The sequence below is a fragment of the Sturnira hondurensis genome, unplaced genomic scaffold (assembly GCF_014824575.4).
Source record: "Sturnira hondurensis isolate 20B ecotype Veracruz unplaced genomic scaffold, ASM1482457v3 Scaffold0022215, whole genome shotgun sequence".
Classification (NCBI taxonomy): domain Eukaryota; kingdom Metazoa; phylum Chordata; class Mammalia; order Chiroptera; family Phyllostomidae; genus Sturnira; species Sturnira hondurensis.
In genome coordinates, this window is record NW_028094846.1 from 5,422,227 (window position 1) to 5,494,315 (window position 72,089).

General features: G+C 45.2%; 1 protein-coding gene across 1 annotated transcript; it reads right to left on the reverse strand.

The window, feature by feature from the left end:
• Positions 1-17,595: 17,595 nt before the first annotated feature.
• TNFSF4 (TNF superfamily member 4) lies at positions 17,596-34,534 on the reverse strand. The gene is made up of 3 exons (XM_037035174.1): positions 33,969-34,534; positions 19,802-19,850; positions 17,596-18,340 (listed from the first exon to the last, which is right to left on the reverse strand). Exons 1-3 carry the CDS (start codon positions 34,119-34,121, stop codon positions 17,994-17,996), a joined length of 549 nt encoding a protein of 182 aa, XP_036891069.1. The 5' UTR covers positions 34,122-34,534; the 3' UTR covers positions 17,596-17,993.
• Between the last annotated feature and the right edge of the window lie 37,555 nt (positions 34,535-72,089).

Here is a 72,089-nt window from a genome sequence, read left to right on the forward strand (position 1 = left end):
CAGTGTTGTTTCTCCTTTTCATTTTCATTTTTTATGATTATAACATAGGGATTTGTGAGTCCTGCTTTAACATCTTTTTGCTTAACAATTTTTTTGGCTTTTTTATTTCATTTATGCCAGTTTCCTTAGAACTTCTAATGTATTGTTTCTTCCTACATAATTCAGCTCAATGCTTTCTTTGTTTATTTACTCATTATTTTTAACAGCAAAATTTATTGAAGACAATGAATTGACCTTTGGGTATTTCTTTGACTTCACCCCAAAAGTTTTCTGTATTATGAAGTGTTCTAATTTTTGTTATTTTCTCCAAAGTCTGTTATTAACTGGTTGGTGTATATCTCATTTTGTTTAACAACAGCCTTTGTTATTAACTAAACATCTTTCATATGGTCTTTGTTGTAATTTGTCTGAATCTTTGCCCCAGTATTAACAATAACAATAAAGTATTACTATTTCTCATTTTATTACACTGTGATCAGAGAACATAACCTGGAGAATTTCTTCTGTTGTTAATTTTTTCAGATCGAAGGAAAATAATTCTCATTAAGTACTTCTTAATGCTTGTCTTTTATTTTCCCCAAGAAAATTTGAAAGAAGCAAAAGCCTTGATGATATTCACAGATGTTCACAGTCCAACAACTTATGTAGGTACCAAAAGTGAAACCAAGTACACAGATATCTGAAGCCATGAGCCTCCCAGATGTCACTTGAAGCATCTCCTGAAGACCAGAAGTTATGTCTAAGATTTCTGCAGCAAACTAGAGGGAAATTCCCCCACTCAGTGAGCCAAATTCCTAGCATAATCTTCTGCCTCAGTATGAAAATTTCCCATATTTTCCTGTGCACCTCATACATGCAGATATTTTTCACCAAGTTAATAAGGTTTACTTTCTCTTAAGGATCCATTACTCATTGTTTGCTTATAGAATCCATTACTCATTGTTTGCTTACATTCTCTGCCAAAATCTCCCAGCGAGTGACTGGCACCACCTTTTCCTCACAACACTCCCTATTCTGCAATTACTTGTTTGCATTTATTAATCTGCTACACGGGAAACAAGTACCGTGTTTTATTTCTGGAACCCCAAGGCCTCACTACCACTGCATAGACACTTGTTGAATTCAGTTGGTTGAATTTGAAAAGCATTTCATGTTTAACAAAGCTCATACCTATCCCTGCCTTCTTTAACCAGCTGGTGGAAAGAGATGCCTTCTCCCTCATCTCGCTCCCAGGGGAGGTGTGGGCTTCTACGGGGCTACTGATGGAGCTTAATCTGTGGCCACTAGAGACCGCAGGAACTGAATTCTGGGGTCTACTGTCCTTCCAGAGAATCTCAAAATATGAGCTAAATGCTCTGGGGACAGGGGCAGGGAAAGTGCTGTGACGTTGGGGCTGGCCAGTGCCACTAGAGTTTGTCAGGGTAAGGGCTGTTGATGGGAACCAGGTGCAAGAAGCCACCTGGGGAGCTTGTCCTATGCAGATGACTAACAAGGCAGCAGAACCCAGCAGCAAAAAGAACCATCTAGGCTAGAGGGGTAGCCACTCACCACAAGGGAACTGAAGCCCAAGAGACTTGATCCTGGCCCTCAAAGAGCCACCAGAGAGCTTCTCAAAAGACTCTGCTCCAAATACCTGCCATGTTTGCACTGATGTTACTTCGTCAGGTCAGCTGATGCCTTTTCTATCCCACTGACCCTCCCTGATCAGTGAGTTCCAGTGGAAGGGTGAGAAGGATCAGGGGACAGAGAAGAAGCCAGCCATGTGCCCTTTCCCACTAGAAGCTTCCAGGCTGAAATAGGCTGATCCAGGGGAGGAGGAAATAAGCCGTTAGATAAAGATTTATGCTCTGTGTGATATCTTCTCCTGGATATTCTAATTACTTCAGACTGTTCATTACTGAAAGTGACCATATCTCCTGGTTAAAAAAAGCCCTGGGATCCATCAAAGTTTTCCTCCAGCAGTAGGGACAGCACATGTCCTCTGAATAAACATTCAAGGGGTGAGGGGAGACAATAAACTTGTCCTCTGCTTATATCCTGAGCTACACATGGTCACTCTACTGCTTAGACTTCATGCGATCCACTCACCAACCCGTAAGGGATGAAGGGCATCTCCGAAGCCCAGACCTATAGAGCTCATTAGAGCTAACAAAGATCACCTGGGCCTCTTAGCTGCAAAAAGAGAAGCCACTCTGGCCAGTTGAGGGAGAACTAAAATTTATTATGGGAAGTTAGGTAGCTCAAGGGGCTTGAGAAATAAACCTATGGCCACGTTTCTAAAAACTCCTCCCAGTACCTCACCACAGAAAAATGCTTTCACCGCTGACCCCAGAGCCAAGCCACTGCCGCCTCACGTAAGTCACCCCAAGGGTGAATGTCCCATCGATGGAATCTAGATGACATGCCAGCACCAGTCTACCCAAGACAGGTGGGACAAGCCTTATGAAGCTGAAGGTCTGCCTTAGTAAGGTGTGCTGGGTAGGCCAGGGGCTAGTGATGGCCTCCGAGACACTGAGGTCTGTCCTTTCTGCACTCGCTCTGCCTTCGTCTCTCCTGGCTGTTGCCTCTCTTCCCTGTCATTAGTGGGTGTGAGACTCATGGGTTTTGTTCTATTTTCTCTCAAGACTATCTACCTTTTTGTTCTCAACAACTTTTAAAAGATTTGGCTGACTTGGACTCAATTTACTCCAGTCCCCCAAATAATTCAGATCCACTGTGAATTTTATGTGCATGTCAGTCTATTCTGACATTGGACTGACCAGGGAGGCAGGAGTAGGTGACTGTGGATAGCAACTCTTCAATATGTATATCTTAAGGACTTTTCAAACACACGCAAACCAAAGGTGCTATGTAAGTCTCAGAAATGCAGCTTCACTGGTTCTTAGTCCCAAACCTCCTTTTATGATTTCAGGATTCCATCTGGACACCTTCCCAGGAGACAGTTTGGAAAGGACTCTGTCTCAGTACCAGAACATAAGGTCAGGGATCAGAAGTGTTGTTCCAACCCTTGAAACTCAGCTGCTTTGTTTGTCCAGCCTTTGAAGGGTGGACATTTCACTCCTTCCCGCATCACAAGAATTCTTCCCAATCCCAGGCAGTCCCTCTCTTCTAAGGAACAATTTCATTTTAGTTACCTTTGACTCACAGAGTCGTACTAGTAAGCCACAGGCAGCAGCATTCACTCCTGGCCAACAGATGGGTCCAGCTAGCTTTTAGTCTCTCCATAGACACAGACCCCAAGACGAATGAACTTTTAGCAAGTTATTATTTTTATCATAATGGGAAGAAAAGCCATAAAAGTGTGAGTAACAATAAAAACTGGGAAAACAAAGTCAAACTTTCTGCTAGGAGTTGATGGAATCAGTGCAACATCTGACGCATAGCCACAGTCTCCAAACCCTTTACTCAACCACAAAAATGCTTCATGTACCCTTTGGCTTGTGTGTGGTTTAAATCAGAGATGATTTTTTTCCGAAGAAATACTAATCCTCACTTGAATTTTCTTCTAAGCCGTGGTATGCGGGAAGGGAAGAAGACGAGAAAGAGTGAGGAGCACCTATGGATAAAGACAAATCATAAATGAAGGTGGAAATGGGCCGCCTTCTCTGGCTTTTGTGAAACGAGAGCGTGGTGTCAGGAGAACCAAAAGGACCACCCAACTCTTTCACAGAAGCTGCATTCTGACCCTTCCTACAGGCAAAATGGCCTCGTCTGAAGCAGCTCCTTTGGATAAATTCACAATCTTCACCTTGGTCTGACTTTATTCCCTCATTCACTCATTCATTCATTCATCACCACACATATACAGACGCTAATCCTGGCTCTCAGGTACCAGGATTTCTGTTAGATGTTAGAGATAAAACTGTAGACGTGTCTGAGCTCTTGCTGCCACTGAACATTAACCCAGGGAAGGAAACAGGCAAGCAATCCATCAATTACAATTGATACCACACAAGACAGAAAGCAGATTTCATGAGAATACAGAGGAAGGAGAATTATCCATACTTGGAATAAAATGGAAGCCTTCCTGGGAGAATTGACAATTAAGACTAGAAAGAAGAAGGGACACTTTCTTTTCAAGGAATCAAAGAAAAAGAAAAAATGTTTCAGGCAGAGATAACAGAGCAACAAGTGTAGGGACCCAAAAGCAACATATTCTGCATAGGATGTGGATCTTTCAGGGTTGAGGACCAAAGTGGGTGGGCGTGGCGGGAGATGAGGCTAGACAGACAGGCAGGCAGACACTGGGCACGGAGATCATTTAGACATTGTGTGTGGCTGTGAGACATGGAAGTCACCCCACAATGGTTTAACTAAGACAGAGGGGTTACTTCTCTCTCATGTGAAACAAATCCAGGAGGAGGCAGTCCAAACTATCGCCCTGCTGGAGGATGTCCCACAGATCCCAGTCCATTCTTGCTCCCCAGTCCTCCATCTTTAGTGCAGGACTTCTCTCCAGAAAACCATTTTAAGGTCTCAAGGTGGCCACTTCAGCATGAGCTACCGTTTTTCCCGATCAAGGAGATGGTAGGAGGGAAAAAAGAGCAAGATCTAATCCTCCTCAGCTGGTTCCTTTCTTACGGAACCTTTCTCGAGGCCACCATGGAAACTTTGGCTCGTATTTTATTGGCCAGAACTTAGACATACAACTACTCCTAGCTACAAGGGGTGCTGGGAAATGCAGTTTCTTAGCTGAGCATAACTGCTCTCCCTCACAAAACCAGGGTTCAGTTAGGAAGAAAAAAGGAGAAAAAGAGGTTAAAGACAACTAGCAGTTTTTTCTATGCCACACCACGTTCACTCTGTCCTCAGGGCAATGAGGAGTCATCCCAGAGTTTCAGGCCAAGAAGTGACGCGATCAAATTTGTGTTTTCAAAAGTCCCTCTTGGATGCTGTGTAGAGACAGGATTGAAGGAGACCTGATTGATGGCAAGGGGACCTGTTAGGAGGATGTTGACTGCAACCAGGTAATAGGTGGTGGAGCCGGGGAGAGTGGGGGGAGGTCGGGGATGGGGGGAGGTTGGTAAAAGGTAAGACTGGGAATGTAAAGGAGTAAAGATAAGGATCCTGTTGGACCAAAGACAAATCTGATGTGGCTCATCCTTAGGGAGCCCCATTCTTCCAGGGAAGCCAGCCAATATCACACCATCTCCGCTCTTCAGATGTCACAGTGTAAGTGGGGCAGTCGCAGTGCTGCGTCTAGGACACGTTTAAATGCAAAAATACATTCCTATTTTGTAATTGATACAATTTCATACTGATTTAGAAATAGGACTTCACAAAGCCTACTGTTTTGATCAAATATTTGATGCATGCAAAATAATACACATGTAGATGTACGTTATGGAACCTATTAATCAAACTAACACTCATTACCCACTGTTCAGCTTAAGAATCAGAAGGTAAGTGATACTTCCTCATATTTTAAAGCCATCACCCACTTATAGTCAAAAGACCCAGGCTTTTCAGGTTCCTATGACATTCTCTTTACCCACACTTAGATAGGGAAAGATGGCGGATGGCAGTAATGTGAGGCCATTGAAGCCTCATTGGGTCTCATGCCCATTTTACAGATGAACAGACTAAGGCATGGAGTGGATTAGTCTCTCAAGTGGTGAAACCAAGATTCCAATAGGTCATTGGTCTCCAGTCTGTTCCTAGCCATGATTCTAGTCCATTCCCTATAGAATCCTGGTGATGCTGGTGGTGGTGGTCCTAGTGTACCTTTCCCCCTTAAACACAGAGGATACAGGAGGAGTTTTAGAGATTGTACTGACGGATCTACCCATTCCACACGTTTAGAACTTCTTGACACTAAGAACTGGGATGAAACATTACAGATCTGAGACCTACGGTTGTGAGGGGTGCGGCAGACTTGATCCTGGAACCTAAAGGACATCACTCATTCTAGTACAGCAGACTGGCTAGGTTTCAAAAGACATCCTAGTGATGGACCTGCAAATAGAGCATATGCAGTGAATTATACCAGACAGGTTGGTGGTCAAATTTTCAATTCTTTCTTTGATCACTGCTGCATGGCATCTAGATACCCTGGTGTTTGTAAAACCTCCAATAAGTCATCTGAAAAATCTCTTTGGGATGGTGGTGTGGAATCTCTTATCCCTTTGAGTAGTAGTGAGTAAACCCTCAAATTTCATCAAGCTGTAGTGTAAAGCCGTGTTCTTGAAAGATACTTAAATTGTCCCTTCCTTGGTTTCTTGTCCTGCACATGGCCGGTTTATTTGGGCTTCTCCCCTGCCTGGCAGCCCCCTGCGCTTTTCCTGAGGTTCCTGAGGGCCATCTCAACCCTGCGGAGGAGGAAGGTGTAACTAGGAAATCACCAGGCTCTCTGTGCTGCCTCTTCGTCGCTTGAGAATTTCTGGCAAAAGTCTAATGAAGAGCATGAATTAGTGTAGTTTATGGGAAAACAATTAGTTCAGGCCAGACCTTCTTGTGAAATGTGGATGTAGACCCAACTTTCTGCATGTCTAGACATAGCTTGGTGTGCTACTTTTTGTCTAGTCCTCCCACCTAGATGTTATTCTTTTTAACAGAAAGACTACTGTTGGATGGAATATAAGTTATGTTTTCAACTGACATTTAACAGGGCGGTCTGCCAAGCAAGAACAGCTGTGCTTTTGCTTTTGCTTTTTTCTTTTTTTCCTGGTCTGAGACCAGCTGGCTAAAGCCTCCTCTCACAAATGTCTCCTGCTTGAAAGCACAGAGCTAGGCTACAGACTCAGGATGAACCCTACAGCTTCCTTACATCCTGCACAACGTACCTTATTTTTCAGACTATAAGATGCACTCCCCCTCCCCAAATTTGGGAGGAAAAGGGGGGTGCATCTTATAATCCGAATGTTGCTGACCCGGCCACTGGGGCATGGGGCAGTGGGGGTGGGGTAGAGTGGGGTCACAGGTTAGTAAATATTTTACCACATTTTTTGCATCAATTTTTTTTTCCCTATTTTCCTCCTCTAAAACCTAGGTGCATCTTATGGTCCAGTGTGTCTTATAGTCCTAAAAATACGGTAACTTGTTTTGTGGCAAGGAAGTTGTGGGCAAGTAATTAGTAATGGTGTAATTGCTCTTTTTGTGGGTAGCTAATTACGGTTTATGAGGCTTGTCTCACAAATTATACCCATAGGCGATAACTGCCTTCAGAAGACAGTAAAATTGTGGGTCATTTGGGGATCTATTTCCATGCTACCAATCTGGACCAAAAAAGAAGGAAGGAAGGAAGGAAGGAAGGAAGGAAGGAAGGAAGGAAGGAAGGAAGGAAGGAAGGAAGGGAGGGAGGGAGGGAGGGAGGGAGGGAGGGAGGGAGGGAGGAAGGGAGAGANGTACCTGTTAAATTTCTTCTAAATAAGTAATCTATTTATTCATAATAAAAAAACTGCCCTGGTCAACTTGATATGCTTAGCACTATACCAAGTGCAGAAACTCATTGTTATGGTGCTTAAGAAAAAAAAAAAAACTTTCACTGACCACTATAATAAAAAATATAAAAAAAAAATTGTGCCATGAAAGAATTATATAATGTATAATAGGAAGCCAAAGAAGGAACCGATTTCTCCTTCCTAGTGGAATTAAAGAAGACGCTGCAGAGGAATTTTCCTCAAGCTGAGCCTTGAATGATTATCACACACTTAACTGATTCCACACAACAGAATAGCAAGACTGATGCAACTACCATTGATTCGGGTAGGAAGCACAGTGTACTGGGTTTATCAGGGAATCACTTCATAAATTATATAAATGTCTAACTACACTATGCTATGCATCTGAAACATATAATATTGAATACTAACTGTAAGTGAAACATTTTTAATTTAAAAACATTTTGAACATGCCCTCCCCTTGGTCCCCAACTCATGTAAAATTATAACATTCCTATGTTCTCAGAGATGCAGCCATTGTATATTATAATCTCTTCATTCGAAGCCTTATTTTGTAAAACTAGGTGTTTCATCATGATCACAAGTTTTTAAGTTGTCTATTTATTTTAGTTGTCTCATTTTCTAATAGATTCCCCGGGAAAAACTCACAGAACCAGTATTTCCTCAGGTCTTGAAAGTCAAAAACTATTTGTCTGTGTCTATCATGCTTGAATATCACTTCGGCTAGATATAAAGGCTCAGCTCGTATTTTCTTTTTCTTGAGTATTTTAAATATATTTTCCATTTTTGTCTGGCTTAGTGGAAAGAAGTTACTTGCCATATTATTTATCTTTATATTTTTAGTACCTAGCACAGGAGGTACACCGTAACACACAGTAGGTGTGGATGAATGGATAAAATAACATTGGTTATATAAGAAATACTAGATAGGAAGTCTGCCAACTCTGTCGCCAGTCTCTTTATCTTATGACTGCAATACTCTAAGAATTAAAATTCATAGGCAAAATTATTTTGGACTTTCAAATGAGGGCTTTTTCTAAAAGATGCTGTGTATCAGACCTGTAACAAAAATGAGATTTAACTGTAAATTGAATGATAATTTTTTACTACTCCCCTAAAAGAGCTGTGTTTGTATCACTTTTTAAGAGTTTAAAGTAATGTGGACATGATTAAGGGGATAAAAATTGTATTGATGAAAAATATAGAAATAATGTATAATTTATCGATGCCTGCTACTGACCAGATATGTTTTTGGAGTGCATGTGGGTAATATGTGTGTCTCACAGGTAGCGTGGACAATAAACATAATAGTGGCAAGTATCTGGGGCTTTGAGTTCAAGATCAACAATAACAGCTCATTTCCATTTCTCCTGAGTAAAAAAAGCTATCACTAAGTGCCTAGCACAATGCCTGGAATATAGTAAGAGGAGCCCAAATTTATGTCAACTGCCTGACTATTGCTTGATTTACAATCATGAGTGAGATTTTCATAAATTGAAAGGTTCAAGTTGCCTTAAGAAATGGTCAAAGAATTATAGAATGTTCTCTCTTGAAATAGATAAGGGGAGGACATAGATTGTTCTATCCTAAAAGATCCAGCATCCTAAATAAAAATAGGGATCTGTACTGAAGGAACATTTAGAGATTACTTCCTGCTTATATTTCTACAATATCAAGCCTTCCTGTTAATCACTTTTATTTTGTTATTGGTCTCCTTTTAACCTCAAACCTCAAAAACCAAAGAAGGTCAAAAGTGCATAAATCAGGAGGAAAATGAAAGGCCTTTTCTATCCATCGGCAATAAAGAGAATATATATATGAAAGTAAAAGTACTTGCTCAGCATTGGCAAGACTCCAAGGAAACCCAAACGCTAAATCTGTGTTTCAGCTCTTGGCATCCCTCTGTTCCCTCCCAAGTAGTTCCATTAACCAAAATGCTGGTCAAGGCTGTGTTCAATCACACCGCAGGCACAGTGGCCCTGGATTCCCAAGCGGGGGCGGGGAGGTGTAGAATGGTAGAACACCCTAGGCATTCCACAACCTCTTCTAAGGCTTCTGTATTGAATGCCACCCAAGTTGTCCCCCAGGCATCAGTCAATGCTAAAGACCCGTGCATCCCATGTCCTTGAGATTAGAATGAACCCTCTGACCACCTTTCTGCTGGGAGGTGACAGGGGGGCAGGCAGGGAATGGTGGGGGTAAAGCGTCAGTTCTCCTAAGTAATATTTATGTTTCAAGTGTAACAATGTCCTTCCATGGCTCAATCCCATGGGTCATGGAGTGAATGACTGACTATAATCACCAGTGTGGCTTGTCACCAGGGATATTATTGTGGATGGTTCCAGGCCCCAACACATACTGTGTGATGAATACTACTGCAGGGAAAAGAAAATAATAGTAGGGGAGGTAGCTGAGTGATGGACAGATAGATAGGCAATTCTGAAGCACTGCCGAAAACTTAGTTTTAGAAACAGGATCAACTCAAACCGTAAAGAAATTAATAAATGTGCAGAGTAATTGAAATTTTCAGGGATTAATTTTTAGTCCTCATAACATCTCAAGTTGACATTTTAAAATATTGCTATTTTAGTCCTGGCTGGTGTGGCTCAGTGGACAGAGTACCAGCCTGCGACTGAAAGGTCTCTGGGTCGATTCCCAGTCAGGGCACACGCTTAGGTTGCCAGCCAGGTCCCCAGTTGGGGGTGTGCAAGAGGCAACCAATCAATATATCTCTCACACATTGATGTTTCTCTCCCTCTCTCCCTCCCTTCCCCTCACTCTAAAAATAATTAGATACAATCTTTTTTTTGGTTGTAACTTTTTTTAGGTTGTAACTTTTTTTATTACTGTTGTTCAGTTACAGTCGCCCCATCTTTTTCAGTCTTTAAAAAATATATATTACTATTTTAAAAACCACCCAGTAGGGTCTTTATTAAACATTTACCCTAAATTTAATAATAAGAAGCTCTATGTATCTTTTCCCAAAAGCATCAAAAACTCTTATGATATTCCTTTAGCTTATTTTCTTTTTAATATATTTTATTGATTATGCTATTACAGTTGTCCCATTTTCACCCCTTTATTCCCCTCTGCCCTGAACACCCCCTCCCACACCCATTCCCCCCCCCTTTAGTTCATGTCCATGGGTCATACATATAAGTTCTTTGGCTTCTATATTTCCTATACTATTGTGAACCTCCCCCTGTCTATTTTCTACCATTTATGCTACTTATTCTCTGTACCTTTTCCCCTTCTCCCCCTCTCCTGCTCCCCCACTGATAACCCTCCATGTGATCTCCATTTCTGTGATTCTGTTCCTCTTCTAGTTGTTTGCTTAGTTTGTTTGTGTTTTTATTTTTTTAGGTTCAGTTGTTAATAGCTGTGAATTTGTTGTCATTTTACTGTTCATATTTTTATCTTCTTTCTCTTAGATAAGTCCCTTTAACATTTTATATAATAAGATGATGAACTCCTTTAACTTTACCCTATCTGGGAAGCACTTTATCTGCCCTTCCATTCTAAATGATAGCTTTGCTGGATAGAGTAATCTTGGACGTAGGTCCTTGCCTTTCATGACTGGGAATACTTCTTTCCAGCCCCTTCTTGGTTGCAAGGTTTCTTTTGATAAATCAACTGACAGTCTTATGGGCACTCCTTTGTAAGTAACTGTCTCCTTTTCTCTTGCTGTTTTTATGATTCTCTCCTTATCTTTAATCTTGGCTGATGTAATTATGATGTACCTTGGTGCGTTCCTCCTTGGGTCCAACTTCTTTGGGACTTTCTGAGCTTCCTGGACTTCCTGGAAGTCTATTTCCCTTGCCAGATTGGGAAAGTTCTCCTTCATTATGGAGAACTTATTTTCAAATAAGTTTTCAATGTCTTGCTCTTCCTCTTCTCCTTCTGGCTCCTCTATGATTTGGATGTTGGAACATCTAAAGATGTTCTGAAGGTTCCTAAGCCTCTCCTCATTTTTTTGAATTCTTTTCTCTTCATTCTGTTCTGGTTGACTGTTTATTTCTTCCTTCTGCTCCAAACCATTCATTTGAGTCTCAGTTTCCTTCCTGTCACTGTTTGTTCCCTGTACATTTCATAGCCTTCATTTCTTCCTCTAATTTGCAACCATATTCAACCAATTCTGTGAGCATCCCGATTACCAGTGTTTTGAACTATGCATCTGATAGGTTGGTTATCTCTTCTTCACTTAGTTGCATTTATTTCTGGGACTTTGATCTGTTCTTTCATTTGGGCTATTTTTTTTATCTTGGCACGCCTGTTACATAGTGAGGGGCGAAGCCTTACGTGTTCACCAGGGTGGGGCAACACACGTCGCTGTATCATGGTGCTATAAGTGGGGTCCAGGAGGGATCAGCGCTGCTCACTTTGCTCTCTGCCGGTTTTCAGTCACTTTCTCCACTACCCACAAGCAAACTGGGCCCTTCTGGTGCTGATTCTTGGGTGGGTGGGCTTGTGTACATTCTAGAACCCTGCAGGTCTCTCCAACAAACTCTCCTATGAGGCTGGGAGTTTCTCCTGCTGCTGCCTCAATCCCCACAGGTGTTTCCAGTCAGAGGTTTGAGGCTTTATTTCCCCATGCTTTCCCCTGGGTTGCATGGTCTGTCTCACTCCCCAGGTGTTCCTCCTGGTTTATCTGCATGTGAATGTGGGACCGCCTGCTCTGCCAGCTGCCTCCTCACCTCCCCTGGTTCTCCAGGCACCACCTTGCTGCAAGTCCTCTCTGCCCGGCTGCCCATCTCTGCACCTCCTACCGAATGAATGTTTCTTCTTTAACACCTTGGTTGTTGGACTTCCATACAGTTCGATTTCCAGTCAGTTCTGGTTGTTTTTTGTTTTTAAATTTGTTGTTGCCCTTCTTTTGGTTGTGCAATGAAGCACAGTATGTCTGCCTACACCTCCATCTTGGCCGGAAGTCCTTCTTATTTTCTTCTAATAAAAGTCCTTCTAAGCTTTGATTCAATTGGCAAAAAGTATAAATATGAATTGGGTAAAAATGAAAAGGGATATGGAACTTCAGCTCTTTCCTCAAATCATGATACATTTCCATTCAAAAATCCTTTAGCGTCTTCTTTTGCAGGACATGATCCCAAAATTCTTAACCGTGTCTCTAATGCCTCCAATATTTCACCCTCAAACTGCCCATTGTCCAACCATGACCATACACAAATTCCTGTCTTAAGAAATAAAACATGCTCAGGTCATGGGAAGAGAGTGAGTGCCATTACCAAGTGATAGCTCTTCATCTGCAGAAGAAACCTTGAAGATTCCTACTCATCGGTCTTTATGTACACAGTTCTTCCTCTGCTGTGTTCTCCTTCCCTCTCCTTCTGCAGTGTGAGCCCTGCCAAGCTCATCCACCAGGCTTCATTGTTCTCTGCATCCCCAAATCCCCATAATTCTGTTATTCATTTGGCACTTTCCTTCTGCTTTGTGGAGTGACTTTTGTAAATTAATAAGTATTAAGTATGAAGACCAACTATGTTTCAGGCAATATACTAGGTACTCTTAATGTTCACAATAACCCAGAAGGTATATATTGATGCCCCCACTTTACAGATAAGGAAGGTGAGATTTAGAGTGGCTTTTAAAAAAGGGAAAAGAAAAACTTGCCAGGGTTACCCAGCTCACGAACGACAGAGTCAGGATTTAAAACTAGACTCCACACACCATGGTCTTTCTACAGTGGCACCCTGCTCCATTTTGGTTGTCCCTTTCACTCATTCCTTGACCTAGGGTCTATCATCTTCTAAATCTAACCAGGACTCACTAAGGTATGTAGGCTTGGTGGGAGGTTACTGCAAAGTCTGAAACGCAAAGACTTAGCGAGAAGAAGGCAGAGTCCACAAGCATGTAGGTGGGGACAGAGACAGAGAAAGTAGGGTGACACCAAGACTTCTGGCATCTGGCACGATTGTGATGCCTCTAACCAACATCATGCACCAGGGGGACAGATGGGCTCAGTGAGAAGAGGACCGTCTGTGAAAGCATCCTGTGCTGAGTGCCCCCTGGAGCTTCCACCTGGAGCTCCACCTGGACCACTGGACCAGGAGCTTCCACCTGGAGCTCCACCTGGAGCTTCCACCTGGAGCTCCACCTGGAGCTTCCCAGAGACAGGCTACCCATGGGTAAGAGCGTGGTCTTTGGTGTCAACTACCCTTGGCCTTGAACCTGGGCTCCACCACTTGTTAGTTGCAGGCCTTGGGGCAAATTACTTTCCCTCTAAGACTTTCAGGTGTTCGTTCTCATGCAAAATATAGGAAGAATAATACCCACCTGAAAGAGTTTTTAGGCAGATACTATTAAACAATGCATATAAAGTGACTCCTATGATGCCTGGCATGTCATGAGCACTCAGTAAGTGGCATTTTATTGCTAATAATTCAGATGATTGCAGTAAGTGTGACCCCAGAGTGGAGGACATCTGTCCTAGAGAATGGTTTGAGTTATCATTGATATATGAGCAGTGGTCGAAGGTATAAAAAAGTCCATGAAATGGGCAAGTGTGTGGAGCAAAGGTCACAACTCAAATGTCCAGAACTCAAATGTAGCAAATGAGTGAGATGAGCCAGTCTAAGCGCACCATATGAATGGGGTACCTCTGGGGAACGGGAGAGCGCACAGTCTCTCCAAAGTGGGTGGCTGCTACTCTGCTTGAGTTGATTGCTGCCATTCCAAAATCCAGCCCAGAATTTCTGAATCTCCTATTTTGTTTTGTCAAAAGAAACCAGATATTTCCCAGCATTTAAATGCTGGCAACTCTATTCAACTGAACAAACAAACTGAATGCATGTGCAGGTTGTATTGTGGCTTGCTGGCCGCTAGACTGTAGAGAAGGAAAGGGCCGAGGGTGGAACCTTGAAGAACGCAGTGTTAAAGGTGGGGTGGGGGGCACCCTGGCTGGTGTAGCTCAGTGGATTGAGCATGGGCTGAGGATCCAAGGGGCGCCTATTTGATTCCCAGTTAGGGCACATGCCTGAGTTGCAGGCCGGGTTGCCAGTGGGGTGTGCTCAAGGGGCAACCACACATTGACATTTCTCTCCCTCTCTCCTTTCCCCTCTCTCTAAAAATAAATAAATAAAATCTTTTTAAAAAGGTGAGGTGGGGGCAGAGAAAGGGGAGGGGTTAAAGGGACTGGCAAAGGCGGGGAAAAGAGGACCAGAAAGGGCTGAGGTCAAAGAAGCAGGGATAGGAGCATCTCCTGGAGGGGAGAGGTGTCAACACCATCTTGGGTGGTACGGGAGTCACGGTGGCCGACGGCACACAAATCCATCAGAGAAACTGCGACCTCTTATTGAGACTACAGATGTAATTTCTGCTGAGGAGAGGGGAGACAATACCTACAGAAATCATCCAGGGTAAAAAAATCAGGCAAGAAGTCCTGAGGGAAAGAACGGAATGATGTAGGATTCCATTTGGATCCGTCTCTTGAACCACGAAGAGGGGCCCTGGGGACTTCCGGCACGTGAATGTCTCTTCCAAAGCAAAGATGGAGTTTAACAGCTTAACCACTCACTGGACACAGTTCTGGCAGCTGAAAGAAGAGGCAGAGTGGAAACCAGAACATGTGCCCCAGGCTTCTCCCATCAGGGAGTCAGCCAAGCATGACAAGGAAAAGGAGAGAAAGATAAATAAAAACTCCAATGCTCTCACCAATAGTGAATTCTGAGATCTTTTATTTGTTTCCATGTAAATATGAATATTATTATTAGCTATATTATTAATATCAATATTAATACTCTCTGAGAGTCAAGAAAGTACTAAATACAAAACCAGGGCTTAAAATAGGGGACCTGCCCAGTATGTTCAAGAACAAATTATGACTTAGATCAAGATTGGATCCCTTATGTCATTCCCTAAGGAGGAAGTCGCTAAGTAACAATTGATAAGTGGTCTTGAGGGACTGGCCAAGAAGGCTGAGGGAAGACTGCTAGCTTGTCCAAGGGGGAAAAATACATAGTAAAAGAAGTTACATATGTGGACTCATAGCAACCAGTACACAGACACTCAGCTCTTGCTTTCACAGTTGCCTGTGAGCATTAAGATTCCAAAGTGGCCGCTTAACCAGGGTGGAAAACATGGGTCAGAAATGGGAAATCATTTGCCCAAAGTCATTTGGCTAGTTAGTGACTGAGTCAAGTTAGAATTCCGATCCCCTGACTTCTCGATTCAGTTCTGTTTCCACAGAACTCTGTTGTGTCCAGAGAAGAGTCCATTGTCCCTCTGAAGGGATGACTCAAAGGGGACAAGCCTGTTTTGGAGGAGAGGAGGTGGGGGAGTGAGTTTGCCCCATGGCAGAAATATCCCTGGGCGGCTGAAGGAGGCCAGCAAGGAAAGAGCAGGCCAGGTGTGCCCACGGGAGCAGGCACCTGTGGGTAGAGGCCATGACACCAACGACAAACAACCACCAAAACAATTGTGCGTAGGCCTGGAATGTGCACGTCCAGGGGAGATACAGTCAGAAATTCCAAATGTAACAGAGCAAACATACATTTTCTTAAATATTATCTGCAGTCATAAACATTTACTTATGAGATAACACTCACTGAGTAATATCAGCTTTGCAGACCACAGTCAACACGCTCCCATGTGTGGGTGTCTACACACATAAATCCTCTGAGCAGTCAAGACAGATTTGCAGAGTATCTTGCTCAGCAGAATTCGTGTAAATCGTTTATCCCAATGAGGGGCCCGGTCCGCAGTAGGCCCTCCCTAAATGTCTACCTATGGTTATGGTTATGATTACGTGGGGCCTTGGCCACCATCTAGACCTCGATCATTCGTACCTTTATGCACAATTTCTCTTAGTTACCTTTTTTTTTTTTACTGAGCCCTTATTTATGTCTCCACAACAGATTGAGACAGAAAGGCAGAAAGATAATTGGAGATAGATACCTGCAGATGAGGTGGAAAGCTACGCTGAACAGACATAAAAATAATGAAATCTGAGCGAGACCACCTTGTGCAGGGGCGAACTGCCTGCCATCTTTCTGAACAGCCTGGAGATGTCACCGCCTTGCAGTGCAGGACAGTGAGGGGAGGGCACAGAATCATCCAGAGAAAGCCTGTGGCATTTTGTGTACTGCATTTAAAACGGCAGGGAAATGTTGGTTCCCGTTAAAAAAAAATGTTAGCCAGAACTTGAGAATATACACAATAACTTGAAATTGGACTTGTGAAAAATCCCACTTGCCTGCTATGCCAGAAGCCTGATGCATCGAGAGGAACATTTCAATGAAACGTCAAGGGGTTGGTTGATGATGGGTCCCTCTAGTTTCACTTATCGCTGGGATCTTAGGGTGTTTCTATATAGAGATTATTGTTTTTCATAAGATACAGGGGGTGCTCAGTGTCTTTGACATGACATAACATGTGATCGTGGAATTGCTTCATCTGTGAAACTAGCCATGTGATGTGTGTGCGTGTACAAGGCATGGGGGCGAGTGTTTGTCAGCATAAGCAGGAGGACGCATGTGTGTCCCTCTGGCAAACTGTGGCAAAGAGTGCGCTTTCCGCCCCAGGCTGCTTAGAGTCTTACGACTTTTCCCCTGAGCGTTCCAGGTTCACGGTTCTCCCGTGCGCTCAGGCAAACCCTCTCACTCTCCTGGGTTAGAGAACGCTTTTTCTTGGTTTTCCTTAGACGGCCAATTCAATTTTTCCCTGCATCATGTCCCCGGGGTGGGCTTTGGAGGGAGAATTTCTATTTAGAACATTTGGAGGCTGGGAGAGTGGTNAGAGTCTTACGACTTTTCCCCTGAGCGTTCCAGGTTCACGGTTCTCCCGTGTGCTCAGGCAAACCCTCTCACTCTCCTGAGTTAGAGAACGCTTTTTCTTGGTTTTCCTTAGACGGCCAATTCAATTTTTCCCTGCATCATGTCCCCGGGGTGGGCTTTGGAGGGAGAATTTCTATTTAGAAGATTTGGAGGCTGGGAGAGTGGTAAAGAAAGCGAGCCCAGAGCACGGAGTCAGCCTTAGCTGCCTGTCTCCACCAAGTCCAGACAGCTGTTGACAAGGGGATCTTCCTTCTGAACTTCACCAAACAGGAGGTATTCAGGCAGCAATCAAACCGCAACCAATTCCATGTTGGAGAGGCAGCGTCGGCTATCAGGAGTTGGGCCACACCCCCTTCGGCAGACTCATCACCCCCCTTCCCAGGTCCTCCACATGTTGACAGTGCCAGGTGTCAAGTGTCCAGCAAATGGCAGTCCAGTGTCTTTGCCAATAGAGCAAGTTCATTAGGAGTTTCCTGCCCAGTGAAAACGGTGAGTCTTCAGGAGGAGGCACCTACTTTCTCATCCCACAGAGGCACCGAGGAGGCCCCTGAGAAGCTTGAGGCACAAGGTGAGGGATGAGGGCTGAGTCATTTGGTAGGTATGAGGATAAATAAAGTTAAATGATACATAAAATAAGTCTTAAATATCCCTGAGTAGGGGTGGGGAATCTTCCAGTCACATCCTGTGTGACCGCAGATGGGGCTGAGCTGGGACGACTCCTCGACTCCCCAGGAAGAGCCAGTGTCCCCTGCTCACCCTCAGTGTGGCGTTTGTGCTTGGCGCTGGCCTACATGCAGGCATCAGGTCCTCATTCAACACAGTATCCATCAGGAGTTTGGTGAATGAGGATTAACTCCCCCCCATTCACCTGGATGTCTCCATACGAGGTATTATGAGTGGTCACGTTCAAGTAGACTTTGTCCTTGTAAGCCAGAAAGGCCACGGTGACGGAGTTGACAAATGTGACCTTGCTCAGGGAGAAGAGCGATTCCAGGTTTTTCCGGTAATAAAGGTTGAGGTTGATCTCCTGGGAGAAGTAGCCCTTTATGGAGATGAGATAAAACCCGTCACATTTGATGGGGATTGAGTTGTCTTGCACTGTCATGGTCTCCTCGCTTAGGGATGTGAGGAGGCAACCTTTGTCGCCGTCACAGCCTAAGGGGAGTAAGACAAAAAGAAGAAGGAAAAAAGAATGATTCCTTAGCACAGCTTTGGACCACAACCTTCCAACGTGTCTAGAAACATATGAAGAGACAGCAACAGGGAGAGATTTTGAGAAGGGTAAGAGGAAGCGAGCATCGTGCTTTGTCTGTGGAATGGAAGAGGACACAGCTAGTGCTGGTACCCAAGAGAGTTCCCGATGGGGCTGGGATTCAAGGGCTGCGAGATTAAAGCAATTGTTGGTCGTTGCAACAGTCCTGTGGCAGGAAACGGGGCTTGCAGGTGTCCCTGATTTTCAAAACCAGGAGGGACTGGCAACTTCAGGGTTTTCTTTCCTGCTCAGTGGCTCTGAGAGCAAAGGGGGATGGGAGGGCCACTTGCCAGGTCCTGTGCACCATCTCCACACAAAGCCATTGCTTCAAGCTCTTCCTATTCTCTCTCCATCTGACTGTGCGATGCACGTTTTTCACACACTGTGGGCATTGCGCTGCTAAACAGCACTGAGTGGCCTTTGCCAGCAGCCACTAAAGCTTAAGGATGCCGCTGCGTGCAGAATGTCGGTGAGCTCAGACTCTGCTCGCAGGAAGGAGGGGACAGCACTCAGGAACATAGACCTGCCTCTCCCTTCAGTTTTGTGTTGCTAGTTTCTCCTGGAATGTGCCCTGGGAGGAATTGCTTCACCAGAGAAGGAAAAGGAAGAGGAGGAGGTGGAGGAAGAGGAAGAGGAGGACACAGAGTAATGGCCTTGGTAACCTTGTGTGGAGCCATTCATTCCAAGTGTAAGCCCCAAAGTCTAAATTTCTTTCCTCTTTCATCGGCTGCATTATGGCTGGGCAACCCCATCTCAGAGTTCCCACTCTGGCCTGTGTCCCCACTGCTGGACCCGATTCAGTCACTCTTGCTTTGTACCAGTCCCAGGGGGCATGCTTGGAATTGCAGAGGAAGGCCACTTATGGAGGGCAAGACATACATTCCTCAGGCTCAGGAGAACTTAGAAACCAATGAATAGCCTTGAAGAAACTACTGGTGGGCGTCCTCGTGTTAATCGTGGATCTAAGTCACGATCTCCTGGTAGTTCGTGAGAGTTAACTCATTAAGGTAATAATCTTGTCCTATGCTAAAAATGATGTGTCTCACAGACCATCTTGTAAGAAGTAAAGTCTTAGTTTCCTAACCTAAAAAAAATTAAGAATAATTCTTACTCAGATGGTTCCTGGAAGGATTAGTGAGATATCTACAAGAATTCATACAGTGGCAAGCAGATTTGGTAACTAATGACTCCCCCTTTTTTTCCTTTATAGACCTTCTTTGTCCCCAACAAGAACAACACACAGGGTCCAGCAATTCCAGGATTGAATGCTTCCCTGTGAAAGGGTGAGACCTTGGGTTGTGGAGCAGGTGAAGAGACTGGAGAGGAGAGTCTTTAAAAAAAAGTAAACTTTCAACAATACTTACTGGTAAATTGTGCTCTGATCCTTTGAACTGGAGGATACTGAGGCGGCACCTGAAGGAGGAAAAAGGACATGTTTTTAGGAAAATAAAATAGTGAATGAATGGAATTGACAAATCATATTTTATGACACAGGAGTGTAATAGCCAAGAGAGGAAGTGACTTGCTGAAGACTTGTTTTTTTTCCATGAAGATTAGACCCAGGCTGCCTGCTGGGTCCCCCTACCCCCGGCTTCTCTGTAATTGTTCTTGAGATGAGTTAGGAGTGTTCTGCTCTTCCGTGCGAGCATCTAAGGTCTGTGCTCGTCCATGTCAAACTTTCCTTTGGCTCACTGGGTCCCAGAGCATTTGATAGCCATCTGGTCCAGAAAGCCATTCAGTTGCACAGATCCATCCCCTTGTGGAGAAGGCTGGGACCAATCAGTCCGCCTTGGCCACCGACTCCCAGAATGCACTGGGAGTGAGTTCTGGATGTTTCCTGGCTATAACACAGGAGTCACAGTGTTTTATATTCAGGGCACACAGGCCGTAAAAACTGATCTAACCCTTCTGAGTTCAGTGCGTGCATGTGTAGCTTTTTTTAACGTTGGGTTTTTCCCTTCTCTTTAACAGCTTGGAAAAAAATCGAACTTGGACCCAGAGACTATTCCACAGTAAGAAAGAAGAGAGGAAGCCTGGTGGATAAAGTGCTGCAGTTAACTCATGGTGAAAACGGGTTCAATAAGGAGCAAACTCCAAAATATATAAAGCAAAAAAAGGGCAAAAGGTGGGATTATGTATAAAGTATATTCCTACATATTAAAAAAATAAAAATGATGCTGGCGTGGGCACTGAATCTATCTGAAAGGATACACAAAACACTGCTTGCAAATGTCACCTCTGCAGAAAGGAATCGAAAGCCTAAGGTCAAAACCAGGAAGGACCCTCACTTTCCACGGTCTACTTTGTCATATTTTTTAAAAGTTTGTGCCATGTGCTTCGGTCACCTACCGAAGAAGGAAACAGAAATAAAACACTGCTCCTGCGGCCTGCCAAGAGCAACAGCTTGCTCCACAGGACACCGTTTGGCTAGAAGTCCCAACAGGATAGAGGTTTGGCTAGAAGTCCCAACAGGATGGAGGCGTGGGGAGGAATTTGTTTTCATGCCCTGGGGTGCGGAATCCCCACCTCCCACTCCCTGGCGGATGAGTAACTACAGTCAAGTGGATTCCTCTGGCGACTGCCCACAGGCGTGAGGAATCCCCTACTTCCCAAGGAAATCAAAGCACAAGCCTTACCAAGCTGAAACCGAGAGGCGGTGGAGGCAGAAGAGACGCTTGGAGCCCTGCGAGTTCAGGGAGGAGCACATGCGGAGAGGCGTTTGTTACCTTGGGGTGGCTTGGGATAAGTCTTTGGCCCTCTCCCCTTTCTGAACTGTGTGTTGGGGCTGAATGGGTGTCCTTTGGGCACCGTTCTGGGAGAAGGCCTCTTAGAAGGCATTTTACCCTATCACCCCAATCCCCTGGCATAAATAGAAGCCCCTCTGTTCAAGCAAGTTGGTCGAAGCATGTGTGACCGCCTTGTTAAAGTCGGAGGGTGCAGGGCTTGGCCAGTGGTAACTTGGGTTCTAATGGAGCCAGGCAGGAGTGATGTCATCTTAGGCAAGATTCCTGACTGCTCTAGACATCCGTCTTCTCATCTTTAACAATGACTGGAAGATCAAGACATCCTGTCCAGCACTAACCCTCACGATCCAGGTTTCTGCAGTTGCAGCCCCAAGCCAGTTTTAATAAAAGAGGAGAAATAAAAATGAGACTTTCTCATCCCCAAACTGACGCCAAGCCCTCTGATCTCAAGCCCCTGTGGTTGGATTATTTGACTGAAGCAAAATCTCCGAGTGGTTTCTGCAATCCAAAGAGCTCCCCAGTCATTTTGAAGCACCCTGATAAACATAAGGGTGGTAGTGACCCAGGGGACGTCCTCTGGGACCAAGATGCCGAGAGGCTGCCGGGAGAGCACGCGTGACTTCCTCTCTTGGTGGAGCTACTGGAACTCCAGCCTGAGGCTTTCTGTTCCTTCTCCTTGCGGCCACCTGGTGCTGGAAATAGGCACATGCCCAGAAATCTCCAGCGCTGGTCCCACGGAGCTGAGGCAATATTGTGAAACCACCTCAGAGGCCCTTCCTCTTGCTCCCAGCCCCACCAACCTTTCCCCCTCACCCTTCATTCCCAATGACTTCATGTCGACTCCCCCATTGCCTAGAAACACCCCCACAGTGCCCCATTCAAGGTCCCCCGTGGCCTGGCTCCAACCTCCTGACCAAACCTGATTGCCACACATATCCTTTCTCTGTCTTATGCCCTAGCCAACCATTTTCTCTAATGTCTCTGCCCTCACTCAGAGCCTGGAAAGACGAGACAGAGGATGTAGGCTTGAGGGTCAGATTCGGTTCGAACCAGGACTCCTCCGGTTTTGTGAATTTGGAAATGTTCTATGCCACCCCTGAGCTTTAGCTCTCGTGCCCGTGACCATGAGGCCCACTGCTGTTGGGATATTCCCAGGAGATGACTGTGCCGGGGCGACAAGAGAACACATATGAAAGCACCGAGCAGTTGTCCGGGCACCTGGTGAGCTTTCGAAAATTCTTGCTTCCTTTGTTCCAGGCAACAAGAATGTCCCTCCATCTTCGGGGACTCTGCCGTTTCTGTTCCCTTGGCTTCACTTATGACCTCAATCCCAGGAGGGAAACTTGAACTCTGGGCTGTCCCTCTGCCCTCTCCTGGTGAGGTCATGGTGAGAACACCACCAGCTGACCTGCTATGTGCGCCAACTTCTCCTTTGCTCCCAGCTGGGCGTTGCAGTGGCCCAGGGAATGGAATACCGACAACACCTTCCTTGTGCTTCTTCCTCACTCCGAATTGGAATGGGGTGGAAGGGGTGTTTGTGTGCCACGAAGAAAATCCTACTGGAATGGATGGCTGGAGCTGAACCCCTTCCCTTCCGTGGGCCTCCATTTCTTCATGTGGAAAATGCAAAGTTCACCTAGAAGATGACTCCTGGTGCACCTGTGCTTCCGGAAAAGTGTCTCATTCAACTTTCGGGACCTTGCTTCTGGTGTGCGGATTGGCAGGAGTCTGACTGTCTTTCGACATTTTCCATTTTCCTAGTGTCTGCAGAAGGTCTGAGGATTTTGCTTTTCTTGCTATAAAAGACAACCACGTTTATGCGTGGGTAAAATAAAATATCTTCTCACATTTACCCTTACGAAAGTATTTGTCTGAGGGTCCAGGATTAATTTGAATTACTTTCATCATCAATACCGAACATGATTAAAATATTGCATTTTAGATAGTTGTCAAAATATTCAGGTAGATCTCAAAATACCCCAGAGGTTCTCCGGAAAAGATCTCCTCAGCCAACCGCAAGAAGTGGTCTCTGCGGTGCAGCTTGGAAAAACCTTTCGCCAGGCTCTGATTGGGTGCCACTGGCTGGATCTGGGGCAGCAGGCCCGTGGACAAGCATGAAGCAGGCAGCACGCAGGTGCTGCAAGGAAGACGCAGATGTAGGTCCTTTTCTGGCCTCTCCCAGCCCCTTGACCACTGAGCTGTCTGAGAACAGCTCATGCCCAGCAGTCTGTGCCATGGTCCCCCCAAAAAGGCAATACTTGTTTCAAGAGCTCATCTTTGGAGAGAGTTTCTAATTCTGACTTGGTGGGATGTGGCATGAGGCTGCCAACCCTACATACACTCACTTGACCTTTGTCCTAGAGCGAGGTATCATGGGCAGGGGGGAAGGAGACTCAATAAGCATGAAACCAGGACATGGACTCTACGTTCACTCTGCGGGCCTTGCCTGCCCTTCCTCGCTTGGTACCTGGTCAACCATGTCAGCATCTCAGGTGGGAGTTGGGTAGGGTGGGAGTGAGTGGAGCATGGGGGAGGGAAAACAGGTCTGTGATGGGGACTCCCCAGTTCACCATGCTACCTCCACTGGGATGTGAACATTGCACCAGCCCCTGACCTTGGGCACCATGTCAATCAGAGGAGACTTGAGAGCTCATGAAAACACACCCCACAAGTTCTCAGGGTGCATCTCCAGGAGCCTCTGAGGGACGATGGAATTTTCTATACTTAGCCTATACTAGGCAGGGAAGCAAGACTCTCGTCCTGGGGAAGTAAGTGCGTGTTCAGCAGAAACAATCCTTACCAAGAAAAAGGCTTCACTTCTGCTCGGGGAACTTCAGAACCCCACTCAGAGAGAGTACTAGGAAGAATGGGCAAAAGCCATTTCTTTGCCCAAGGAGACTTCCATATCCAGAAAAACCTTTCCTGAAAGTGAAATATCTTAAAAACAAAGATGTGTGGCTTTGAAAACCTCATTGAATAAAGAGTCTGTTGGGATTTAATGAACACAAAGAAAGGGAACTTCAATTTTCATCTTTCTCCTTCCCCACCCTTCACCATGGCCGCCAATACCTTTTTGCTACGAGCTCTCTCTGAACCTTCATTCTCCACTGCCCAATCCATGTGATATCCTAACACAGCGCCCCCCCCAACTCTTCCATTCTTCCTGTCCAAGTTAGCAATGGCTATCTCACAGAGAGGCTGCTATTCACTGACCCCATCCTCTCTGTCTCAGAGAACAAAGACCGTGGTTTCATTGTCCTCATTGCTTAGCAAGGAACAGATTTCTAAGAGGCATCTCAGGTCTTTAGGTGAACAACCAGATAACCCAAAAGCATCGGTGTGACATGAACACACCTGCAAAATTATGTGATTGGCCAAACGCAACCAACTTTTTGTAGCGTCGAGGGGAAGATTTCTCTTTCATCTGGGTTTCCCTTTCTGCATGAACTGGGGAAGTCCTCAAAGCACAGCGACAGAGGCATCTGCCAAAACATTTCTAAGAACTCACTTCCTCATCTCGGTGGTTGGGTGGGTCTGCACCATAACATCCTTGTAGCAGCTTAGTTTCTAAGCAACTGGAAGGGTCGGCTGGCAATGGACCCATTATATTATCATAAATCTTATCCTGCCTCAAACATGGCAGCATTCAGCAGGTAAACGTCTGCTACACTAAGGTGGAACTTAGCCCCTTAGACTAGTCCTGGGCCTTCCCTAGTGACTTCCTAATTGCGTGGTATCTGACACTGGCGTTAACCAACATCCCCCATTGCTCAGGTTTTTAAAAATTGCCCTTGAGGACAAAGGGAATTGCAGAATTCCTATAATCGATATCTCTCTCCTTGGAGTCCCTTGTTCCCCAACTCATTTGCTATATGAAAAGGAGAGGTTAAGCCTTGGAAAGGCAACCTAGAAACATGGACCAGACATTGGGCTGAGAATCGAGACCTCTGGGTCTGGTCTGGGGCCAGAACAAGTCCTTTCCCTCCCTCAGTTTCTAATCGCCTCACCTTGACATCCAACCTCAGCTGAGATGGTGGAATAAACAGCATCAAAGGACCCTTCTGCATCAGAGATTGAGCAAATCACAACATCCAAAAAAGCAACCTCAGGGGTTGGGTGAACAGAAGACCTTTTCAACACAGTGAACCCTCTGCTGTCCCGGAAGCAGCAGGCTTCCTCTTCTCCCTCCACCCCCAGCTCTGCTGGTGATTAATGAACAACCAAGAGTAGCTCTAGTGGCGTTTGCGCAATGAAGCTCTTAATAACCCTGAACCTGCGCTCTGAGGGGAACTGAGGTTGGTGAGCACTAAAAATCAGCACAGAATCGCAATGGGAAGACGATGGTGGCGGTGACAATAATGACAATGACGTTTATAACCAAAGCCTCACAGAATCGCAATGGGAAGACGATGGTGGCGGTGACAATAATGACAATGACGTTTATAACCAAAGCCTTCCTGATACACACAAAAGAGGAACAAAGCGCCTAACGTAAAAAAAAAAAAAATGTAGGCTCACTTTAGGATCTCAGTCAGGAAACTAGGCATTGAAGCTGGTGGCCGGCTTTCTGTGAAAGTTTCCACCAAAGGCTGTACTCTACTTGGGTATCCACTGCATATCACACACTGTGTTATTGCTGCTTCACTCGTCTTCTTTCAACACGGGGCTGGACACTCTGGGAGAGCAAGGAAGACCATATCTTGCCCACCAATGTCCCCCCGTGTGTCTGAGAGGCAACCAACACTACACAGATGCTGTTGAGTAAGCAAAGGAGTTTTTACTTATTTTGGTGTGTAGTGTGTTTAATGATGTCTCCCCCAAAATCCATGTCCACCTGGACCCTCAGGACAAGACTTTATTTGGAAACGAGGTCTTTGTGTATGTAATTAGTTGAGTTCATATAAACTCCACTAGAATGGGATCCGCCCTAAATCCAAGATGAATTCTATGCCTAAGCGAAGAGGAGAAGACACAGAATGTACAGGAAAGACGCTCATGTGAAGACAGAGGCAGAGATGGGGGTGATGTGGCTGCAAGCCAAGGTCTGCCGCCAGCCAGCAGAAGCCCAAGGAGGCAAGGAAGCATTCTTCCCTAGAGCCTTCAGAGGGTGCATGGCTCTGCCAACACTCTGATTTTGAACTTCTGTGCTCCAGAGCTATGAAAAAACAAATCTCTGTTGCTTTAAGGCACCAAGTTTTGGTAAATGGTTGTGGCAGCTCTTGGAAATTAATACGTGATTTTACAGATATTTGTATAGAGTGTGCAAATCACACTAGCACATGAAAGTAGATCTTTGAATCAGAGCCCGATAGAACTGGAAAGGTCTGGGGGAATTAGTCTAAGCCTCTTACTGTTAAAAAAGGGGGGGGGGGTGGAAATAAAGCTCAGAGGGAGTAAATGATGAGCTAGGTCCCATTTCTCTTCCATGAACATATCACATATGCTTTGCTCTGCTGTTTCAAAATAATCCCTAAGGTTTTCTGTAATTGTTAAAGCCTCGTGGATTATGTTATCTACATTTGTAAGTACATTTAAATCTCTCTTAAAAAGAATCTTTCTTCAGTCTCTCTCGGGTCATAAGTCTCTCCAACTTATTTTCAAATACAACTGCTGGCAGAAAAAGAAAATAGGTTTTAAAAATAAAACAGCCAGCCAAAATTCTTAAAGCATAGAATCATGAAGTCACAGCCAAGGGCAATGAAAAGAGACAGGACTAGCATGCAGACATAGTCTTCATGTCGAACCCTGCTTGACCTTTCAACACCAACCTAGACAAGTCTGTGACGCCTCCAATTTCCTCACTGTAAAACTGCGCACAAGGAAGTCTCTGTCTTCCTCCAAGGTCATGGTGAAGAAGTAAGAACAGAATCAGGGAAAAGATCTGCAAAAACCAGAGACCGTTGTTGTAGGTGACTGACACCAGGTGTGATTGAGGGGTCAATCCGCACCCCCAAAGGGGTTCCTAGTCTTCTTGTACCGTGCACAGGGTCAGATTAAGGCCTTCAGGGGCCTTGGAAGCTAAAAACATTAAGTACTCAACACACAAGTAATTCAAAATATAATTGACATTATTGAACTGGAAACTAGGTGTTTTACAGCTTATTCTATAACCCCAAAAGGTTTTTATACTTGCCCTTAATGACATCCTCAGATGCTCCTTGATCACTTTTGTCATGTTAATTGTTACTTTCCTCCTGACCTTTGTAGGTTCCCTGGCCCATCCCTGAGGTCCCACCACTGAAAGTTCACGGCGGGGGGGGGGGGGGGGGGGGGGGGGGGGGGGGGGGNGGGAGGGGGGCGGGGGGAGTGCCCACAGTTCCCCACATAGACAATGCAACACTTCGGGAACGAGGTTTGCCACCCACAGGCCCTCGTTCAATTAGTACTGGAGGAATTAAAGTGTGGGCCTATTGTCCTTTCCCTGTCTGTCGGAGTGTGTTCTTTAATAACATGTAATAGCAGTTACATGTTAATCAAAGCTAGAAAAAAATTATACAAATTAATAACCCACCTAAAGTGCATTTCAGAATAAAAGTTCTACTGAAAAGAAAATAATCAACGACAATAATCCCTTCTCGTCTGTTGGGGATAGGCTCCAAGGCTCCCAGGGAGTGCCCCAAACCTCGGATGGGGTGTGATATCAAACCCTAAACATACTATGTTTATCCTACACTCGTACGCCTATTCATGGTGAGGAGGCGCTTTCTGGCTTCTCTTTGGCATTTCCAAATTGCCAGCATCACTACTCTTGTTCTTTGGGACCACAATGAAGTAAAATACAGGTGACCTGAACACAAGCCCTGAGATGCTCAACCGTAGACCCCCCCAAAACGGGGGCAGCAAGGACGTGAGTAGCGGGCCAGGAGTGTGCACAGCTGGGGTGATGCTGAGCAAAGCGACGGTTTGCACCCCAACCCCCAGCTGGACCCTTGGGGATTTGGTCACACTAGTCAGAAAGGTGCACGGTTTAAAACCTAGGAATCATTTCTTTCTGGAATTTTTCCTTTAATATTTTGAGACCACGGTTGAACGCGGATAACTGAAACCACAGAAAGCAGAACAGCATGAGGAGGTTGGGGGAGGGTTGGGAGTGACTATATCTGTCACACAGTCCAGTGTTTCCAGAACTGGGAAGCGGGCCGCACCCTTCTCTGAGATACAATTGTCTGCCCTGCTTTGCAGCCCAGTCATTGGAGAATTGGATGCGGGAAGGCCCTGGCTGGTGTGGCTCAGCGGGGGGGCTTCATCCTGCAAACCGAAGGGCTCTCATGTTCCCGGGTCAGGGCACAAGCCTGGGTTGCAGACCAGGTCCCGGGTTGGGGCGCGTGCGAGAGACAACCCATCAATGTTTCTCTTCCTTTCTCTCTCCCTCCTTTCCTCTCTCTCTAAAAATAAGTAAATAAAATCTTTAAAAAAGAAAAGAAAGTGGTGGGGGAGGCACTTTATACCCTAACAAATTCTCCCCTTTCATTCTTTGTCCCCTAAGGCAGCATGAACTTTCTCTAGAGGTCTACATTCAAAAATGCTAGAATTATTCCAAAGATTGTTTCTTACCCTAAAAACTACGGTAAGGAAGTCCGAGCCCATGCAATGGAGGGTAACCCATATTATGGTACACTTTCCGAGATTTGAGGTAGGGTGAGTGTGTGCGTGCCCATACCTGCACCCGGGCTGCAGTGTACACACCTCAGTGGTGACACACTTTAGGAAGGGTGTCCATGAGTGATCATAACCGTCCCAGCATTTCCAAAGCTCTGTACCACGATTGCGCCTCACATCAGCCAAATTCCGGTTTCAAAAAGTGATTCAACTAACGCTCAGGGAATTTCGGGGAATTTACGTTAAAGACTGGGCTGCACCGGGGCCTCCTAGTTTCTGACCCCCCATGCTCTCTTCTCTCCTCAGTGCCTCCCTCGGAGCCCCGAGAAGGAATTCCACACTCGTGTGTAAGGAAGTGTTCAATTCCTTCATTTAAAAAGATCTGGCTAGCCAAAGTACGGTGGCCACAAAGAAAATACATGAGCCCTAGGAGGTCAGGGAACCCGATTCATGCCAACACCGCCATAGGCTTCCTCTGTGACCACGGATGCAAAACAAGCTTTTGTAACTCAGCTATACCTTTTCATTCGCGAAATACTGGCGAGCACTGTATGTGCCGCCTCTCGCCTAAATGACTCCAGGACATTAACGTTCGTTTCCCATGGATGCAGGGTCCCCAGCAGGGTGGAGGGCACAGGTTCTCTGAGAGCGAAGGGTGCAGAAGTGATTGCTGTTAAAAGACACAGGGTTGGAAGGGCAGGTGGCCAGCTCCGGGGCAGGGCTGGGTTGAGGTCGGAGCCATGGGGTCAGGAGATCGTATCCCTACCTCTATCGAGAGAGCCCCTCTGCTGAACCCCCACCTCTTCTCCGTGTGTTTCCAGATACGGAGTCCAGCACAAATAACACCCCCTTTTCCTTACACAATCTTTTATGACAAAATCATAAGCATGTAGGTCTGTGACGCAACACTGTCCCACTCAAGCACATCGTGTGACATTTTAGGTGAAATGTTCAAATGAAAACTATCAATTATTACACGCATACTCTTACCCTACCAATGACACTCAAGCAGGCGTTATTTCTGCCGGACTCTGTGTGGGGACCTATGTCACATTTTCCAGCAGGATCCCTGCACAAATTCTTTTGTCCTGTCTTGAGTGCGTGGGTCCGTACCTATATCAAAGTTTTCCATTTACAGAATATCACCGCTGTGGGAACAATACGAGGCCATGCTGATAGTGTTGATCCTTTTACACCAGGGCGAGCCCTTGGCTTCCCAAGAAAAGTTTTCTTATCTGAGTTCAAGAAAAGAGTCAACGCTGTTTAAGCCACCCGAAAATGGTTCGTTTTACCGTGGCGCCCTCTAGTGCTGATGAGGTCAGATTCACTTTCTATCCGGAGAACTACGTAGACCACAGAAGAGAAGCGAAATTTGGAAAAGCAGTAATTTGGGTGATTTTTGCCTGTGTTTTCTTTTGCATAGAATGGAAGGAAGCGTGTTCCCTGGCATGAGTCACAAGACCCTTTCCAGTTTTATACTCCTCCATGCTGCCCGGGACACTCAATGTGTCCCATCTGGAGCAACTTGCTGCTCCGCCTAGAAAGCCTTCCACCGCCTTCCCCACCACCGCCGTCCCTCGGGCCTGTTTGAAGACGACTCCTTCTACTACCAGCTGAAGCATCACTTCCTCCCCAGCTCTTGGTTTCTTGGCCGTAAGTAGACTACCTCAAATCTGCTCAATAATCCAGTGATTCTGTACGTTCTTATTCGTTCCCCTTTTAAGACTCTCCAAATACTAAACGACAAATCGGTTCAATACATCAGATGCCACTTTGTAATTCTCATAGACCTGCTTATGAAATGTAAATTCAGTTGCCTTGAAAATCACTTATTTGCATTCCTGTCATTTTTTTTTTAAAAAAAAAAGAACTTCTAAAAATTTGTTAGATTACACGGGAGCACACTTAAGTTGAGTAATCTGAGGTAAGAGTTTTAGGCAAAAGAAAAAGACATTTGTTTTCTCCCTAAATGATGCAAACAGAAGTCCGAGTTATAGCCTGAAACTTCACCACGAAACTGTAAGTTCTACTTCTGACCATCACGACTGATGAACTCACTTTCCAGGTTCCTCTACTTCTGTTTTGCCCAGCCGTCAGCATGAGGAGAATGTAAACCTTGAGCCAGGAGATTTCCTGAAGAACTGTCACTGAAAGCACTCACAGCAATATGCTGTGAAAGGGGGATCCAGATCCTGGGAGACCCTGGCTTCAGAAGCCCCTGTACACAGACCTACATTTCTGCCGTTGTCCCCAGCTGAAGTGCCAGGGAAGACTGGAAGCTTAACGCTTTGAGCAGCAGCCCCGATAAATGTCCAAACCGTGTGTACTGCTTTGGGTGACAGAAGCATTCAATTGTATGATTTGTACCATAGATATTCTTCTAGCATCCACTTCTTTCCTCCTTCTAAATAAGGTATTTCGCTAAAGCCAGAATCGGTTATTTAGACATGGAGCTAGCATACAAAGAAGTACAAATTACTAATATATGTGCAAATTGAATTCCCCCCAATCCCTTCTTACGAAATTCATCAGCTCAGACACAAAAATCTGCTTGCTTGCATTTCGTATTTCTCAAAACCTTGTATCGATGACTATAAAGCACGTGCCTACAGGACATTAAACTGGAAGAGATCTTTCTGGTCATTTTATCCAAATGCTCACATGGGAGGTAAGACAAAGCCCAAAGAGGGAAGTACCGTGAAGGAGGGTGAAAACTCTATCTTTTCTTTTCCTGACATCCCGGAATGAGAACTTCTGCTTGGCACATAAGTCAACCTGATGTGACAGTCGCAAGGGAGGTGACAGTCACATCTGTGTTCTCACAGAGCCGTCTGTGCGGGCAATTCTTTTATAAGGCAGAAATCAAATCTAAAACACGACGGGGGAAGTATGATGATTCACCAAGTACCTTTCTCCTACAATTAAAAAAAAAAAACAAAACCAGCTTCCCTGGGTAAATGACAAATGGGTCAGCTCTCTTTCACACCCCACACAGACAAGTCTGCAAAGTAGAGGGGTGTTTTGCATCCCATCCTTCAGCCAGAATTCCAAACAGTTTTATCAGTGAGTTTAGACAAATGGCCAGCTTATGTCTCTTTTTCAACAGCTACTCTGCATTCTTTTCTCTTAATCTCTCTCTCTCTCTCTCACACACACACACACACACACACACACTCCAGCCACCACCATCCCATCGAGCTTCAGGGAGAATACACACGGTCTACTTGTGCCATCTTTCTCCTTAATAAAGCACATGAAATTAAAATGTTAAGACCCCCTGCCCTGTGTCCTATGACAGTATGAGGAATCGCGTTAGCTAAAACAGTCTAGCTAGAAATAAAAATTTAAAAAAAAACATTTAAAGTTAGTGTCAACTGAAGAATTGCAAACACCTGTGCTCCCAACACTCTGCATCCAGAATACACGGGAGCACCTTTCTCGAGCCAACAGCCCTACAGCGCCTCCTCTGTAGGCGCCCCCGTTTCTTTTGCCAGGACCTGAGACTTCCCCGCGCGTGCCGGCATCCTGGAGACCAGCACTGCGCTCTCCTTCCAGGCCCTGTCACACAGCTGCTGGGCGACTGGCCAGGAGGGTCCTTCTCCTTCAAAGCATCCGCTGCACATTGAGAGTCCGAGGCAGCCCTGCCACCAGCCGTCTAACCGTGCAGCGTCCCTTTCGCTCCAGCCTGCCCCGAGCCCTCATTGAGCTTCGACTGGAGGGGCGGAGCCGGGGGCGGGGGCGGGCACCTGTCCTGGCTTTTCGTCGTCGCCACTTAAGGAAATCCGTACCACTGTGGTGGTTTGAAAAAGCACGCTCTGGGCTCCCAGACCTGCTACACGCACTCAGCTGTTCTATTTTTGGTTACACTCTTTGTTTCCTTCTCGGAAGCGCCTGATTCCGGTCTGTGTCTCGGGCACCTTGCCATGGACACAGTGGGCCGCCCCCGCACCAGAGAGAGGAGGAAAGGTATGATGGGATGGAGACAGGAAGAGAATGGCGTGGTGCGCACCGGACTGCAGACGGGAGCAGGGCACCAGCTACGCTTCTGGAATTCAGGGACAGGAGCCCTCGCTGTGGTGCAGTGAACGGAACCACACCCCCCACCAGCCTCTCTGCGCGAAAAACCCCTGTTTCCGGCAGGCAAAAGCAAGCCTAGGCATCCGCTAGAACTCCACTTACCCTATCCTGGTCTCCTTTGAGATGCCCAGCCTCCGGCATGTCCATCGGAAAGAAAGTTCCTATCATCTAGTCTTTACCAGGGACAGAGTGCTTCTCTAAGCTGAAGCAACCTGCCAGGGAAACGAGAATGACCAGGCTAGCCCCAGCAAGGAGCCTGGGGAGGCTATACATGTATTTTCAGTGGAGCTGCCTGCAGTCAAAAACAGCCTTTAAATGTTTTTAAAAGACCTCATAATGTTTGCAGGTATGAACAAGAAAAATAAGAAAAAATAATGTCAATGGGACCAGAATAAAAAGAAGGAGAGATGGAAGGAATCTCTTCATTGCGTGGGGGAAATACTAGAAAAATGATCACCCACCGCATAATGTATTCGACCACATGGAAAACAGGCATAGTGAGGTCTGTACATTGTGATCGGCAGAGAAAGGCTGGGAGAATCAATGCTGCATTAAGTGGTTGGGGTGAGTGTTTGGCCGTGTGTACGTACACACGTGAACACACACACCTCTGCCTTTGACATGCACAGGTTAGCTATTTAAGAGAACTGAATAGTGGTACCTTCAGCGTTCTTTACAAAGCAGAAGCAAATGCCCCTGGGCAGCTACGGGTGGGTGGAATTGAGCTCATTCTTAGTCCCTTTTTATTTCAATCCCCTGAGCAGACACCCACTAGCGGAATGGGTAACCCAAGGCATATCAGTGGCTCGAAGCGTCAAAGTGCCAGCTCGTCAAACAGCTCCCGAATTCCTGCACTGCCACGAAAAAGCAACGGATCCAGAAGTCAGCGTCCCTGCCCTATCTCCACCGTGCCCCGGCACGGCCACTACTGAGAAAAGGGAAGGAAAAGGGAGACGAGAGAGTGTTTAACCACACTCTGCATTCCCCAGAAGGCAAGGAAAAGAAAACTTAACAATCTGGTTACCAGATTGTGCCTAGGGGACTCTTTGCTGCTGTTGGAGTGGCCATGAGCCCGAGCAGGTGGAAACACAGCGCCCTGTGTGCATCTTACCTGGGGAGCATAGAAGTGCAGGCAGATGTAGGTGAGACAAAGGAGCAGCCCCAGCCCCTGGACCACGGCGGCCACCAGCAAGAGCCTGTGTGTCGGGAATCGCCGCCCTGGTGCGTTTCTCACATTCTCATCCAGGGCTTGGACCCCTTCCATCTTCACAATCTGGATGCAGGCAAGATGAAAACCGAGCCAAAGGGAAATCTGGGGGAGAAATTGCCCTCTTCCCAGCCAAGAAGGAGAGGAACACGAAACAAGCGGATCGATCAGAAAATCCACAGAGGTGCCAGGACCAGAGATAAGTCAGAGGCAATTGAGAGAGCAGAGCGGACTCTCTCGGTTTTAACGCTGCAGGCAGGCGGGGAACTTCTTTGTGACTAATCTGAATTTCCCCTTTACTTTCTTTCTTTTTTTTTTTTCTTCTCTGGGCTTACAGGGAGTTGTTTTTGTGGCATTCCAGTTCTGATTTGAGTGATGTGAAATGACAGTCATAAAAGAATGCTGTTTTCTTAATTTCTCATTGCACCGGTAACCAAATTGTGGGCCACTTATAAGATAAAAGTCATCATCCGTTCCTGTAGGAGCTTGTCCATCCCTCCCCCTGAGGTGTCTTTAAATCCCAAAAGAGATTTAGGGGAGAATGCTGGAAACTGAGCATTGACGCCATTTGACAGATTTGGGGAGGTAGAGAGACACATACAAATCATTTTCAAAGTGAAAAAGAAGAAAATAGGATGGTGGATCATACAGAAATAAAGGAGCAAGACCCTCTAATTTTGAGCTTGGAAGGTTGCTTCCTTTCTTTGAAGTCAAGGGTAGACTCGGAACTTGGAAGATAAGGATGTTCTACCAATGGTGAGACACTACTTACTCTTTACCACTGAAATAAATGACAAAATAATTTCTAATGTCAAGTTCAAATTGACAAATATTTACTGAGCCTAGTGATAAGCCTCGTGAGGTTCTGGGTGACAAGGGATGCTGGAGAATAGCTGTGTAAGACAGAATTCCATCTCTTCTCTGGGCAAAAATGCCCCTCGGAGCGCCTCATCTGTCACTTGACAGATGTTGAAAGAGAGAAGGGAGGAACTAATATCTTGACCTCAGCAATATGAGGCTTTATATGCAACTTCGTCTTGTAGAACATGAATATGAGGTGTATTCAAAAGAGAGATTGTGGAGAAAGGTGAAGTACATTTATGATTACAGTATTAGGGACTTGAGATATGAATTAATACCTTCATGATCAGCATTATGACTTGCATTTGGAGGACATGTTGGTTTTCAGAAGTTCAAGTTTTTTTCTGAAACAAAAAAGGGAACTGAGACCATTGTGTCATAGACTCCAAGCCAAAACTAAAAGTCAAGGTCCATCCAGACTTACCTCCGAACTGTCATTTTTCACAAAGTATGTGTAACACACGGGGTGTTGAGAGGGAAAATGAAATGAAAATCAGTGCGTAGAACCAAGTCCTCATGGAACAGTTAATAGCTATAAATGGACATTAAAATGGATGACGATTTATGCATTTATTTCAAAAACTAAAAGAGTCACAGCAAAAAAATAAAAACAAAACAAAAAGCCAGCGATGCTACTGGAAAGGAGAGCAGCTGGAAAAGAAATAGCGAAAACTGTGAATGCTGAAAATTGTAGAAAATATTTTTAAATGATGGCCAAACCGATGAAAAAATACGCGTTTGCAGAGTGTACGCCTGTGCCCTGAACAGCCTCTCACTGTTAATGTCACTCCTACGAAGGACAATTGACAACTGCTATTTCCCCTCAGGGACCAGGAGGACAGTGCAACATGATGAACTGCTGCTTTGGTGTTGTTCCCCCCAAAAAGCAGAGGCTCAACTATGCCACTGTTGGAGCCAATGCTGCTCTCGTCTCCTGCTCTTCAGTCTCAGGTTGTTGTATTTTGCCTACTGGTAATTTTTGGTTGAAACTTAAGTGGTTTACATTTAATTGTTTCTTATTTCACTTATCACCACCTTATAGCCTCTTCACATTCTCTGTGGGAAGAGGGAGAATTCACGTAGAAAAATAAATATAAATTGACTTGGAAGTTCCTGGTGAGAGCTTTGGATTGACAAGCGAAGCATTTCAGAGTTCACCGTCAGGCCGGCCTAGGAGCTGGAACTCACGAACCTGCTATTAGAGAGACCGCGGACAGCATTTTGCTCCTAACTTAGGGGAAGAGTCCTCCACCTCCAAAGTTGACATGTTTTAAAGAGACCAACATGTTATCTGACTCTATGGGTAATTTTTGTATCCTCACCTGAGAACATGTTTCCATTAACTTTGAGAGGGGGATGGAGAGGAACATCAACATGAGAGAGAAACGTCCATTGGTTACCTCCTGCATGTGCCCCTACTGGGGATCGAACCCACAATGTAGTCATGTGCCCTGACCAGGAAATGAACCAACAACCTCTGGTGTATGGGGTGATACTCCAGCCAACTGAGCCACACAGCTAGGGCTGGGTGATTTTTTTAAAGCATCTCACACATACTCTCGTTTCTCTTCAAATTGCATCAATCTTTTGCTTTTTTAAAGATTTTTATTTGTTTATTTTTAGAGAGAGGGGAAGAAAAGGAGAAAGAAAGTTAGAGAAACATCAATGTGTGGTTGCCTCTCACCTGACCCCCACTGGGGACCTGGCCTGCAACCCGGGCATGTGCCGTGACTGGGAATCGAACTGACGACCCTTTGGTTTGCAGCCCGCGCTCAATCCACTGAGCTACACCAGCCAGGGCCATCTTTCCCTTTTTAAAGCATACCACAAAGATCAAATACACAGACACACCTGAGCAAACCATCCTTGGCGTGGGACCCTCAGACTTTATTCAAGTAATTACCTCTCCAAAGACTATTAACCCTTAAATGTACACCCCTTTCAAGACTACAGAAAAGTGCGGAAATAAGACTTTCGCACTGACATGATACCTCATGTTTAGATAGCAACAAAAACGTTCTTTGATTTTTTTTTTGGTTTAGGGACTTCTTTTTGTTTGTTTGGGTTGGGGGAGATGCACCTGTGCTATTCATTTGTGTGTAAGTCATTTGTCTGGTCAACAAGCATGAACCAGGCGCCTACCTACCAGTGCTGAGGGACAGGAGAGGAGGGGACCGTACTCTCGGTCCTCTGGGAGGTCACAGCCAGGACAGTGCTGGCTCTGGGTGGCCGTGCGGAAGGGAAGGCACCCAGGGCAGATGCTAGCTCAGACTGGGGCGAGGACTAAGAGGACTTCCTTGGGATGAGTCAAGTAAGCCTCCGAGAATCCAGAAGCCATCTGGTCATCCGGGGGAGTGTGGAGGGAGGTGATTGCCAGGCAGGGAGTGGGGAAGAGGCAGCCCGGGCCTTTCTCACCCAGGCCACCGCAGCTAGAGAGGAGGAAGTTGAGGAGAGGGGCCAGGGAAGAGGGTGGGAAGCTGTCGTGAGTGGAGTTCCATGACAAGAATTGGAACTTCATCCTGAAGACACTGGGGAGAACATAAAAAGGTATGAAGCAGGATGGGATGGAAGTACGTTGTACAAAACATCACTCTGCGTGAAACAGAAGTGGCAAGGCGGGATCAAGGAGACGAGCTGGGAGACCATTTCCGGGGCTAGGTGCCAGGTGAGGGTCCTGCAGCCCTGCACTCAGCTCCCTGAGCCCTCCATCCTAGAGCAGGGGTTGGAGGGGGGCAGGTTATTTCATCCTCCAGGGAGGGGAGGCTCGGTCGTCCCATGAAGGTGTGCTCTGCACCCATGCCCTCAACAAAGGGCTGCCTTCACCTAAGTAAAGGCCCTCCTTCCAGTTCGTAAACTTAGAAAGGGCACTTGGTTCTAATCCACACGAAGAGGATGAGCAAGGCAGTTGGTCCTCAAGCTTACAATGACTTTTTAAAATCCTTATCCAAGGATATGTTTTCATTGATTTTAGTGGAAGGGGAAGGGCGGGGGGGGTGGGAGAGACAGCAAGAGAGAGAGAAACACCAAATAGTTGCCTCTCGCAGGTGCCCTGACTGGGAACCAAACCTGCCACCTAGGTATGTACCCTGATTGGGACTCGAACCTGCAACCGTTTTGCTGTACAGGACAACACTCCCACCAGCTGAGCCACCCATCCAGGGCTTACAATGATCTAAGTGAGAAATAATAAGGTCCTGAACTGAAGCAGAGAGCATCGTGAAAGAAGAGGATGCTGACAGGGCTTTTCATTCCCCAACCATTTCAAGGGACCCCACCATGTGCCCACCTCTGAGCCCACAACGGGAGTTGTAACCAAGCTCTGCTCTGGTACAGGTGACGAGGGATGGGCAGTGATGGGAACTCATGCATTTCAATGTCAAAAGCCCAGTTTGCCATCTGTCTTCTTAACCTGCTCTCGATCTTAAAGTCCCCATTCTGCTTCCTGTTGTCAACTCTGGAATCAGCTGCAATGCTTCCTCGCCCAGTGCATCCGGCGCTGCTGGACTGCACTGCCCTGCAGCTCAGACTTCCCTCCACTTTGCTTTTCCTACTGCTCCCCACCCAAAGTCCTTACTGCCCCCCACATGAACTCCTGCATTAAACTCCTATTCTCTTGCACCTCCAGCCCAGTCTGCCTCGGCAGGCTCTTCAACCCAGTTACGACCAGGATCCTATCGAGGGGCTCTGTCTCAGAGATCAGAAAGTTGAAATTCTTTAGTGACATCCAAGTCACTCCATCATGGAACTCCAAGCGTCCTCTCCAAACGTATCTCCCTCTACTTCCTCAGTATTTCTCACAGTCACTTGGCCTCAAATACCCTTACCCTCCTACTCAGATGACCCAAACCCTACACACTCACACTTCCATGAAGGGCTGGCTGCCTTGCGAGGTGGTAAGCTTGCATTGTTCTAGAAGAGGCTAACACAAACCCTTTCTAAAGGAGTACTACTGCTCAGGGACTTCTAGCACTGGGTAGTGAATTTGTAGATGCAGTAAGTTTCCAAAGCCTTGCTGATCATCACTAGCCCAAAAAGAACTTCGGGAAGAGCCAGATTTCCTAATCCCTTTACTCGGGAAAGTCTGATTCAGTCTCGGTAAGTCTGGAGTAGTGCCGTGCAAATGTGTATCCCTATAAGTTTTCATTGAAGCCAGATGTGATTCTTCCGCTGTGACCACTTAAGGTCTCTTCCATAATAAGAAGCCTTCCCTGGGCCTCCCAGCAGAGGTGCAAATGGTTGTTCTCACCATTTTTGAGCACATCTGTTGTGATTTATCTTGCCTTATAGCTATTAAATTTATATCAGTCTCCCCCATGACACTGCACGGTCCTGGGGTCAGGATCCTAGTATCGCGCTCACTCACAGGCCTGGACTAGTCTTTCTACAAAGATCTGCCAAATGACATTGAATGTGCTTGCTGCCAATCTGAAGCATGCTACTTTCAGGATGAGAACAGAATGAGAGTCTAAAGAAAACTGAAAACGACACTGTGAAATACAGAAGTCTCCGGAGAGCTGGACTTTGATCTTAGACCTGAAGAATGAGCAAACCTGAAATGTGCACTTTTCATTGAAACCGGATGTATGGCATTAGTTCAAATGCAAGTGTGAACTAACATAACATTCCGTTTGGGTTTCAGACTCACGAGCCCCTCCCTGTCAACCCCTTTCCTTCCAGGGCTGGTCTTTCCTTTCATTCTTGTCATGTTCACGGCTTTTCTTTCTCTTGAATTTACCACGGGCGGTTATTTTGGGGCATGATGATAGATTCTAAAACTTAGGGGCACGAAGCAGCAACAGAAATGTTTCTGTCTGTGGAAACATGCCCGTGAAGTACTGCACCACGATGGAAAGCAAATCTCTAGACAGATTTTGGGGCACTCACAAAATGACATTTTAAATTGTGCATTTAAAACACGTGTCCAGGGGGCTGGGTGGAGGTGGGCAAAGGTGGGGGAGGGGGAAGGTGAGCACCTGTACTGGTGTCAACAATAAAAAAACTACAATGAAATGAAAGTGAGAAAAAACACGGGTGCAATGCCAAGGATATATACAAATTTGTAAGTAGGTCTTTCAATTCACCATAGGATATAGGCAATTCCCTTTTTTAAAAAAAATCAACCTTATTAAAATATAATTAAAGGCAATAAACAATTAGATGCAGTATATATACTCCTGAAGCCACCAACACATGCAGAACCTTTATGTGCCCTAGAAGATCATTTTTGTTAAACAGTAATCATTCCAAAAGCAAAGCTAAACTGAGCACCTAAGACATTCCCTCCCCTTTCCAAAACACATTCAGTTGAGTATAAATTGGAACTAGTGTAAACGAGTGATTCTCAACTGAGGGCGACCCCCCTTTCCTCCACCCCAGAGTCACCTGGCAATGTTGGGAGACATGTTTCATTGTCCGGATGTGGGGTGAGCGCTGCTGGTATCCAGAGGGTGAGGTCCACGGACGCTGCCAAACAACCTCTAAGGCGCAGGACAGCCCTGACTACAGCAAAGGATTATTGGCCTAATGTGTCGATGGTGCCGGTGTTGCAAACCCTGGGGTAGCTGTCCACGTCCTGATTCGCTGCCCACGACGGAGGCCCTACGACACTCACCCCCAGAGTCTTCACTTTTCCTTATTGTACTGTCGGAAATGCCTCTCCACTGCCCAATGACAAATCTAGGAGAAGGGTTCTGCTCTTCTCCCCGTGTTATAACTGAGAGAAGCTGAGGCTTAGAGATGGACTGACTCAGCTGAGGTCACACTCTCAGTACTTGGAAGAGCTGGCGTCTCAGACCCGCTGGTCCTCTTCTTACTGGGGAGCCTGTTCCTAAACTCCATGGGATAGTACTGATTTTTAAATGAAAATAAAGCTCTGCATTAGGGCTGGGCACCTGGTAAACAATCGATACATCTGAGCAGACGTGGACATGCCCAATGCACAGAGCTGCTAATTGAGGAAGAGAAAGTTTCCTACTGATCGGATCTTTTTTCCCCGTGATTGGTGAATGGGAATGCGTGTTTCTTTGATACCTTTTCTGTCACAGACATGAAAGGCCTCCTTTCATTTAAACCAGGAGGCATACCCTGCTCGGTTATTACTAACCACATCTTTAACATGAGGAACCAGAACCTCAGAGTAACTTAACCACAACAGTGTTGGGATTTAAGCCAAGATCATCTGGGCTTGTCTGTTTGTTGAACTGCACCAAACTCCCTATAGACAGTGTTACAAACTGAATGTTTGTGTCCCTCCAAAATTCATATGTTGAACCCCCAACGGGATGATATTAGGAGGCGGGGCCTTTGGGAAGTAATGAGGTCATGAAGGTGAGGCCCTGGTCTGATGGCATAAGTGCCCTTAAAAAGAGACACCAGAGAGCTGTCTCTCTCTCTTTTTCTACCTGTCCAGTGAGAATACAGTGAGAAGGCAGCTGTCTGCAAGCCAGGAAGAGAGCCCTCCCCAGCCTCTGCCCATGCCGGCCCCTTGATTGTGGCCTTCCAGCCTCCAGAGTGTGAAAAAACACACGTCTGTGGTTCAAGCCACCCAGTCTGCGGCGCTTTGTCATGGCAGCCCAAGCAGACTAAGAAAGCTGGAAATGGTAACAACCCAAGAGCACTGTTTTCTGAGCGACATCTCGCTACATCCGTGAGTTTTATCCCGTGAGTCGTCTTCAACGCTCTTCCTAGGAACTCTTCTCTGATGCACTTCCTATTTCCCAGGAGGAGTGAAATCAGCTGCCCACACATAGAGCGATGTACCTAGGCAAAGTGGGCCCCCAGCAGGTGTCCCTGGGTGGTGTTTTCTTAACCCTGTAAGGGCTTTTCCATGTTTCCTCGTTCGCTGACCTGTGTTGCATGAACCACCCCCCACAGCTTTCTGCAGGTTCTGTCTGCAGTCTCTCCTTTTACAGGTAGAACTCCCTTGGCTCCCCCGCCCCACCCCCGTGCCACCTGAAACAGTTTGTTCACTCAATTCCACTCCCAGAAGCTATACTGATAACTTGGTAGGGCATGTCCACTCTGAAGAACCTCACGCATGGAAAACAAAGAACAAAACATAACAAAACAAAAAAACCCTCAGCTTTATGCAAATTGGCTTGGGGGATTCCTCCAGGCTCTCCTTTCTAGTTTCTGCGGTGCCCCTCCCTTGGTGCTTTCTGCAGTTCTTGCCCTTTCCTTTCCTGTATTGGCTCCAACTTCTCAGCCTGCCCTTGTTAAACTTGAAACCTAGGTCTCAATTTCCTGCTTCGCCACCAACCCAGCAGGCCCAGAGGACGTCCTTTTAGGCATGGCTCAGGCTCCAGGTCCCCCAAATCCCTCTGCCCAATGTGTACCTTCTCTCTGCTTGGGGAAGACGGATTGGGCTCTTCTTTGAGCTCCGGTCCCTCAGGGTCTGTCCTGTGTCCGAGTCCAAGCCCCATCCATGTTCACGTGCCCCTGCCCCTCCCCCGGCTCCTGTCCGGCTGTGCTCCGATCGGGAACAGAATGAGACTGCATCAAGGGTTATAGTTTTATTTTCATTCTTCACAGCTCTCTCCCTTCTTTGCTGCTCCCGTTCTCCCTCCGTGATTCCCCACCCTTCCTTGATCCCACTTTCTTGACACTCGAGGCCAAAGTCAGAGCATCTGTATACAACTGAAAGCTCTGCGAACCTCAGAGAGGAAGAGAGAGCAACGGTGTCTGAGCCATGGTAGCATTCAATAATTGTCCATTGTCATTATTGTGCCTTCAACCGAACAACGGGGAGAGTGTCTGCACCATGAACATTGGTAAGCACTACAAATTGAGACATTTTTAACATAGTTCTTTTACCAGCACACCGCTAGGCTAGTACCGCATCTCCAACAGAGAATATCTGGGGTCTACCAGATTAGGTAAAACATTATTAAAATTAATTTTACCTCTTTCTTTTTATTTTTATGTAATTACTTAACATTTTTCAACTGCACAGTGATATTTCTATTGGCTGGTGCTGGGCTAGGTAGACCGTCACCGCAGGTAGCATGACCCCGTCACACCACACCGTGCGACGAAGACATCTCTGGGCCCCCAGGGGGAGCTTGGGCGCTCCACGCAGTGGTCCTGGTTGCTGTCTGTCACCTTCCTCAGCAGTTCTCTCTTCGAATCACCATTCTTCCTGAGTCTCCAGGCCCCTTGTGTGGTCTATCATCACCTTGACATTCCAGACAGACCTCTCCACATCCCTGCTCCTGTTTGCTATGGGTTAGGCCCCCTCCGCTGCTACTGGAAATATCTACTCACCGCACTCAAGAGCCCAATGTCTCTGCCTCATGGGTCACTATCCACTTCATGAGTTTCCAGGTGGTAAGGGGAAGGCCAGCTCAATGCCATTCGATGAAAGAAACCTAAGACCCCCTTATATGCAGAAGCCCCCTTATTTTATGCTCTCTAATTAACTGGCCCAGGGAGAGAAGAGCAAGATTCTAGGAGAGACAGAATCCTTCTAACATACAAAAAAAACCACCTTTGTGATTTCCTCCTTGTTCCACCTCTAACTCGGACACTATAGTAAAGCTACTTCATAACGTAGAATACGGGGGATTCCATTATGGCAAGCCCTTTACTTACTGCTTAGAAGAATAAAAGGGAGATAAGTTTATTTGTTAGATTTTTTCACTCACATAGGATATTAATTAATACCAACAGTTTATGTGAGCAGCAAGACACCGGAGCCCAGCCCTGGGTGGCATGGTTGGTTAGAGCGTTGTCCTGTAACCAAAAGGTTGCTGGTTCAATTCCTGATCAGGGCACATGCCTAGGTTGCAGGCTCAAGCCCTTGGTTGGGGCGCATGCAGGAGGAAGCCGATCAGCGTTTCTCTCTTACAGTCGTGTTTCTCTCTCTCTCTCTATCTCTCTCTCTCTCTCTCTCTCTCTTTCCCCTAGCCTCTCTCTCACTCAAATGAGAATAAAATAAAACTTAAAAAAAAAAAGACACGAGTCCAGGCAAGATGTGAAACACCTTGACCATCAGAGTTATAGCAATAAGATAAGTGACGTGTGAACAGATTTGGGATGTCCTTTGCAGACAGAGCGAGGAGACTCAGTGAATTCGATATCGTAAAGGAAGGAAGTCAGGGACTGGAAGGTGACTTCAGGACCACGTGGATGGGTAACTGTGCAGTGGTATGTGTCATTCACTGAGTTAAGAGGAAGACTGAGGAGGAGCCCAGGAGGGAGGCAGTTTGCAAATCAAGAGCTCTATTTTGGACAGCTCCTCATGGAAACAGCACGGAGGCACTTCAAATAACTCCAAGAGTCATTTCCTTTTCCCCATTTTACAGATGAGGAAACTAAAGTAAGGAGAGGTTATGTAACCCAGACAAGGGCATGTGGATAACTCGCTTCCTGTGCTCTTTACCTTCACACAAGGAAGCTACGACTGCCAAATGGGAACCTCAGGGCCACCATCGACTAACTGTGCAACCCTTTGGCCAGGTGCTTAATTTCTCTGAGCCTTGATTTTCCTCCCTTGAAAGCAGCAATTTTCCTGCTCTGGGTTTGTAGGGGGGTTAAGCGAGAACAAGATGTGTCAGGGGCATGACAGAGCCTATAAAAAAATGATCAGTAAATTGTAGCTAATATTAGAACTGGTCACCCCGAAAGCTGGGAAGAGAACAGCATCTGGAAGTTACTCTGACTAACAGAACCCATATGGGGGTGTGTTTTGTCCTTGGTCTTAGTTGCAGTTCTCATGGTTAAGACTGCATAGCAGAATGAGAACATGATGCCTGCGGCGGGTACTCTCTGATAATCTACATCTAAAAATTAGGGCAGGGGCGGGGGGAGAAGGAGACACTAAGTGAAACTTGAAATAAAACCTGACTAAGTAAAGGAAACATCAGAGAGGAAAAAAAGATATGAGAACTCCACCAAAGGGTCTGAAATGACCAAAGAAAAAAAGCCCCAACCTTAATCAGGGAAAGTTAGTTGCATCAGTGAAAAAAAAAATAACCACACACGACACAATCAGGCAGTAGAGATCTTCAGATTGGAAAGCCAAAGGTGAGGAGTATTCAGAAGCATTTCCCCCACGCTGGCCTCACAGGAAGGGCTGGTCCACAATTAGCAAGACGGAGCAGCTTGAGCTGCAATACCTAGAAAGTGGCCTGCTGAGCCCACCCCGGGGCAGCAGCCTTGCCCACCACCCCCAAGCACACCCAACATCAGGATGCCTTTGGGGACACTCTTCCTCAATACGCAGCCGTGAAATCTCAATGCCATCCGAGGGGAGCGGGGTGACTCTCCCGAACAGTCCCCAAAATGATGCCTTTTCAAGAACTTTGAAAGGTAAAGTTAGGATGTGATCATTAAGACTCAAATGAAAAACTCTCAGAGGAAGCGAGACAAAGGCAAGACCATGGAGAGACAAGTGGAAATGGCTGAAGCCAAGCCTGGCTGTTTTCAGAAGCATGGGATGTACCCCCACCCCACATCCAGCCCCATCCCCGGCAGGCGTTCACCAGGTCAGACCCTGGCTGTGCCTCTGGGGTGGTCTCTCCAGCTCCCGCACTCTGAGGAGACTAGTAAAATGGTTCCAAGCACGAGTGTGGGAGACTGGCTGCCTGAGTCTGCTTCCCAGCTTGCCTCAAGCTTTTTGCTCACAGTGAAGGAATTATTGGAACCCTGGCTGGGTGGCTCAACGTGTTGGTCATCATCCAGTAAACAGAAAGGTTGTGGGTCGATTCCCGGACAGAGTACATGTCCCGGAGAGAGTACGTGCAGGTTCCGTCTCTGGCGGGGCTGCGTACAAGAGGCAACCGATCGATGTTTCTCTTTCAAATCAATGTTTCTATCTCTCCCTCCCTTGCCTGCCCTCTAAAATCAATACATATGTCCTTGGGTGAGGACAAAAAATATATAAAAGAATTAATGGAGTAACGTGGCACATTGAGTAAGCTTTTTAGACTTTGTTTCCTGAATGTTGGAAAGCATATGATTATGTTTAGTAGCCAACTGCCCAGGGCTACTGTAAGACAATACTCACAAAGGGACGGGCACAGAGCCTTAAACAAATGTTTACTTCTCATATCATCGGAAGTTTCATTCTGGTTAGACCAGGATTTCTCCGTGAGAATGTGGCCTCCAGAAGTGAGGACCTAGTGTGAGCTGTGATTTCCTCATTCTGTTATTTTGCTCCCCCTTCATCCGTTACCCAAAAATATTAGGAAAAAAACGGTGTTGATGGGAAGCAAGTAGAAAAGGGAAGAAACTGTTGGGTCTGTGTTTTGTTTCAGTGACAGCACCATAGGACAGAAACCCCAGGGGAAACAATAAGGGGTGGAAAGCCGAGCTCCAGCCAGGCTATGCTGGGGTCCCCCAGATGGTGGCAAAGATACAAATTAGGGGGTTGCCTGAGGGGATGCCTGTCGACTCCACAGCCACTCTGGAGACAGCCGTCTGCCCCAGCCCAAAGCCCCAGGTGATTTCCTCCCCAGCAAAAGCAGCCTGGGATCCTGGCTAGAATGCTAGACCCAAGGGCAGAAAGCCCAAGGGGGTACTGGGATCATTTATTGACAAGCCCAAACGCTTTGTGAGTGAAAGGAAAGACTTCAAAATTCTGGGCCCACGGCACATGTCAGGATGGCCCAGGCAAGCCTAGATATGACCGCCTGGTCAGTGCCCACCATCCTGAGCTACACACTGACACAGAAGTAGAAGACTAGAATGTGTATGCTGGGAGAGAAAGAAAAACAGGGTAGATAAGCGATGGGGACAGAGACAAACATTTTTTAAAGTGCCACTGGCCCACTGGGGCTATGCTAAGCACTTTACACTCAGGAACTCATTTAACCCCTGCAGAGTGGGAATTACAGGGGAAGTGAGGTACTGCCTGAAGCTAAAGCACTTCTTCCTGTTTTCCCCCAAGCTACCCGCCTGGTCCCAGCACCCCACCTCCCTGGTAGCTCAGGATGAGTGTGACTGTTTAGCAAGCCTTTGAAAACCGGACTGGATGCTTGGAGTATGGTAGCTCATTACAATTATCAAGAACCTTCAAGGCAATGGGGAAACCGAGGTTCAGTTAACTTCCCCACGATCACGTACCAGTAAGTAGTGGAGCCAAAATTCAAACTCAGGTCTGTGTGCCTGTAGGCCAGCGTTCTCACTCACTGAGCTGTAGGGAAGTGACATGGGATGACAGTGAGTATGCAGGAGGGCACTTGCCAAGTGGGACAGCACGGGAAGATAGACAGAACACGTGGCCACTGCAGCAAACCTTCCCACCCAAACCTTGGCTCCCACTGGCCCCGTCCGACCTGCCTCCTAGACCATCTGCTCACAGTGCCACCTCTTCACCATTAATTGACCACACACTGTTCTCTAATCTTCTACTTATCATTCATTCTCTCCGTCTGTCTGTGAAGCAGCCTTGTTCATGGTTCTGCTTTATCTCCGCCACTGTGTTTTATTAGTACAGTTCTTTCCTGCCTGTCCTGGCTGTCAGTTTTCTTTGAGTAGAGATTCCAAGCCACTTTCACAAGCGTGGCTCTCACTGCCCTTGTTATCCCAGCTAGAGGGGGGTTCGAGCTACTGCGTCAGGTGGAGTGTTTGCAAAGCTCTTCCTTCCTGACCTCAACACCCAAAGAGGATTTCCCAGGGGAAATACATACACACACACACACACACACACACACACACACACACACACATCTTCTCTAAGTCTCTTCTGACTTCCAGATATCACCAGCTCTCAATTTTAACAGATCATGGTAGAATGAAAAATTCACTGAAGATGGAAAACCATAAATAACCCCCAGATTGCCCTTTAGTCGTAAACTCTTCCTCCACACTTGAGGCAATCTTTTTTTTTTAATTTTTTATTCCCTTCTTTAGAGGGGAAGGGAGGAGAGAGGGAGAGAAATATCAATGTATGGTTGCTTCCTGTGCATCCCCTGCTGGGGACTGGCCCGCAACCCAGGCATGTGCCCTGATGGGGAATCAAACCTCAATCTTTTGGTTTGCAGGCCCATGCTCAACCCACTGAGCTACACCAGCCAGGGCGAGGCAATCTTTTAAATCAACTTCTCTAACATGTGTGCAATACTTGACCTTGCTCTTGGGCCAGGATTTTTAGCAATGCACCAACACTCACTAGACAATGTGTTCCACAGGGGAGGGACTGAAGCATTTCCCATCACCTGGCACATGTAGGTAGGTGTTTGAAGTATTGTTTTTGAATGAATAAGGCCCTGATCGATATGACTGTCCCAACAGATGCCAGGTCAGAGAGCTTCAATAACTTCTGGTGCCGTGTAAGTCCTGAAAACGTGGGTGCAATCAGAGTTAAAAGAGGAACCATGAATTGAAATTAAATTTCCACTTCCTGGAACAAAAATATATGGAGGTTAAAAATAGAAAAATAGGAATTAGATTGGTTAGAATTCTTGAAATCCGAGATTGTGAATCAAGAATCATACCAAGTACACCTGACTGGTGTAGCTCAGTGGATTGAGCGCGGGCCTGAGAACAACACGATCGCAGTTCGATTCCCAGTCGGGGCACATGCCTGGGCTGCAGGCCAGTTCCCAGCAGGGGACTCATGAGAGGCAACCATACATTGATATTTTTCTCCTTCCCTCCTTCCCTTACCCTCTAAAGATAAATAAATAAAAAATAAAATCTTAAAAATAAAAAAAAGAATCATACCAAGTACAGATGTGGAAGAGAAATACAGATCTTCTGGAAAACAAAAGAACAAAACAAAGACCACTGAGCACCTAGAAATCTAGTAAGTAACTCATCACTTACTTATTTTTAAAGTAAAAGTTGATTTTATTCAATTTACAAAATATGAATGATAATGAAACAGGCAACCTTTCCTAAGTGGAAGAATGAATCAGGGTCTCTTTTTCAGCATCGTAGCTTTTTCCATGATTAATATAATTGGAGATTCATCAGTTTTTTCAAGGGCTCTCTTAATGTTTTTGTACCAAAATCGTCCTCCTCCAATCATGCTATCACCTTTGTTGATTTTTCTTCAGTTGTTAGTAGATCTGAATGCACCAGAGCCTCTTTCTTTAAAGGCTTTGAATGCAATTCTCCAGCTGCACTTTCACACATTCCTTAACATCTTAATTCTTTCGCAAGGTTTTCAGTTTTACTCAACACTTGATTAGCTTTGCATGCTAATGTTTACAACCATGGACTTACAAAACATGGGGGAAGGGTATTTATGTGACCACTAGTATCCTTATTAGCCAATTCATTAGTGAATATTTTATATTGTAAAAACTTTTGCTTTTCCTTGTGACCTAATTACAAGGACATGGATAATGCTACCTACAGGCTGAATCACCCCGCCTGGGAAGAAGTTCAAAATGTGTCCAGGAAAGGGAAAGGTGGTAATGTCTATTCTTTTAGGGGTTACCCTAGATTTTTTAACATGCATACTTAAACTCTAAATTTCATAAATATTTCTGTCTTCCTCAACATGACGTTAAGTCTTATAAAGTTTTTCAATTCTAATCAGCTACCCTCCCTGAACTTAAATGCTATTGCTGTCCTGTATTTTGGTTCAACCGTGTTGTAATTTGTCCTACCCATTAGCCATTATCATTACTGTTATTGTTTAAATTTTTATTGATTGATTTGAGAGAGAAAGAGGCATCAGTTTGTTGTTCCGCTTATTTATGCATTCATTGGTTGATTCTTGTATGTGCCCTGACTGGGGATTGAACCTTTAACCTTGGCACATCAGGATGACACTCTCACCAACCAAGTACCTGGCCAGGGCTCTGCAGTTATTTTATACAGTCAACATTTGTTTTTAATTTAACCGCATATTTAATCACACAGTTGCTCCCCATTTCTTTTTGTAACTCAGATTTTCCATTCATGTTCAAACCCCAGAGAGAACTGGCTTGTGGTTATAAACTCTCAGGTGAGATTTTTTTTCCCCTCCCTCAAAGTAAGGTCAAACCAGACAAGTTTTCTTGTTGTCCCATTCTATAGGTTACATTCATTTTGAGTCTAACCTTAAACTGAGGTCACAGCTCTTTGTGTGAGTGTCTTATGAGAGTCCCACCTTAGGCCAACCTTGGGTTTTCTCCCGAGTCCCGTGCGTCCATCAAAACAAAGCTTCAAGGTTACCAAGGTCCATCAGGTGACCTCAAATAAACTCTGCTTTGATGTTCTTTGGTCTTGTAGGTTCCCACTTTCACTTTTTAACCTCTCTGGATGGCTGCATTTCTGGCTGGCTCAGAGATGCCTTTTTAAAGTGTTCTTTATGTTCTATCCATTTTCCCAAACACTCAGCCACAGTAGCAATAATAACAACAATAGCTAGTGGTCACTGAGCATTAGTATAAGCTGGGTGCTGTTAAATGTGTTTTACTTATATCATGTCACCTAATCCTCACAAAACCACTGAAAGGTCAACCCCCAGTAATCTGACTCTAGAGCTCACGTTATTAAGTCCTGTGCATTCTGTGTCTAGAAGGCATGGATGACAAAAGAGGGTTTGGTCTCCTATGCATAGGAGAAAAGTCTGTAGACCTTTCCTAATTAACGCGGCCAGTGGACACTCCACCGACCCACCGGAGTTGCTCTTCTGGTACCAGGAAGGAGTCATCCACAGCCTCTTGAAGGGCTCTGGGTTTGAGAGATTCGTACCTGCTGCTCAGATGGTCCTACAGGTACAACACAAAGCCAGGATGGTAATCTGGTTCCATCCTGTGTGTTGAATCCTTTCTGTGGAAGGACTACATGGGACCGGCCTGAAGGAGGAGACTGAGGTTGTCTATAGACTTATCGAGAAAGAGGGTTTTGTTCTATTCTCAGTGTCTGCCATGGACCAGGAACAGCCATCTCTGGCCATTCCTGAACTAAGGACACGGGACAGGGCAAACGCCAGTCCTGAAGTTGGATCTTCTGCCACACACCCTGGCCCACAGAGCCGCCCCTCCCCAGACTCTCTCTCCCACATTCTGCCTTCTCTCCAGTTCCTGCTCCGCAGAGAGTGAAAAGCCTAACCCAGATGGGTCCAAAGTCTCCACTCTCCCTTTTTCTAGGCTGTGTTCTGTCTATCCTGAGTCAATACACTTGCACATAAACTGGCCCATGTCTTCAGAACTCAGAAGAAACTAAGGTTAAAAAGAATAAAAATGAGCATAAAAAACTCTGTTCTGGTTGGGGGTCTATTAGGGGGCGGTGAGTTTTCTGAGCTTTCTAATCCAGAAATACCAGAAGGCATTTTTAGTGTGACAGTGTAAGTTTCTGCTGGAGTTTTTGGATATTAGTTCTACAACCTAACAGCAATTTGACTTCAGACAAGTTACTTCATATCTCTAAGCTTTAGTTTTATCTGCACACTGGGGATAACTGTACTTATATCATAGACTAAATGTAAACCACCAATTCTCAAACTTTGTTCTAATCACAGGACTTCTTTATAGTCTGAAAAACAGCCGAGGATGCTTATGAGCTTTTATTTATGGGTCTTGTATGTGCTGATATTCACCACAGCAAAAATTAAAAACTGAGATTTTTTAAACCGTTGACTCATTGAAAAAAATTAATCCTATTACCATAAACAACAAATTTTTATTTTAAAAAACTGTATTTTCCAAATAAATAGTGAGAAGAGTTTCACATTTTTATAGTTTTTAAAAAATGTCTGGCTTGATGAAAGCCAACCAGATTCACATACTTGCTGCTCTGGTTGATGTCGATAAAGAAAATCAAGCCAACCACGTATGCAAATTGGAAAAGAGAGGGGTATTTTAATAGTCTTTTCAGACAACTGTGGGTATTATCATTTGGCTTCACACCAAAACTCAACAAGTGGCAGTTTCTTAAAGGTGAGATGTCATGATGGAATCAAAACCTGCTTTAATGAACTCCTTATACTGTTACTTTAAGATCCATTGGAATATCTTGCATTTTGAAAAGATTTTTTACCCACACGTGGATTTGCAACGTAATCCATCTCTCACTGTAAAATATTGGTTCACTGAGTTACACAGATCTCCTTATGTTGACTCACTGCATTATGCCATGGCAAAAAAAAATTTGCATTCATTAATATCACCACTTAAGTCACCAGAGAAGTCAAGTATTGGAATGTTGCCAGTCTCAAGGCGGCAGCTGCAAGTTTTCCGAAACTAACTTTCATTTGAAAGCTCGCATTCCACCACTAGCACACACACAAAAAGACTGCCTGTTGTTTTTCTGGAAACAATGGGCTTATTTTTGAGAAAATGTTTGCCAAACACTAAAGTCTAAAAAAAATCAGAAAGACCAACTAACTCTTTGTCAGTTTTTTTTTTCAACTAAAAGTGGTGTTAACAAAAAAGACTAGTTTCAGTTCTCAACTCAGTCACACTAGAGATGATCGTTATATTTCAATCTGCAACACAAGCAGATTGTCTCAAAGATGAGACACCCTTCCCGTCTCATCTTTGTGGAATACTAAAAAGATGTATCCTCACAGAGTGAGGATTAATTAAATTAAATTAAATTAATTAATTAAATTTAATTTAAATTCAATTAAATTAATTGAATTTAATGCAATTAATTTCTGCTGCTTCCTCAGCACCCTCTTAAGTAAAACTTGTCATTCTGTGTACTATGGGTGAAGAATATGGTGACTATTATAGTTGACACTGTCATCCTAACTTGCTCTCCAGTGACAGCAATCTTCTCTACCATCGGCACAGTTGTCAACCAGCAGAAAAGGCAAGAATGTCAGTATTGCCATAAAAATAGTTCGGACCTCAGTGAACTCTTAAGGAACACCAGGGCCTGCAGACCACACTTGAAAACAACTGTTTCAAGACCAAATACAAGCAAGCTTTTTTGGTAAAGGGCCAGATAGTAAATATTCTTGACTTTGCAGGCTCTCCAGCTCTGTTTTAACTGCTTGCCTCTGCCATTGTAGCACAGAAGTAGCCACAGACTCTACATAAACAAAAGAGCATAACTATGTTCCCATAAAACTTCATTTACAAAAATGGGCAGTGGGCTATAGTTTGTTAACCTCTGGTATAGAGCAAATAACACGATGAATAAAAAGTACCTTGACTGCTGTAGCTCAGTGGATTAAGTACTGGCCTATGAACCAAAGGGTGGCTGGTTCGATTCCCAGTCAGGGCACATGCCTGGATTATGAGACAGGTCCCCAGTAGGGGGCATGTGAGAGGCAACCACACATTGAAGTTTCCTTCCCTCTCTTTCTCCCTCCCTTACCCTTCCTCTGAAAATATATAAATAAAATCTTTCCAAAAAAGTACTTAGCATAATAATACCTGGAGTATAATTATAATAATTACTTAGCTAGTGGTAGCTATGATGACAAGACTTCTTAGCTCTCCACCGCACACATGCACACATGCACATGCATGCACACCACAGCAAGATTGTCAAGCCTAAACAATCCAATACTGCCTTCTGTCTCCTGCTTTTCATCGTAGACTGAATGAATAATCAAGTCACCCCAATGGGTTGCTGAAATGATAGATTCAAATTAGTTGAAGAAATAAATAATAAGGAGGTATTCCTGGAAGTTAAGCAAACATACCTTAAGAGTTTCAGGTGTTTACATATTCACTTCAGAGCAAGGCGTGGTTTCTTGCACAGACATAGGTCCAGCTGTCTGGAGCTCTGGATACCAGTTCCAGATCTGCTAGTAACTAACACATAACCTACCCCTTCTGGGCCTCAGTCTCCATCTGTTCAAAATGGAAGACATTGAGTTATCAGCTTCCTATGGCTACGATAATGTTGTATAACTAACAACTCCCAAATGTGAATCATACATACAATATGCACTCACTTAGCTCGTGAATTTTTGCATCAGCCACAGGTCAGCTGGTACAGGCTTGGCTGGGTTGGGGGTGCTCAGCTCCCCGGACCTCCCATTCCCTTTCTGGGGCCAGCAGGGGATTCTGGGCATTTTCTTCTCATGGCAGTAAGAGAGGCAGGAAATGGCCAAACAGAAACACAGAAGGCTTCTCAGGTCCCAAGGTTGCAATTGGCATACCATCACCTCAGCCTCATTCTATTGGCCAAAGCAAGTCACATGTCCAAAACAAAGTCAAAGCACAGGAGACCACACGCCCACCTTTTCAGGGAGCAGAATGTCACAGTCACATGGCAAAAGACTGGGGTTCCAGAGAAAAACTCGGGCCGTGATGCAATATACTACAATTCCCACCTAAGATCACTTCTATCCGTAAGAAAAATTATAGCATGTTTTCAATTCAAAGGGTATGTGGTTTTTCGAGACATTAAGACCGTTGCTTATTTATCGGGTTTCTTCCAATTCACTTGGGCCTATAAAAGGAAAGAAGGAAGGACAGGGAAGGAAGAAAATGATGGAAATGGGAAGGACGAATGGCATGGGGGATGGGGGTGAAGAAAGAGAGAAGAAGGAGGAGAGAGAGAGGGAGGAGGGACGAGGGACATGTGTTACAGAAGGGGAGGGGGAGGGGATGAGGAAGGGATGTAAGAAGGACAAAATTAATGACTGAACTTGTTCTTGGAGAAACACCTCCAAAATGTAACCAGAACTTGCAAAGAAATTGGAAGCCCATTAAAATTTTTTTTAAAAAAAGCTTATTCTTAGGAACTGGGTTTTAAAAAGATCTCTATTATGATTCCACCCAGAGTGAGCGGCATGGAAAATGTGGTTATCTAATAAACACTTTATTTTTAATCATTCTGTAAAACTGTTTTAGCATAAAGCCTGTCTAATTATGTGAAAACTGCAAGGCTTTTTAAAAAATTTGATTATAAAACCAATCAAATTTCATAGAAAATTACCTATATTTAAAAACTGAAAGTGAAATTTCAAATCATACTTTTTGTTTAATTGAGCTAATTTTCTACCAGTTTCAGGTCACATTCATAGCTTTACCCTGTCTTTTCACAACACTTACTGATTGGAATTGGCAGCTTCAGACTTCATGTGTCTGATTTAATACTAAGTGTGATTTTCAAGTGTTTCCAGCATTATGTTCTGTTATTTTCATCTTGCATGTGTTTCCCTTATTTTTGTATGTCTTCTTTATTGACTGTTTTCAACAATAGAATTTTAGGCCTACAAGCAAAATATATACATATACAGATAGATAGACATATTTTTGAAGAGGACACCTAATTTAGTAAGAGAGAAAAAAAGTCACACAATCTTCATTTTTACTGAGGTGCCATTATGACAAAGGTTAACACATGTTTATAATGACTTAGAAAGCTGGAATCAGCCAAGAATCTGAAACTGTGATGATTAAAATTTTCCACCCAAGAGCCTCTAAACTCTGAAACTGGTTTGAACCTATTGTGTTTGGAGGCAAGTGAAGTGTAGGAGGGCAAGAGCACAAACCAAGACTGAAACATCTGGGTCCCAGCCTCAGCTCTCCAACTACATAGAGGACAAGCGACCTGAGTGGATCCCATTAGAGAGACTCCATCTTCTGACTTGAGTTTTAACTTCTACCTTTAGAATCGGAGAACCACATCAGTTGAGGTTGCGGAAGAACTTCCTGCCATGACACGCTCCATTGGAATTCCTCCACCCTCCACCCGCCACCCCTCCACAAAGGACCACTCAGACACATTCACCACATTGCTCGGTCATTTCAGAATCAGTCTGCTAAACTCTCATCTGTGTCGCAGAGTTAACAGTGGCAGCATGACAGTCCTTCTAGCCAGTTCCCAGATGCAGAGGCAGAACACGGGTCACCGCCCTCCCTGTAAGTCACCCTTCCTGCATGTACATGGCTGTCCCCAACTCATGTCCATCCCTGACCCAGGGCCTAGCCTTGGAACTTTTTATATTGATCCAGTTTACTCTGTGCTGTGGCGTGTTGTCTCCAAGCCACACCGCCTTGCCCAGACCACCCTCCCATTCCTCTGCCCAAGAGTGACTTCCTGTCCCCAGGAACTTGTATGGCAGTGACTTGCCCTGATTAGACGGCTAGTAGAATCTGACACAGTGACTAGAATCTCAGAGGGTTCTGAAGGGAGAGCCAGGTTTAGGAGGAAAGAACCTGAAGGCTAAGCCTTGGGGCAAGAGGCACAGAACAATAGTTTCTGGCCTGTTGGCTGTTGCAAGCTCCCCTGTTAAAGGAAACAGGATTTACATAGAACACAGAGCGCTTTATCAGGAGCTGTGAGGAACCGTTCAGGTTTAGATTAGAAATTATGGTTAGGTGATTGCGTTATTGTGCGAACACCACACAGCGCACTAAAAACAAACCTAGATGGTATAGCCAACCCCCTCGGCTATGGTCCAGCCTATGCCTCCTGGGTACAAACCTGCACAAAACCACATGAAATGGAGATGAAGTCGAGCCCGAGAGGAGATGATGCAATCAGGTGTAATTAAGGTACATTCTCTTTTGCAGCATACATTTCTTTATAAGCAGAATGAGTATACTCTGAAGTATAGTATATAAATACATAAACCAGTAATGTACTCATTGACCATCAGGAGCAAGTGCACGTACCGCTGTACCTAGTCAGATTGCTTTGCTTTTAGAGGCCTGGCAGCATAGTAGGTTCATTAGCACGGGCATTGCCACAAACACAGGAGTAATATGTTGCACTATGACATCAATCACAATGCCAGGTGGGAGGGTGGGGCAGTGAAGAGAAACCCCTTAGATGTATTTTTTGCCCTGTCACTCCTTCTAGGGGACAAAGGCCCAGGTTACTTCAGGGCACATAAAACCGCTCCACTGTACTCTCAACTAGAGTCATCTGTTTACCCCGAGTCTTGCAACAGACACACCACCTGATATTTATTTAAAACTTGCAACGTTTTCAATCACAATTTTCTTCTGGTTTTATCCTCTCAAGGACCCTGCAGGTCCCATCATTCCCCATCTGACAGAAATGTCGGTGACTTACCAATGTCAGTAGGTGATAGGAATTTTTCAGCTCCATTATAATGTTGTGCGACCACCTTCACACATGCGGTCCATTGTTGACCGAAATGTCGTTATGCAGCACATGACTGTGCACGCCATCGAGGGTCAATCATCTGACCAACCACCCATCCCCCACCCCCAGCTACGTCTGAGTCACCTTCAGGTGTTCCTCCAAGTATCTCCCAGGCTCAGCTTCAACACACTCAGTGGTCGGAATTCATCACCGTCCCAAAGAAGCTACTCCACCTGTGGATTACTCTGTAAGAAATGCCTTCTTTGCAGACCCTGGAAATCCAGCTTTGGATCCTCATATTTGCAGAGTGGCTGCCTAGAAGTTCCCAGCCTTCTGAGGCTCTCTCTGCAGAGGAACAGACATTTCCAAGAAGAGGGCCTGGTACAGGCGGTGGTGGCGGCACAGGAGGCATAAGAACTGGAAAGGAAGACATTAAGAAATATCTTCAAGCAGAGAAAGCATCCCTGGATTTTTGTGACCACAACTAGGCTGTGGATAACCAAATTTTGTAATTAGCGGAGCATAAAACAGTGGGAGAGCCCTGGGGACTAGCCCCAGTTTTGCCATTAACTAGCCTATGCCCTGGAATACCACAGGCAATCTCTGAGGACCTCGGTTTACTCATCAGAAAATGCAGGGAGGGTTGTTGGAGGAAGAGGAAGGTACTAAATGATCTTCAAGGCCCCACGGGGGTATAGAACAAAGTGAAGGGCTTCGGCCTCAGCCCATCCCAAACTCCCATTATGTCACTTTGTGTGTGATCCTGTGTGTTGCTGAGTACATCCGAAGCCTCCCTAAGTCTGTCATTTGTCTCTAATTATGAGGACAATGATCACAGTGTCAGTGGATTATTGTATAATTACGTGATGTCTCCGATATCAATTCTCAGCATTCAGGGAATGCAACTTTCCCTTCCTTCCTCGTTTCTGAGGTCCACCCCTGGAACCTAATATGCCCAGTTAGCTGGAGAGCCAAGCCTGCCCTCGTGTGTTCCAGCCAGAAATCTGCTGGCCCGAGGATCTAACTGTTGGCACCCAAAATTAACAGCATTGACTTGGAGGGAGGGAGGGAGGGAGGGAGGGAGGGAGGGAGGGAAGGAAGGAAGGAAGGAAGGAAGGAAGGAAAATAAGCCAGGTGGGAGGGTGGGGCAGTGAAGAGAAACCTCTTAGATGTATTTTTTGCCCTGTCACTCCTTCTAGGGGACAAAGGCCCAGGCTACTTCAAGGCACATAAAACTGTTCCACTGTACTCTCAACTAGAGTCATCTGTTTACCCCGAGTCTTGCAACAGACACACCACCTGATATTTATTTAAAACTTTCAACGTTTTCAATCACAATTTTCTTCTGGTTTTATCCTCTTAAGGACCCTGCAGGTCCCATCATTCCCCATCTGACAGAAATGTCGGTGACTTACCAAAGATCATTCAACCAGCCTGTGACGGGTGAAGGAAAGGTGCCAGCTTCCTGTTTTCCACTCCAAGTTTCTTTCTGCTAAACCAGGATGGCTTCGCATCTACTTGCCCTCCCCAGGGGGGAGGCATCCAGTGTGGCTACCAGAGAACCGACTCAGTGGCTGGAAACCCACTCTCCAGAGATCAGGTTCCTATAATCTGGCCCCCACACTCCCTCCCTTCATTCCTTCCCTCCTTCCTTCCCTCCCTCTTTCCTTCTTTATTTATTTGGAATGAGGTACACAGAATTGAGCTCATTATAACCTCCACATTGTGGTGCACCGTCGTTTCAATCAAGATAAGGCCCTGTATTGACTGTGTCTTACCTTATTTCTTTTTTAACCTCGTCCTCCATCCACAATCTCACTTCCCTCCTCCATGCCCATGACAAACTCTTTCCAGGCCACTTTTCATACATTTAATGTAGAGAAAGGTGTGTGTTTAAAAGACATGGTGTATTTTTGTTTAGGTTTTAATTAAAATAAAAGGGAGCATCTATAAGGGTCATCCTCTTCTTGAGGGGTTTTGTCTACTGTATACCAGTTCTTTATTGATCACATGAGTTGGAAATATAGTTACAATTCACTGCATTGCTTTTTTCATGATGTCTTTTGAGGAACAGAAATTCTTAAATTTAAAGTAGTCATACTTATCAATCTTTTATTTTGTGGTTAGCAAATTTCGTGTCTCATTTAGAAAATCTGTCATCCTCCTTCCTACCTCTGGTCATAAAAATGTTATTCTTTATTTTCTGATAAAAGTTCTAAAGGTTTCCCTTTGACATATAAATGTTTTGGAGATCTATCAATGTTGCTTAATGTAAATCTAAATTATTGCTCTTGATTGATGCTAAAAACCCAATCTTCTCATCACATTTTATTTATCTATTGTCTTGGGAATTAATAGTCATTCTGTTGGCTTTTAAGAAGTTATTTTGCTTCCGCAAATCACTTGGCTAAACAGCCTCATAAACATCCCCTTGAGAGCCTCTCTGGGTCATATTCCTGAGAGCAGAAGACCTTAATTTCGCTAATGATGTTAGACAGTGCTCTGGACAAGCTGTCCCATAGCTCCATGAGAATCTCAGTTTCTCCACATTCTCACCAGCACTTGATATTATCTGACTTTCTAACTTGCCAAAGAATGAGTGTAACATAGTGCTGTTGTTTTGATTGGCATGAACTCAATTATTGGTGAAATTTAGCAACTCTTCAAATACCCAGTAGCCATTAAGGTTCCCCTTCTGGCCAATTGCCTAGCCACTTCCTTGCCTATTTTTTGTCTATTGAATTTCCTGTCTTTTTCTCGTTGATTTGCAGAAGATCCTCTCATTTTCCAGACATCGATCTATTACACACATACTTCTGTATCTACAAAAGTCAAGACAAAAGCTTCATTGGGAAAGTGAGATGGAATGGTGCTCTGTCTCGCCAAGAACCAGCCCCTGCCAGCACATTCCCACACCAACAACTTGGCTTCTGAATGGCCATGATCACAAGCTAGTGAGCCAATTTCCTCATGTCTTGTTTTTGGTCACATGTCCGCCGTGTTCCTGGAACTCCCTAGACAAATCCCACGAGCCTTGATTTCATCTTGTATTGACTTTTTCCCTTTCCTGCGAGGAAAGCTGAGCCTGTGGCTCCTAGGACTCTCTCTCCAGAGCCCAGACCAGGTCCTTTGCCACAAGGAAGCAAACATGTTCTCACCACCTCCTATCTGCTTGGTTGGTGAGAGGAGGAATTCACAGGCCTGAACAGAACAAGAACCAGGACACCTGACATGAGACAGAAGGCATTGGCAGCACCTAGCGTATTAGTTACCTAGAGTCACACCCAAAGGAGCCTGGAGGCTGCAGGTTGTTCAGGGCCACATGGGATGGCTCCTGGCCACAGAGTAAGCCAGCAGGGGCTGTGGGAGGCAGGCTGGCAGTGACAAGAGGTTCCCGTGGGAGGGTGTGATTCGTTCGTTGCAATGATTTTATGGGCTAGAGGAAGGGGAGGCCCCTTAGGGTGAGGGCTAGGAGGGGTGCACAGGTCTGGCTGATGCAGGAATGGGCCAGGAGGAGGGACTCAGCCGCTGAGCAGGGGGGCGCATCTGGTGAAGGCCGGGTAACTCATGGCTGGACCTTCGGGTCCTAGGGGTCCTGAGACACTCACAGATGCCAAGCAGCCCTTAAACGTTTGGTCTGACAATATGTGATACTTACAGTTCCACAGAGAGAAGTCCCTTTTCTCTACCAACCATGCTCACCTGATTTTATTATTATTTTTGTTGACCTGAGAGAGAGATATGGCTTTATTGTTCCACTCATTTACTTTATGCATTAATTAGTTGTTTCTTGTATGTGCTTTGACTGGAGATTGAACTCACAACGCTGGTGTATCAGGACAACGCTCTAACTGACTGAGCTAGTCAGTGGGCCCATACTTGCTTGATATTAAATTTAAGAAATAAGATAATGTCTATAAGTGTCATCGTCTCCTTGAGTTATTTTTGCAACTGGGCAGTTGCTGCAGGCCACTGTGTCCTCCCTGGGGAAAAACAAGAGTGGTCAGAATGCTTGGGCTTTTGGGGGGGACAATCTGGTTATGCCCCTGCCTTGCAATCCAGTCTCCAGACACCACAAGACTCAGCCAGTGCTAGGTCCCGGGACAATTCAGACCTTCAGACTCCCATCTTTAGACAGAGCAGAAGAAACACAAATATTGCTTAACAATAAATCTCTGAGAACATAGAGAATAGAATTCTTGGCCTAGTACTAGTGCCCTCATTTCATTTTAATTTGAAGAACTGAAGTAGCCCAGAGAAGGAACTGTGGGAGGCAGAATAATGGCCTGTGAGGATGTTGCCTTACTTGGCTAGAGACATTTTGCAGGTATGATGATATTGTGGACCTTGAAGGATTCAGATGGATCATTCGGGGAGGCCCACTTTGATCACAGGAGTCCTCGAAAGCAGAAGACCTTTGCAGAAGGACACGTGACTGTAGAAGATGGTTGGACAGACAGTGTTGTCGGCTTTGAAGATGGAGGATTACCAAGAGCCAATGGATGCGGGCAACGCAGAGAAGCTGGAGAAAGCGAGGAACTAGATTCTCTCCCATGGTCTCCAGAAGGGCCCACAGTCCTGATGACACCTGGAGCTTAGCCAGGTGAGGGTCACATCCAACTTCTGACCTACAGAACTGTCACAAACTTGTGTCATTTTCAGCCACTCAGTCGGTGACTTCACTTGTTCCAGCCGAGGTAGAAATGATCATTCGCCTCTAATTTTGGCAAGTCTGAAAATAAAAGGCATCTAGCCATTCCCAGAACAGAACTTGAGGAGTCAAAGATAACAATCTTTCCACTTCCTTATGACTTCCCCTTTTATATCACCAGCCTCCTGTCGGCTTGTCCTCTCCCTCTGCATTCTCATACCTCGCTCACTTGTTCACAGACATGATGTCCCTGTCCCCTTTTCCTTTGATACCTTGCTCCAGGATCCACCAGCCTGTGCCCCTGGCTACCCGCATCCCCTGGTGTGTGGCGAGGCTGTTTCACAGTCTCCTTCCACGCCACAACAATTTTGATTACCACTCTCTTCTTAGTACACTGGGTGAGTACACAGCATGAGGTTGGGTGAGGGTTGCCTTGACAAATCACTGCAAGGAGTTTTCCAGAACTGGGAGTGGTCACTTGCAATTTCAGAATTATCGCAGTGCGCTCATCTTTTGACCAGCCCTGTCAAACCCTTTCCTTCTTGCCCTGATCTTATCAATGTTTATATATATTAAGAAATAATGTATATTAATCATTCACATTATAAAACTCAAACTATTAAAACAATGCATTTGGCAGAATAAAATAAAGTCTGTCATTTCGGGAGTTAGGATAGTAGAATCAAATAAATACGTTCCAAATAAAGTGGATTATTTTGTATTGTCAGGGCTGAGTCCCAGATCGGTTGGGATGTGGTAGGAGGGAGGGAGGGAGCAGCTGGCCAGTGTAGCAGCTCAGAAACCCAGCCAATCCCACCAAAGTGACAGCTTGGAGCCAGAGGTCACCATGAAAACATAAGCCCCCCAAATTAGGAAAAATCTTCAGGAGCACATGGAACTTTCCCAAAAGGACATGGTGACCCCAGCTGCCCAGGTGACGTTAGGGCAGGTGCACGTAATCCATGCGTTAGTTTGTACTCTATGACAGCGCGCTCTGAATACCTTTTTGCAGGGATGTCTATGTCACCATGTGCATGTGTGCAGCTGTGTGTCTGTGTAAGGAGTACATGCTTCTAGTATGTAGTGCTTCTTAATTCTGTTCCTGTGTGATTGGCTCTTTTCTTGCCAGTGCTATTTCAGAGGGGCATCTGATACAGTAAGACAACCCTGACATGATCTTAACTTTTTTTGTCTGATGATGGGTTATATTAGATTTGTAGATTGCAAAATAGTTTCCAAAGAACCCTCAGTTTCTACAGAGGAGGGAAAGAAGAAACATNTGTCACCATGTGCATGTGTGCGGCTGTGTGTCTGTGTAAGGAGTGCATGCTTCTAGTATGTAGTGCTTCTTAATTCTGTTCCTGTGTGATTGGCTCTTTTCTTGCCAGTGCTATTTCAGAGGGGCATCTGATACAGTAAGACAACCCTGACATGATCTTAACTTTTTTTGTCTGATGATGGGTTATATTAGATTTGTAGATTGCAAAATAGTTTCCAAAGAACCCTCAGTTTCTACAGAGGAGGGAAAGAAGAAACATGCTGGGCAGAGTTTGGGTGTGGTCCCACCTCAACTCTACTTTCCATCTGGTTTTGGCATGATGTTTTGTTTTGTTTTGTTTTGTTTTGTTTTGTTTTCTAAAGAAAGCAAAAACAAAAACAGAGACCAGCTGTCTTTAAGAGTCTTCAAACCCCCAGACTAGGAGATCGATCAAGGCTCTCCTCCTCTGTCTGAGATACAAACCGTATGTGCGGATAATGACAGTATTTTTTATTATTTACTGTATTTTTATACTACCTCATTTCTCACGGAGAGCATCTTTGCTTTTGCAGAGATTATTCTGGGCTCCCTTGATTTCCTCATTATTGAGGATGTTCAAATCATTACAAACAAAATGACAAGTTTTTAACATGAATTCTTCAGAAAAAGTGTATATAAATGTGCTGAATATATTTAGCAATAGTGTTAACATCAACTATTTTAATCCGATAATGAATACATATACTATAGTATTACTTGCAAAAATCATTTTTTTCTCTTAAAATATCATTGCTACTTATGATAACATGTGTGCAAATAAGAATAAGAATAACAACAATAACAGTTATTCAACCTTGCAGCCTCTGTTCTGTTCTGCTCCCCCACACCCAACATAAACCCACCACCACTGACCACTCAATCTCCATGGGTCTCCTATTACCCAAGCACCCAGTCTCTTTTCAAGTGGTCCCAAGGCTAAGACAAGAACATGGTGAACTTGGAGGCAGCTCCACTCTCTTCACAGGGGCTTATCTTTCCTTCTAGCCCCTTTTTTCTATTTCTTTTTTTTGCATTTTTAAATAATATATTTTATTGATTATGCCATTACCGTTGTCCCATTTCCCCCCCTTCTTTCCCCTCCACCCTGCATACCCCCTCCCACCCACATTCCCCCCTTTAGTTCATGTCCATGTGTCATAAGTTCTTTGGCTTCTACATTTCCCACACTACTCTTGTCCTCCCCCTGTCTATTTTCTCCCCACCATCTATGCTACTTATTCTCTGTTCCTTCTCCCCACCTTTCCTCCTCCAACTCCCCTGTTGCTAACCCTCCATGTGATCTCCATTTCTGTGACTCTGCTCCCGATCTAGCTGTCTGCCTAATTTGCTTTTGGTTCAGGTGTGGTTTTTAATAACTGTGAGTTTGCTGACCTTTCACTGTTCATATTTTTATCTTCTTTTTATTAGGTAAGTCCCTTTAACATTTCATATAATAAGGGACTGGTGATGATGAACTCCTTGAACTTGACCTTATCTGAGAAGTGCTTTATCTGTCCTTCCATTTTAGATGAAAGCTTTGCTGGATAGAGCAATCTTGGATATAGGTCCTTGCATTTCATGACGTGGAATACTTCTTTCCAGCCCCTTCTTGCCTGTAAGGTCTCTTTTGAGAAAGCAGCTGATAGTCTGATAGGAACTCCTTTGAGGTGACTGTCTCCTTATCTCTTGCTGCTTCTAGAATTCTCTCCTTCATTTTAATCTTGGGTAATGTAATTATGATATGCCTTGGTGTGTTTCTCCTTGGGTCCACCTTCTTTGGGACTCTCTGAGCTTCCTGAACTTCCTGGAAATCTATTGCCTTTGCCAGATTGGGGAAGTTCTCCTTTATTATTTGTTCAAATAAGTTTTCCACTTGTTGATGTTCCTATTCCCCTTCTGGTACCCCTATAATTTGGATGTTGGAACGTTTAAAGATGTCATGGAGGTTCCTATTTCTCATTTCTTTGAATTCTTGTTTCTTCATTCTTTTCTGTTTGGTCATTTTTTTCTTCCTTCTGGTCCATTCCATTGATCTGAGTCCCAGTTTTCTTTCCATCACTATTGGGTCCCTATACATTTTCCTTCATTTCCCTTAGTGTAGCCTTCATTTTTTCATCCAATTTGCAACCAAAATCAACCAGTTCTGTGAGCATCCTGATTACCAGTGTTTTGAACTGGGCATCAGATAGGTTGGCTGTCTCTTGGTTGCTTAAAAATATTGGCTCTGGAGCTTTGATGTGTTCTTCTGTTTGAGCCTTAATGTTTTGGTCTGTTCACACCTGTTATGTATGAGGGGCGGAGCCTTAGGTGTTCCCCAGTATGGGGCTACCCAGTCACTGGGTTGTGATGCTGTATGAGGGGGCGGAGTGAGAGAGGGAACAATGGCACTTGCTCCGCTCCTATTTCAGTCCCTTCTGCCACTTCCCACAAGCAAACTGGGCCCTTCTGGTGCTGTTTCCAAGGTGGGTGGACTTATGTACATTCTAGGACCCCATGGGTCTCTCCAACAAACTCTCCTGCGAAGCTGGGAGTCTCTCCCGGAACCTCCGCCCACACAAGTGTTTTCAATTGGTGCTTTTAGGCTTTATTTCCTGGTGCTGGGGCCCTGGGTTGCACAGTTTGTCTCTCTGCCCATTTTTGCCTTATCTGCGTGTGAATGTGTGGCCATGGTCAGCCAGTGGCCTTGTGTGCCTCACTGGGTCTATTCGTTTCCTCCCCAGGCCTGGAGTGGGCTGGCACCATGCCACCTGCATTCCTAGGTCTACCAGCCACCACCTCTTCCTGCCAGGACCCCTCTCTGCCAGCCGCTGACTCCACCCCCCTTACCGGTCTGGATGAATGGTTGTGGGACTTGTGTACAATTCAACTTTCTGTCTGTTCTGGTTGTGTTTTTGTTTCTAAGTCTTTGTTGTCCTTAATTTTGGTTGTGAGGAGGCACAGTATTTCTACCTATGCCTCCATCTTGGCTGGAAGTCCCTTTTTCCTATTTCTATGGGGCCTCCTTCTAGCCTCTTTCCCCCAGGGAACCCAATGCCTTCAATGTTATCCCCTTGTATCTGTGACCAAGCTGGATCTTAGAAAGAGATGGATAAACTCCTCCCAAATCTACATGGGCAATGAGGCCCAATGTCTCCTCCCTCCCAGGGACAGGCCCCCTTTCTAGGGGGGCTTCAGGCCCATGAGTACCATCAGCATGGACTGTCTGGAGGTAGGGAGTTCCTGGTCACTAAGGGTCTTTTCCACAGGTGCGTGATACCTCTTGGCATGAAAACAAAGAGGAGTTAAAGCCTAAGATGATGAGAGAGGCTACACGTTATCTGAGGTTCCTTCTAAACTTGTGATTCAACAGCTCCACAATGAAGCAGAACACAGGATATATTCTGGGGGAGGAGGGAAGGAAAGGATGGAGCTGAGGTATGCTTTAATGAGATTTTTAAAAGACTAATAGGAAGATTTGTACATTCCAGAGGGGACGTAGGCCTACCAAGATTCTCAACTGAGACCACTGGGCAGAAAGGAGCAAAACCTGAACCTCGGCCACCTGAAATTAAGGACCATGGAATTCATCTTTACTCCATTTCTGTTTTTTTTAAGATTTTATTTATTTATTTTTAGAGAGAGGAGGAATGGGGAGAAGAGAAACATCAATGAGTGGCTGCCTTTCACATGCCCCCTACCAGGGACCTGGCCACAACCCCAGCATGTGTCCTGACTGGGAATCGAACCAGCGACCCTTTAGTTTGCAGGCCAGCACTCAATCTACTGAGCCACGCCAGCCAGGGTCCTTTTCTCCACTCCTGTTTTACCTAGAGATAACCTAAGGTTTTAGTTACCTCTGACACCATGTGGGATATTTTAATTTTTTGCTTTTTAAAACCAATAAGAAGCACTGACAGGTGTGGCTTAGGTGGTTGGGTGTCATGCCACAATGAGAAAGGTCCCCAGTTTGACTCTCAGTCAGGGCCCATGCCTGGGTTGTGGGTTCAGTACCCTGTCGGGGTGCATATGAGAGGTAACCCATTAATGTTTCTCTCTCACATTGATGTTTCTCTCCCTCTCTCCCTTCCTTTCCCTCTCTCTAAAAATAAATAAATAAAATCTTTAAAAAAAGCAATAAGGAAAACAAGGGCAGTAGAGGTAAAAATGTCGTGTACATGTTTTCAGTGACTTAGGAAGGTATAATATCATACAATACTTGGCTCTACTTAAGTCATTTATTCAATTCATTAATTAAATCGCTTTTTATTTTGTTCCTCCTATGTACCAAGTACTGTGATATTTATGAACAATTGGATATGGTCTCTCCTATCCATGAGCTTCCAGGCTAGCAGACAGAATAGACTATCAAACAAGGACTTATAATAATGTGAACAAGTGTTTGGTAAGAGGAGTTAAAGACATATATAGCATCATATGTATACATTAGAAAATTTCCTGGAAAAGGGAATATTTAAGCCAATGTCAGAAGAATATGTTGAATTTTTCAGATAGAATAGCTTAGAAAAGGCCCAGCTGGGACAGAGCACATGGCCCTTTCCAGAAGCAAGAACAAATTAGTCCCGATGAGTATAAGTGATTGGAGACAGGGAGGAGAGGTAGGTAGGGGCCAGTCAAGGAGTGTCTTATGAAATCTGGAGCTGATGCTAATAGCAGTCCAAGGTGTTAGAGGATGTTTAAGTAGGAATGTAGCATAGTAAGATAAGTGATAAAAGGGGTCGCTTTGATGATAACTTTGATCATAACTTTGATGATAACAAGATAAGTGATAAAAGGGATCCCTTTGATGATAACAAGACTAGCAAACAAGAAGGAGAGAAGGCAAGAAAGTGAATGCAGTAGGTTGAGGAAAGAGTGGGTGATCTTTTAAGAAGTAGAGATAACAAGACTTGATTAATCAGATGGGGTGAGAGATAGGGAGGGAGCCAGGGTGAAGGATGAGTTTCTTTCTGACTTGGACAACTGTAGGCACGACAGGGTCATTCTTCAAGGCGGGGGAGGCCAGAGGGGTTGGCACATGCTTTTTTAGTGCTAGGAGATAGTAAGATCAGTTTGGGACACATCAAAGTTGAGATACATTTTGAAGTAGCAAGAGGACTTATGAGTGCTGAAGAGTTCATCTAGATCTCAAGAGAAAGGCCTTGGTCAGCTTCTGAGAGCAACCCTCAGATTATCCGCATCGAGGATGAGGGAAATAGAGATAACACTGTCCATTCGATTTCTCCAACATGGCCCGCCAAAGGAAAGCTATGCTCTTGGTGTCTTGCAGCAATGCCACATCCTGCACACCAAGGGTGGGAGGACCCAAGAAAAGGGCAAAGCTCAGCCGGGTTTTAAAGTCAGTGGGAGGACTTGGGCAGAGCACTGTGACTGCTGGGAAGTAGCCTGCATCCACCCACTCATTTCACAATACCCCCCTCCCCCTAGGTCAAAGCTTCTATGCCGGGATACCAAAGCTTCCTGCCCTTCACTAGCAACACCAACACTTAGAACAAATGCGTAAGGCCAGATCTTTCTGAGCCTTACAGAAATGGAGATCATACAGTACCTGCATCACAGATTTTTGTGAGGAGTTAGAGCTAACTCATACTTAGCACTAAAGCATAGTAGTCAATAAACACATAGTATGGACTCAATACACACTAGGTGGTTGTGGGAGGGACCATGGTAGTCACACTGATGATTCATGGGCATTATATGAGCTTGAAACACCTGAATCATTAAATCATCTAATTCTCTTGTATTTTTTTTCATGCCCAGTATCCTTGATTGTATTCTGAGCATTTGAAAATGGATAATCCATATATGGCAACTTCCTGTTCATCAATACAGCTGATAAGCCATTCAATATTTAGCTATTCCATGTCTAACGCATCTAGAAACTAAACCAAGACCTTTATTTCAATTTTCCTCATTGGTATTTTGTATCTCTCCATTTCATAAAAACTTTTAAAGGATCTAACTGATTTTGATCATTGCCATATTAATAAAACAGGTAAATTTTAAGTGTTGATATAGTTTGATCATCTTGAAACAAACTTCCAACGGTAGAAAGAATATGCCATTTAAAAAATTTAATGAATACACTAAAATTTAACAGGGAGATAAGGTTAAGAAGAATTTTTGTCTTAGATACACAAAACTCTCAACCATCGAGGTTTAACTCACTCAAACATCTCCAGTTTCTTAACAGAAATCTCAATAGCTATTTTTTGAAGGATGGCAGGGAGCAATGGAAAGTGAGATCTAAGATTTTAAGATCAAGTATCTATTAAAAGACTAATCTCACAAGGGATTCCACCAGCAAGAACTTATTATCCCCATAACGTAACCGGGAAGACCGAAGTTATGCATAGAGGATCTAACACGAGTCATCAGCCAGACCTGGATCCATAGCCCAGCACCATCCACCTCACCAGGGAACTTTTCAGAAATACAAATTCGGTGGAGTCACTAGACCAGAAACTCTGGGGTTGGGGCTGAGCAATCCATTTTAGCAAATTCTCCAGGTGATTCCCATATGTATTTAACCGTGGAAACCCTTGAGGAGGAAGGCATGTGCACAGGTGACAACCCCAAGGCCTGCCGGTCAGTTCCTGCCCTCCACCTTGTTTTATTTGGCTCTGCACCTTGTTTCTACCTGGCAGCAGAGCCCGGCTCCTTGCCCCTAGTTCAGGAGTAGTTACATGTATACAGTCCTAAAGTGACATTCGGCCCTTTGAAGGCAACCGCAAGGCTGATGGGGCCCCCCAGTAAAAATGAGTTTGACACCCCTGGCCTAGACTTTTTAGGGCCATTGGGTCTTTCCAACGATGAATATTAGGCTGATGTGTAGGACTTGGACAAAATACAAGAAGCTCTGCTTCCAGAATTCTGCATTTACTTAGCACATTTCACACCATTTAGGTTAACTGCAGCTTCCATATAGGCATCTGAGTTTGTGCTTCTAGTTATTTGCCCAACAAAAATCTGAAGACAAATGTTGTTTCGGAAGGAAGTGGGGAGGGGGGTGGAGGATGGTCCCTCAGGATGGTCTACGGGGGGCGCTGATAATAAAAACCTGGGCTTGAGTTCCAGCTCCAACCCCTGCAGGTGTGTGACTTTGCATTAATTATTGAATCTAAGCTTTATTTATTGTCCTTATATGTACCATGGAAATAACAGACCAGATTCTATCCCATCAACTTGTTCTAAGGATTAAAAAAAAATGAGATGTCAAGGACACAGCAAAGCTCCTGAGACACAGGAAATTGTCAATGGGTGTAAGCTCATATGGTTAATTTTTAAACATTTTTGTCCTCATTAAAATTGTACTGCTTTGAAGGAGTCCACCTGTAGGAGCAAGGCCCCTATCTTGTTCAATTTACATTATAACTGAAACAGGGTACAGGGCAGAGAGGTGCCCAAGACCCCCAAAGCCTTTGTTCAGGGATGGGGTGGAGGGGAGAAGGGGCGTGGAGGGGGGAGTAGATAATATGGTAGTTAAGATATTTTTCATAACAATGGCAAGCTAGTAGCTAAATGGTAGCTGTGCAGTTACTGCCCTGGGACAAAAGGTGAGTATGTGACTTTCAGAATCTATGGTGACTCAGCTGGGGGTTTGTTTAGCGCCGTTGGGAGAGGCAGGAAGGCCGTTCCCCCTGCATCACTGAGTCACACTTGCCCTGACTAAAGGTGGCAGCCAACAGAATGTAAATGATACAGGAAACTGGCAAATGTAGCTCGTTGTGGGAGGAGCCACATGGGGGTCAGTAGGAAGCTGCAGGCCAGGACTTACACTGAGGGTGGGCAGAGAGGAGGGCTGGTGTGCTATGAGGACTGAGAGAATCGGCAGCCGCTGTGCTGGTCTATCGTGAAGAGGGAAGCCAGGTGAGAAAGATTCAGCCATGCAGTGAGTAGTGTGATAGGAGGCAGGCCGGTGGAGTGAGTGAGGAGGAGGAGAGCCATGATTCAGCCCTGCAGCCTGGGCTAGTAAGAAAGCAGGCTGCTGTTGCTCTGATCGTTTCTATGCCAGCTGACTCCAAAACCACCAAGGACCCTGCCTTTCGAGATGCTGATCTGTTGCCTCACACACCCACACCCTGTCTGGACTCTAGGGACTTGTGCCTTTCCTGGCCTCCACCATGATCCAGGGTAACACGGCACAATCTTTCCTGGACTGTAACACGGAGGCGGAGGACAACATACCCCAGATCCTGAAGGGGAGAGCTGTTTGCAAGACTGTTTGCACAGCTGGCTTAAATTCAGATAAGGAGATGGGGAACTTCGGGGCTTGGCTTTGGCTCTTAGCCTTTCCTGGAGCAAGGGAAATGCTAGGGCTCAGGGAAGAACAGGGTTCCGAGAATAAGTGCTCAGCACCCCAAAGGTTAGAATATTGTAAATAAAAGCTCGTTTCTTCCCATACTAATTGTTGGGTCATTCACCAAGGCGCCAGGTGAATAGGCCTCTGTTTGCTCAGTTATATAAGGGCTTGAGTCTACTGCATAGGGCAACTGGATTTTCTTGAAAAAAAAAAACATAGGAACCTGTCCTTGACTGAAGTCCTTTCTAGAAGGTGGAGAATTAGGATCAGAGAATAAGGCAAGTGTCCTATCATTGTGGGATTCCTGAGTTTTAGGCAGGTTTCCATTGGCTCCCATGGTCAAATATTTTCTTTATAGAGGTCTCTCGGCCTAAGTACAGCTTCATCCACTTTTTGTGATATTTCTAGTCCCAGGCTCTCATTGTAGAAAAAGGAAATGGGGAAGGAGGCAAGGGAAGGAAGAAGAGCGGGAAGAAATAAAATTTTTCCTGAAATTCTATCTTAAAGGATGGCCAGTCCCATTGTTGATAATTATGTTGGAGGGATGTTGCCCCAAGATTCTAACAGCTTGATTACGGATCCACTGACAAAAGTCAATACAGATCTAATTAGGGATTTGAAGCTCCAATTTTTTTTTAAAAAATACTAATGCCTAAGTCCCCCCTCCAGAAAGTCACATTACCTGGGCCGAGGGGCAGCTTGGGAAAGGTGCTAAGGCTACTCTTTCTCTTCTTTTCAGGCAATGCATGGGGTCCTGTTGGACTGAGGGCGCAAATCAGGATTGGTCTGACCTGGACATTCAGGTCTGCCCCAGGGCGTTTGCAAGCAAGGCTCAGAAAGAACAGCTGTGCAACACCAGCTCGTCCCCACAGCCTTTTCAGTATGTGTGCTTTATTTATACCCTCTTCTCAATTTATTAGTCACTGTAATGCTCCTCAAATTATCTCAGAAATTATCTCATTATCTAAAAAGGCCAAAATCAGTTTGTCATAGAAAACTTAACCTCTAGGGGGAGCT

Coding starts and splice junctions, on each gene's coding strand:
- TNFSF4 (XM_037035174.1), bottom strand. CDS start 34,121: ATGGAAGGGGTCCAAGCCCTGGATGAGAATGTGAGAAACGCACCAGGG. Junction 19,851..33,968: donor TGCACTTCTATGCTCCCCAG/GTAAGATGCACA, acceptor TTCCTCCTTCAG/GTGCCGCCTCAGTATCCTCC. Junction 18,341..19,801: donor GATCAGAGCACAATTTACCA/GTAAGTATTGTT, acceptor TACTCCCCTTAG/GCTGTGACGGCGACAAAGGT.